Source organism: Thermobia domestica, chromosome 7 (assembly GCF_964235325.1).
Source record: "Thermobia domestica chromosome 7, izTheDome1.hap1.1, whole genome shotgun sequence".
Taxonomy (NCBI): Eukaryota; Metazoa; Arthropoda; class Insecta; order Zygentoma; family Lepismatidae; genus Thermobia; species Thermobia domestica.
In genome coordinates, this window is record NC_137460.1 from 295,416,185 (window position 1) to 295,488,273 (window position 72,089).

General features: G+C 36.4%; 1 protein-coding gene across 1 annotated transcript; it reads right to left on the bottom strand.

Moving 5' to 3' along the window:
* Nucleotides 1–567: 567 nt before the first annotated feature.
* Nucleotides 568–53,610, bottom strand: LOC145691074 (uncharacterized). Its single transcript, XM_081766738.1, has 4 exons — nt 53,340–53,610; nt 49,589–49,721; nt 35,920–36,271; nt 568–3,753 (listed from the first exon to the last, which is right to left on the bottom strand). Exons 3-4 carry the CDS (start codon nt 36,213–36,215, stop codon nt 2,997–2,999), a joined length of 1,053 nt encoding a protein of 350 aa, XP_081622864.1. The 5' UTR covers nt 36,216–36,271; nt 49,589–49,721; nt 53,340–53,610; the 3' UTR covers nt 568–2,996.
* Between the last annotated feature and the right edge of the window lie 18,479 nt (nt 53,611–72,089).

Here is a 72,089-nt window from a genome sequence, read left to right on the forward strand (position 1 = left end):
TGTATTCGACACACGATTAGGATAGGTGCAGGATCATCGGAGACAAGCAGATCCCACCATTGGTGGACGACCGACTCCATGTCTAAAGAATACCATTCTGCCGGTTCATCGCCGCAGACACTTTTGTCAGTTGAGATTAGTGGAATGAAAATGTAAAAGGACATCCTAAGGACGCATTATTGTAGAGACGCATCACGGAGAGAGTTCGACGCCCCTAGCAGTCCAGCAGGATTGAGTTCCAGTTGTTGGCTGTTACCAGAACATCCAGGTTCCTCCACGGCAAACCCTTCATCGTTACAGATGACCAGGACGACGCCAGCCTCGTTGGAATTATCAGGCTAGTGCTCATTCCTATTTCTTAGTTACATCCTTTCTCTTTCTCACCTGTTTCCCATAACTAGTCATTTTTCAAAATTAGAAACATTTGAATTTTATTTAAATTCAATCATAATTTAGTTGTTAAGTACCGTGTTGTGCATCAGTTCCATCCCCAATTGTTACATTATTTTATGAGTATTTTAGAGATTTATTTTAGAGATATATAGAGTATTTTAGAGATATATAAAGAGAGAGAGAGAGAGAGAGAGAGAGAGAGAGAGAGAGGAAATATTTGAGATTTACGTCCCAGGGTTACGCTGGCTAGGCTAAAGGAGACGGTGATGATGAGAAATGAAATAGTGGAATGAAGAAAGTGAGAGGAAACGGGAGAACCTCGAGGAAACTCACGTATGCGGTGTTTGTCCACCACAAAGTTCACTTGACGCGAGCTGGGATCGAACCAGGGACCCTATACAGCAGAAGTGAATGCTCTACCACTGAGCCACCCCGGCCCCTAGAGAGAAAGAGAGAGTATATGGGTAGACGTAACTCTCTTAGAAAACAAACCATACAAGGTAGACAAAAGCAACGGCACTTACCACAAGTGATAAGTAGTGACCAACACAGCATCCTAATACAAGATAGTGTTAGGAAATTAGGCAGCATTGAGAGTATTTTGGAAACGAATTATCCAAGATAGATGGCTGTCAAAAAGTATTGGGAAGATCTTAATCCAGCAATGGATTGACAATTATTGATAATGGTATGTATGCGTTTCAAATATAAATAACCCTCATCACTATACTCATGTGATCCCAGTTCTTATGTTTGATATATGTCTTATGTCTGAGCATTTGAGATTAAGAAATAAACGTTCACATCTTGTTCTAGGAGATAATATGTGTAACCCTGTAGCTGTAAGAATTTCTAAAAAAAATATAGTTAAACTAAAATTTGCTGTTCCTGGGTATAACTTTAACGGTAGAGCTGCCAACATTGCCTATCGTAGGATATAGAATAGTCTCTGTGTGTAATTAGCATCTAGTTACTGGTAGCTAGGTTTTGTAATAAATATATCTTAAAACAGTTAACGGATTAATTATTAGGCAGAGATGCGTAAATTAAAATAAGAAAGACTAAACGCTACGCGCAGTGGTGAAAAATACTCCAGTATCCAGGTGGACATTACGTTATTATTAATAACATAGCTGTTCTGTTGGCGAGTACGAGGTTCTCATAAAAGTGGAAAAGGACATTGGAAAATGGATTCTATACACATACCAGAAAAATTAAAATTGGAGGGAAATATCCAAGCTTCGTGGAGACGTTTTAAGCAAAGTTTCACTATATATATGAAGGCTGCAGGTCATAGTGCAACCTTCATGACCGTAAAGGATGATGTAAAGGTTGCTGTATTACATAACGTAATAGATGAAAAAGCAGTTGAACTTTTCAATACTTTTAACTTGACTGATGAACAACGTAACAATTACGAACAAGTACTCTAAGCATTTGAGGAATACGTCATTCCATACAAAAATGTGTGGTGGAATGTTATGTGTTTAATTCCCGCATACAAGAGGAGGGTGAAAACTTTGATTTCTTTGTGACTGACCTAAAGAAATTAGTGAAGATTTTGGTAAAGCAGGCAAATACTGTAATACGAGATCGTATTGTATTAGGTATTCGTAATAAAGAAGTACAAGGGCGCACGCTTCGGGCTGGAGAATTGACATTAGTTAAACCCATAGAAATAGGGAAAGTAGCGGAACTGTGTAAACAACAAACTGAACTATGACATTATAAAAATGAAGGCTCGATTGGAGTCGTAAAGAAAAAAGGCAGGGGCAACTAAAAGTGCAAGAGAAGTAGAAGAAACAGAATTCATTTGCGAAAATCATACAATGAACCTGAATTTACAATGGTACAGGATTATGATAATTGTAAAACAGAAAGTTACATATGATGATTCACGAAGTAATATTAACAGTGAGGTAGTTTCTGATAGAAAGGCTACAGGTAATAATGTTCCAGGTACTGACACAGTAACAATGCAAAATAATGTAAGTGACACTGACACAGGAATTCGTAGATCTAAAAGAGTGATAAGAAAACCAGTTTGGTTGAATGACTTTGTTTAAGTTTCAAAAGGGGAAGATGTAACGGTACAACTGGCAACATTGCCTATCGTAGGATATAGAATAGGCTGTGTGTGTAATCTTAATCAGCATGCAGTTAATGGTAGCTAGGTTTCTGTAATAAATATATCTTAAAACAGTTAACGTGTTAATTATTAGTTAGAGATGCCTACATTAAAATAAGAAACACTAAAGGCTATGACATAATAACTGGGTAAAATTTACTGTTACGTCTGGGTAACAAACGGTTCTGCGAACTCGAAATACTTTAACAATCGGTTCTAGCGAATCGGCTGAATAGTACCACTGTTTTTACACATCATCAACAGTTATGTTAAATTTTCCACAAGGTTGTAAGATATATATAGTATCAGCCGGAATCATCATATCAGACTGCCTAAATCAACTAAGTTTCTTCCTTGAATAAATAAACACTTCGGTCCCTCCATCCTGTCTGTCAAGATGAAAGCAATGTCTGTTCTCGTTAGCTGCAACAACCCCAATTCATCTTCCTTCTAAAACCCTCGGATAACATATGTTCTATAGATCTCCTTTGGAGTGGACTTTCGCGTGACCGTTCCTTACGGATTTGTATTTGAAACTTTTTCCACAAAACTCACAAGAATATGGTCGGAGGTTGGAGTGAATTCTTAAGTGCATCTGTAAATGAGTTTTTCTTTTGAAGCCCTTACCACAGTCTGGGCATACATGTGGTCTATCATCGGAATGCACTTTCAAATGATCCTGATATACTTTGTTCACACGGAAAGCCTTTCCACATTGACAACATAAGTACGGTTTCTCTTTAGTGTGAGTCCTTATATGTTCCACTAATTTCGATTTCATATAAAATGAAACACCACATTCGGTGCACACATGCGGTCTCTCTCCTGTGTGAATCCGGAAATGGATTTTCAACATGCACTTCTGGGAAAATGATTTACCACACACCGAACAACTAAAGGGTTTCTCGCCTGAGTGAATCCGGAAGTGTACGATCAGATTCCGTTTTTCCACAAAGAACTTTCCGCATTCGTTACACACATATGACCGTGGGGTATGAGTTCGCAGATGACTATGCATAGAGCGCTTATTGTTGAATTGCTTGCCGCATTCTTGACATGCAAATGAGATGTTTCCTATAGTGGCTGTCGTCAGTTCTTTTAAGTGCAGATGAACTGGGAAGTTGAATGGGAATTTAAACTTACACTCGCTGCACGATAAAAGTTTGCTGGATGGATCGGCCAAGAACGTTGTGGTTGAACACCTCTGCTCCAGCTGTTGCCGATAGAAATCCCTAGAAAATATAAGAGAAAGAAAAAAAATATTAAAATCTGATTGTTTCATGAATAAAAATATCTATAATGGTACAACAAACAAAATCACTTATTTTGGAATGAAATTTCTAGTTTAGCGTTTCCTCGCACATGCCCTCTAATCTAAAGAAAACGTATGATTAATGAAAGTGATGTTATTAAATAAGTAGGGGAATAAGAATGTGAGAGGAACCGGGAGAACTCAGAAAAAATCCACATTTACTCTGTGGTTGACCACAAACTTACATTGCGTGTGTTCGACAAGAGACCCCTCGCACCAGAGATGGGAACTCTACTCTCAGCAACCGTGCATTACCTTTTCCGAGAAACTACAACGGCTATAAAGAAAAGTGGCGAAGATGGCTAATTAGCGATGACTCCAAAGTCGAACCTTGAATCTGGGGATAACCTATGTATTTCCTGAAACGATTTGTCGAGCAAGTTCCAAAACAGGGTTTAATTTCTTGCCCGGAAGTGATCCCAACCTTTCATGGTTGGAAATATATATATAGAGAACAAGTTGACCTACATATCCTATATATTAAAGTATTCCGCATGACTAGTAGATAATGAATATAATAAGCACTACCCAATTATATCCTATATCAAGATAATAAACGCAAAAATGATTATTTCACTATAAGTATGTTATACTAGTAAACCTCACTATCACGCCGTAGAGTGATCGTGAGATTGGTGAGAATGGTCCCCACACCTGGAAAACAAAGGCCAAGTCCCAGCAGCACCATCTTACCAAGATCGTGGCGTGTAAGTTACACGACTCTCACACATAGCCAAGACCTAAAGCCAAGCTCTGACAGACAACATCCAGCCGGAGCTTTTTCCCTCTCATTACGCGGGCCTTGTCGTGGCTAGAAGGCTTAAACCCTGAAGGGTGACTAGTCAGGTTTATATAGCTACAAAGAAAGAGCTGTTCGGATCGAGTGAATGAGCTCAAAATTACCACCACGACTAGTTTTCTCCAATTAGTGACTCAAAATCTGTTGAAAACTTTTGTATCCTGTGACCTATCAAACAACTCGTCTAGATAAGCAGTTGTTGAATATATAATGAACGTACTGACCTGACAACGTATAGAGGTGAAATCGTGGAAAACATATAAATTGAAATACGTACACCGAATATGTCACGTCTACCCATAATAATGAGTCACATTAATGGTGATACCAAATGACTTCCTGTTAACTAGATACTATGGATATGCTCCTCAACTTTATAAGTCCACAAATAAAGGATATTGTGGACACAAATATAGGACCTAACTGAGTAGTGCGTATCATATTCTTAATCTACTAGTCATACGGAGTACTTTCATATATAGGACATATAGGTCAAGTTGTTCTATATATTTCCAACCGTGCAGAGGTGGGGTCACTTCTGAGCAAAGAACTGAAACTTGTTTTCGAAGTTATGGCACTTACTCGACAAACCCTTTCAGGAAATACATATGTTATCCCCAGATTCAAGGTTCAAGTTTGGAGTCATCCCTGGTAAGACAATTGCCAAAGATATGTCATAACAAAAAAGCTTGATTTTTCTTCTTGGGTGCTATAACGAATAGAATTTGCGCTACTAACAAACGTTAAAAGCAGAAGCTTTAAGAGGAAATGAATTAACAGTCCCCGTGCCTCTACTGGAATACCCAACTCAGCTTACTTGTAATTCACTCTATTGTACCATCCGCCGTTTGTTTTGCCCGTAGTGATCAATAACTTGTTCGTATCAACTACATACAAAAAAAGAAAGAAAAAAAAATCTTCTAAGTTAAATTGGAATAGTTTTTCATGTTTTGATTATTTTATTTATTATTTTACCCATTCCACTGATGTTTGAACAAACAAACAAACCTACTTGTTTAACCATTCTCGTCTTCCAAGCCGAGAAATCTACTAGATTATTAAATTAAAAAAAAAAAAATCAAATAATAATAATAATAGTAATACGCACAAAATGTGCGTTACAACAACTAGTTTTTAAATATGGTTTTCCAAGCACTGCTTAGTTCCAAATTTTCCTCTTTGTTCATAATTCGAATATTTGATAAGTTTTCTTGTATTAGTCTGTTGTGCAAATTTTGTTAGGGTAGTAGTTTTAGCCAGGTACTACTTAAATTAACTTTACACACTTGCCAGTGAACACCAATGATTGTCTAAACTAATTCCACACTACTTCAAACATTTAATGTATCAATATATATCTCTGGGTACATTAACATACTCTATTGCAATCACAAAGGTTCACAAATCTGTACACTTCCACAATTTTATGTTGTCTTCTTTTTACATATCCAGTTACTCTAACTGCCTCCTTTATACATACATATTCTGCCGAAGTGAATCACCAATAACATTCACAAAATGGAGTGATTTTATACAATCAACTCAGCCATTTCTGGCTCATTTCCGACATAAACACAATTACACATTATTTATCTTCCATAGTAACGCTTTTCTTTTGTTACTCCAATTTACCAACACCTTGTCCGGTATTTTTAGTGTCCAAGCATACTCATTAAACCCTAACAAAGTTCTTTCTTTCTGTGTTTTTTTTTCTTTTCTTTTTTTGTGTGTGTGTGTGTGTGTGTCTGCGTGTGTGTGTTACAGATGAAATTTATTGACCTGCATCAATGTGTATTGTGGTAATCCTGACTTGTCATCTTGCTTGAAAGTATTTTTAACGTTTCTCGTCTTTATATATATATGGCTGTCCACGTTCACAAGAATTTTACACGTTCCAGAATATCTAATTTCCTTGTGCTTTCGTTGAACGTAGTGTGTCTTATTTTAAGAGATGGCACATGGCTTACTAAAATCACACTTGCTCTAAAGAACATGTTAATAATCTGTCCTCTCAAATAGGTCAAGGGGCATAATCGTGGAACGTTAAATTGAAAGATTCCATTTTCAAAACAGGCCAATTATAATTATTGTTTCTCTGTTTTACAAAAAAAAAAAAAGTATATAAAATAAATAAATAAAATAAAATGATGATGTTGTGTTTCTGTATGACGTTCACTTTCCTTAAGACTATGGTTGCGTGAATGTGTCACTGATTGCTGAACGCGAACCCACCGGGCCCAGACGGGCAAGCTGTCAACACTCACTGACCCATCCACTACACCAATCATCTCCGGAAAGTAGAACTCAAATCGTCCCAAAATGTGAAGTTTTCTAAGCTTCCCTCATTCTCACTCGCAGTCCAGTATCCCGATCCGCAGGTCATAGCCTGCATCCCATCAAGAGATAAGGTTACAAACCACAACCCGACAGAACAAGATACTGACCCAAGAGTGAAACTGACGGTGAATGCTTCGAAAATCTAAATGTTTAGAGTAAGAGTTATAATTTGGTCCAAAAGGTAAGTTGCTTGGCATCGATACCACTGTGTGACTACATATTCCCTCCGGAATTCCAACAAACGAAGGAGTCCTATCCGCAACAGTACTGGACACTACATGACTTAAGCTACATACATTGGAAGTCGAGACCGAAGCCTGAGACCACGTCAATAAAGGATTTAAAGCCCTAGAGGCAACCTGACCACTCATGATATCCCCACAAGCGGGACTGGAATTGTTCGTGACCAACGAATGCGAATTTAAGTCAAACGGCCAGACATTCTTAGTGTGAACGTTGGTCGGCTGACAGACAGAGACTGTCACCGTTGGGACAGTACGAGTCTCCCCAACCGAAGAGACTGGTACATCCACTCGGGTGTCAGAGTCTGTTCCGTCAGAGTCAACCCCCTCACAACCAACAAAGTTACGTGACCGCTTGCGACCGACGCGACCTGGTTTACTGTGCTCCCGATCCTTCACCAAAGTTTGGATCTTAGCCTCGAGTACGTCATAAGATTTCTGGGTGCTCGACTCGAGATGCGATAGTTCTTTGGCGAGCTGATCACATCTGCGATTTTGCTTTTCTACTGACAACCGGAGATTCTCCTCGACGGTGTCTACCCGCGTTGTTATCGTATCCTGAAATTCCCCCACCGAAGTATACAAATCGCGAACTTCGTTACGGAGGTCCGATACGTCCTTGTTTACACTTTCAACCTTTTCGTTTACTATCTGCACCATTTCTGATTTCAAAGTATCGAATTTTTCATGAATAATTTGGAAATTACTTTTACACATATCGAATTTTTGGTTCATGACACAATCAACCTTTTCAAATTTTTGATCCAAAGTTAGAGTCAGAGTTCGACTGAAACGTTCTAGCATTTCCGCGAGGTCTACTACGGGTGCAGTTGAACCTGCAGTTCCCGTACTATCTCCACCATCGTGCAAACTTTTCTCTCCCGTAACGTGCGACGTGGTGTCCCGTTCCTTTCCACTTTCCTGTGGCTTTGGTAGCGATCGCACAGTCAGCTGTTTGGCCACACAAGTTTTACAAAACCAGGGCTCACTACACTTATTTAATTCTTCTACCTGTTCATCGGTTATACTATAGCACTGCGCATGCACCCATCCAGAGCAACCGTCACAATAAACACTAAAGCCCTGTATTTCTTCACTACAACATACATATTCATCCGGGCTACGGGATTCAGTACTTGACCTGCTACCAGCAGACATCTCCATTTCATATAAATTGTTTTCCCCAAGTTACACATATACAAACTCAAGAGTGACTACACATCGTTCAAGGAGTCATTTGTCACAACAGTTCCCCATTACATTACACTGCTCTTTCAATATGATTCACTTAGCACTCACGAAAGGTTGAAATAACAGATCCTGGCTGTGGAACGCCAATTTTACAAAAAAAAAAAAAAGTATATAAAATAAATAAATAAAATAAAATGATGATGTTGTGTTTCTGTATGACGTTCACTTTCCTTAAGACTATGGTTGCGTGAATGTGTCACTGATTGCTGAACGCGAACCCACCGGGCCCAGACGGGCAAGCTGTCAACACTCACTGACCCATCCACTACACCAATCATCTCCGGAAAGTAGAACTCAAATCGTCCCAAAATGTGAAGTTTTCTAAGCTTCCCTCATTCTCACTCGCAGTCCAGTATCCCGATCCGCAGGTCATAGCCTGCATCCCATCAAGAGATAAGGTTACAAACCACAACCCGACAGAACAAGATACTGACCCAAGAGTGAAACTGACGGTGAATGCTTCGAAAATCTAAATGTTTGTGTTTACTAACCCAGATAAAAAAATTCTCGAATCAAATCTAAATCGCGCAACGGGATGGAATTTCGAAAACGAAAACTAAGTGCCAAAAATGAATTTTGTTGATATTATTAACGAAGTGAAATTTCCTGGCAGGTCTGTGATTCCAACCCCGGTCACACTAAGTGAAATCAATTCTGTACACTTTCAAGACGCTATGATTTACTTTCGTTACACTGTTCACGTACTGCTTTAAACACTTTACTTCCTGAGTACTAACAATACTATTGAAGTTACTTTACTACATATATTTAAGTGATTTAGCTTTGCACTGGATAATGAAAGATTTTGTTTCGACTCGCATACTTTATTACACTAACTTCTTATATGATAAGAAATGACAGGAGAATACATATTTAAAAAAAAAAAATCGCAAAGGTTGGAAATTGAGGAAAATTCCTGACATAGCAGAATGAATAAGCTTGTTTGGATACAAACTGATTAAAATGACATTTTCTCTCCACATCTCGTGGGTAACCTTCATGTGTTTTAATTTCCATTGACTATAAACAAATCATATGTCATCACATTTTGTTACGAAATGAAAAAAAAAAAAAAAAACCTTATTACAAAACACTATACGACACACGTACTACTTTCCATGGCTGCGTGCATACTAATTTTCTCTCTTTAGTATTTTCTCTTGGTCAAGGTTGTGTAAAGTGGGACTGGCACAGAGGATTTATACCAGTGGGGTGACCTCTTGTATAAGCTCAGACCTATTCACATTTTCTTCCACAACAATAAATCATTTTCTTGACATTAAAGAAAATACCTATTAGAAAATTCAAATCAAAATTTACACTTAACCTAATCCCTAGCCTAACTATCTAAAACTAACTTAACCTAACACATAGAAAATTCACTTTGTCAAACATATTCATAGAATAGTATGCACAGCCGGTTCCAAGGACGTACAGAACATTTTTCAGTCAGCTTACCAATTCTTTAAATAAAATAAAAAGAAAAAAAAAATCTGCATAAGGTTTCAAAACTGAACTTTTGTTTTGCTAATTAAGGGAATTTCCAAAACACAAAACGGATATTTCACTGTTAAAGAGCATCTCCCATTATCAATAGCTATGCCAGCACCCTTGTTATCAATGTGAGCCGAAACTTTGTATACATTTTGTCTCATCGTATTCAAACTACAGTGAAGGTAAGCACAAACCAGAGAATGGATTAATTTAGTAATATAGCAGTACGGAAAAATAATAAATAAAAAAAAAATATATACGAGATTACATATTCAAGATATAATTTTGGGGTGAAATGTATGTACTCGAAAGTATACACATTTCATGGACTGTTGGTAACAAACGTCCACACTGAAAACTCCAAAAGAACAATCCTCTCCCCCTCCATTGAACGAGTGATTTATGTTACATCGTTGAGTTTGTATGATGTACAACTTAGGGAAAACTACGCAGCGTTTAGAACATTTTATAAGGCATCACAACACCAATAACATAACACATTTTTCAATCCGAAAGAGGTTCGAAATTTAGCAGGTTAGTGTGGCCGAAAACAACTACTTGGATTTTCTCTCCTTACACACTTATTAGTTTATTCCCTCCATGGAAAATAGAATACTAGTTCCTCTCCTACCTGATTAATCCGGGTTTGGTATATTTGACGAAATATTCTACACCACCGCCTCTTACCGAGCGGTTACTTGGTGTTTTCCAAAAAAATATTGAAGTTCTGCTTCGAATCCGGGCGATTGAGCTGCACCACCAAGATGGCTTACGTCAACCACTCACACCCTGACGTATGAGTCTTGCTCTCACAACTGTAGCTTCATCGTCCATTGAGCAAAGCAAAACACTCTTTGTATACATAGACTGTCCAAAACATCGAAGGTGTCAATTATTTAGTGTCGTAACCTTTAAATACTTCTATTTAAACCACGTTTTTTATGGACGGAGATGATCGTACGTCCATCACTTAACACCGCTTCTGGTAAAGACAAAGACAATGGGAAGAAGATCCCTAATTGGAGGTTTATCGTGACGTAACTATACGATGATAGGAGTTTCTCTCAAGATCAAAGGAGCCGAAAAATCTCAACCACAACTGTGATTGCGGAAGATCCAATCACAGATAATTTAGATTAAACAAAGGGATGCTTCAAGAAGCTACTATGGCTGACTTTACAAATGAAAATTTTCAATAAGATTTTTGAAATAAAAAATTGTGAATTCTTTTGAAGATCCCCTAAGCCAAAATATGAATGAAAATTGATTGGAAAGGATTAAAAACGACCAGAAATTACCTTATTTCCTAAAATAATATTATATTTTAGCTAAATATACAAATAATTATTCAATGTAAATATATTACCATATATTTCCCTCTAAATATACTAAAATCAGTAGTTCAAGGAACTTAACGCAAATTTTGCGGTCTACTTCAAATCAAGTCATTGATTAATTATATATTAAAAATAAAATTTTAATAAATATTAAATTCATATATACACTGGTTGCCCAAAACTTCCGGGCCATGTTGCATTATACGATGTATAAGGTAACATCCTCCGGGAGCTTCGAAAAAAAAAAAAAATCTAACTTAGAAGTCCTAAGTTAAGCTCCTTTTTTTTCTCTCTTTTTTTTTTTTAACCTAACATTTTAATCATAAAATACACTAATGCAATGCAATCAATATAAGAAATGTTTTGAAGATTTTCCAGAGATCTTAAACCTAACAAAGAATTTATAACTACTCTATACGAAAAAGGAAAATTGGACACAAAATAGACACAAAACAAACAAAAATTACCTTAATCTAAATTTAACCTACGATTCTCTTTCTTTTTTTTTCTCGACTATGTTTTGTTTCTGTTCAACCTCCCAACAGCTCTCTCCTCTTTTCTTCAGAGCATCGAAATAATTTGAGGTTGTCGAAACTCTGAGTACCAATATTCTCTCCTTTTAAACTTTGTAATCTCGCTGAATTTCTAGTTATAGCGGAAACAATGTATGGTCCCACATAGGTTTCCATAAACTTGGCAAATATCTTCTTTGGTATGGATGACACGTGATGAGTTTTAACCATTACCAATGAGCCTTCTGTAATGGTATCCTGATGTTTCTGCTGTTTACGTTCTTTCTTGGGTACCATTGCTGGACTAGATATGACGAGTTTCTTGTCTTCACTGACAGGAAGTGACTCTTTTGGCCAGATAAAGTTCTCCTTGAAGCTCTTGGACGCAGAGTAGCATAGGAAACGCTCTGCCGGTGTGCATCCAAGTGCATCACACCAGGAATGGTTACACAAATCTTGGGCGGCTTTTAGAAAGGTACTCCATTTGGATTGATTCTCGCTGCAATAAAGGCGGAGAATGCGGTGGAGGTCACGATGTCTGCGTTCGATAATGCCATGGGAGGAAGGATGGTATGGCGTGGTAAGTATGTGCTTGATTCGATGTTTTTGACAAAATTCTCGCCAGACGCGCGACAAGAATTGCGGACCTTGGTCACTCACCAAATACTTAGGATAAGGTAGTTGATAGTAATATCTTTTCTCGAGGACAGCCACAATCTCCCTCGTGTGAGCCGTCCTAAGGGGGAAGAAACACACGAAGCGACTGTAGACGTCCAAGACAGACAAGATATACTTATAACCCTGACTCCTTGGAAGGGGCCCGACCAGGTCGAGGCATTGTTTCTCGAAGGAAGCAGAGGCCTCAACATGGCAGGGTTCCTTTCTGATCACCCTGTACGAGTACTTAGTTCGTGCACAAGGAAGGCATTCTTGAATATACTTAGTAAAAGTCGCACGCATACCTTTCCAGTGAAACATGGCCTTAGCGAACGACAAACATCGCTTCACACCAAAATGGCCTTTGTTGTGAATTGCCGAAACCATATTTTCCACCAAGCTGGCAGGAATGACCAGCAGCCAAACAGAATTTTGAGAATTTCTAATATAAACTAAATGATTCTCCACACGTATCCTGTCATTGTCTCGAGAATCCCTCCAAATGGCGTGTAGCTTTCTACAATACGGATCTTTCCGCTGTTCTCGCCTCAGTTCCGCGACATCCAAGAGGTCAGCGTCCTCCGCGGTCAAAAAATTTATAAAATGATCCTCTTCTGCCTCAGGAATTTCTGGAGGATAACGGCTCAATAGGTCAGCGATTTCATTGTCGGAGCCCTTGATGTGAACAAATTGCAAATCGAAACGTTGCAGTTTGAGCAGAAGACGAGTAGTTCGAGCATCGAGATTTCTCAAACTGAAAGCATACGTGACTGCAGCATTGTCACAATGGACCGTAGTCCGTCGACCCAAAATGAAGTAGGAGAACTTCTCGCAAAGGAAAAGAACAGCTGCCAACTCCAACTGGAAAACTGACAAGGAGGCCTCATGCGGTTTTATTCGCCGACTCGCGTACGCAATAACCTCCGGGTCATCCTGTCCCGGGGGAAATTGTGCCACGTAGCCAGCCAATGACTCCGCAGAGGCATCACTGAACAGATGAAAATCCAAATTGAAATCAGGTTGAGCAAGAGCAGGAGGACTACTTAGAAGTTCTTTTAGATGATCGAACTTTTCTAATAACTCCGAAGAGTATTCTATCTTCCGGTCCTTCTTAAGAAGATCGTAAAACGGAGCAGTTAAACCTGCGAAGTTTGGAAAATGTCGCTTTCGCCATCCCACGAGACCAAGAAATCTCCGTAGAGCCTTCTTAGTTCGCGGAAGGGGAAAGTGACGGATGGCCTCATTACTTTTAGGATTTATTTTTACAGAAGATCCTGAAACAAGATGACCAAGAAAAGGAATTTCGAATTTGAAGAAATTGCATTTCCGAAAATTGAGAGAAAGGTTAGCCGAACGAAGAGTGTTGAAGACCTTTTCTAAATGCTGGAAATGTTCGTGTATGGAAGATGAAAAACAAAGTACGTCGTCCAGGTAAACTATAAGAAAATTTTTGAAGGTTTCTAATCCAAAAAAAGTGTGCATGACAGACTGGAAAACCGCTGGTGATGATTTCAAACCCATTGTTAAACGAGTCATTTGATACTGACGTCCTTTGTAAACAAAACTGACATATTTGTAAGAGTCTGGATGGATCGGGACACTATGATATGATTGCGTACAGTCCAACGAGGTGAAGATGGTTGCACCACTGACTCGCGCGATTAGATCGGAGATCGGTTCGACCTGAATCTTTGGTGCAATCACACGCTCATTGATACCACGCAAATCAATCACGGGCCTTAGCTCTCCAGACGCCTTACGCACAATATGTACAGGGCATCTGTAAGGTGAAGGACCTTCAACGATAATCCCAAGTTTTACCCACTTATCTAAGACCTCCTCAAACTCTTTTTGAAGATGAATGGGTACAGGATACAACTTTCCTACCACCGGGAGGTCGTCGGAAAGCTGTATTCTATACGGCTCGACCTTAATGACACGAGGATTCTCTGTGAAGAGACACCTGAATCGAACTAATAAGGAAAATAACCTCTCCTGAGAATCCGAATCGAGATCGGTTCTCTGAGAAACAAAGTCCCGAAGTTCCTCCTTCGTAACCGAGGGTTGAAATAAAGAGTCGTCCTCTTTATCTGAAGTTAATTCTGCGACAGTAACCTGGCAACAATGCTGCTGTTCCATGTCAATAGAAATGATCTGTCCCGAGTCTGATTGAAGCAAAATTTCTTTAGACTTACAATTTAAAGAAAGGTTATACCGAACAAAAAATGGGAATCCTAAAATACAATGTGCTTTTAATTTCTGGACAACATAGACTGGGACTTCAAACACACAACCTTGGATAGTGAAGTTTAAGATCTGGAAACCTTTAACTTGGAATGATTCGTCTCCTGCAAAACCTTTTAAAGAGATATTAGTTTTCGGTCGAAGTTTGGCAGAAGGATAGATCTCTTTTATTCGCCTCCAAGCATCTCCCGAGAGCAAATTCGTATCCGCTCCAGAATCTAGGATACAGACCAAAGATAACTCTCCTACCGAACAAGTTAGAGTGGGTGAGGGATAGGATAAAAGAACACCTTTTTCCGCACTGGAGTCACACTCCCTCTCGTCTATCACGAAACGAACCGAGAACAGAGGCGTGCTCGATTTGTTTCCCCGAATTCCGGAAGTTACCAAAACATCTAATTTTGAATTTTGAGGTTCGAAATTAACTTCTGGACAGGTTGATGCCAAACAAAGATTTTGATGTTCCGTTACCGAACCTTCTTCCTTTTGGGGAGTCGAGGAATTCATATCGCAGTCCACAGTCTCCCCTAATGAGGGCTGCGACATGCATTTCCCGAACTATTCCCATTCGCTTCAGATGACTGCGCCATCGGCGGCATGAACGTCGTATACGGTGAAGGCCAACCAGTGGACATAGCCATGTTCACCGCTGGGGAAGGAGTGGATGTGGGAGCTGCCACTCCTCCTCCAGGAGGCAAATTCGGCATGTACCCCGGATAGGCTTGCGCTCCCGGTATATGGTTCGAACTCGGCGCGCACTGTTGGGATGCACCTCGATGACATCCAAAGTTCATTGCTCCCGACTGGTAGTTAGGGTTGGAAACATATGGAGCATTCTGGTTTCCGTTCCCCCAGTTTTGCCTTCGGTTGTTGAACCAGGGTCTTCTGGCCTGAAAATTTCTTCTGCGACCTCGGTTCCCCAAGAATCGATTGCCATTTCCATTTCCCTTGGCATCACCATTCTTCTTTCCTTCGTCCTCCTCCGTCTGCGACGAAGTGTCTTTAGTCTGTTGTGACTTTCCGTTCTTTTCCGTCTTTTTCCCTATCTTGGCCTGCCGAATGTGCAGACGCTTGAATTTCTTATCTGTCACTGGTTCCACAGGTTCCGGATGACCTTCTATTTCGGCTATCTTAACAATCAGATGTTGAATATTCTTGGGCTCCACGGCTCGCAACAACTTAGCATCTCCAGCCGGCAGACAATCTAGAACTATTTCAATGAGTTCCGTCTCGTCTGGATGTTGTGCCACAGCATAATATTCAGCTATGACCTTCCAGGCAAAGTCAGTTAGCCGGTTATACTTGGACCGGTCAAATTTCATTCCTTGGATGAATTTCTTCTGCAGGCGTTCCATCCTGGCCGAGAAATAGTGCTCCTTAAATAGACGCACAAAGTCCGCATAACTGCTGATGTCTTTGCAGACCGTTTGGTACCAAGTCTTGGCCCCAGCCGACAAACAACACGGTACCAAAACCATGCGTTCGTATTCCGACGCAGAGATTATCTTAAACGCCTGTTCTAAGTTTTCAAGAAAAGACCTGGCCAAACCATATTCTCCTGCGAAGTTTGGTAAGTGATTTAGCTCCGACAGCCTTAAATTTAACGCTCTATTCCCAGAACATCCCTCATATCTGCCGGGATTCAGGGGAGAGTTGCAGCCAATCACAGGGCTCTTTGCATTATTATAATTTTGTCCAAAATTCGAGTAAGAGTTATAATTTGGTCCAAAAGGTAAGTTGCTTGGCATCGATACCACTGTGTGACTACATATTCCCTCCGGAATTCCAACAAACGAAGGAGTCCTATCCGCAACAGTACTGGACACTACATGACTTAAGCTACATACATTGGAAGTCGAGACCGAAGCCTGAGACCACGTCAATAAAGGATTTAAAGCCCTAGAGGCAACCTGACCACTCATGATATCCCCACAAGCGGGACTGGAATTGTTCGTGACCAACGAATGCGAATTTAAGTCAAACGGCCAGACATTCTTAGTGTGAACGTTGGTCGGCTGACAGACAGAGACTGTCACCGTTGGGACAGTACGAGTCTCCCCAACCGAAGAGACTGGTACATCCACTCGGGTGTCAGAGTCTGTTCCGTCAGAGTCAACCCCCTCACAACCAACAAAGTTACGTGACCGCTTGCGACCGACGCGACCTGGTTTACTGTGCTCCCGATCCTTCACCAAAGTTTGGATCTTAGCCTCGAGTACGTCATAAGATTTCTGGGTGCTCGACTCGAGATGCGATAGTTCTTTGGCGAGCTGATCACATCTGCGATTTTGCTTTTCTACTGACAACCGGAGATTCTCCTCGACGGTGTCTACCCGCGTTGTTATCGTATCCTGAAATTCCCCCACCGAAGTATACAAATCGCGAACTTCGTTACGGAGGTCCGATACGTCCTTGTTTACACTTTCAACCTTTTCGTTTACTATCTGCACCATTTCTGATTTCAAAGTATCGAATTTTTCATGAATAATTTGGAAATTACTTTTACACATATCGAATTTTTGGTTCATGACACAATCAACCTTTTCAAATTTTTGATCCAAAGTTAGAGTCAGAGTTCGACTGAAACGTTCTAGCATTTCCGCGAGGTCTACTACGGGTGCAGTTGAACCTGCAGTTCCCGTACTATCTCCACCATCGTGCAAACTTTTCTCTCCCGTAACGTGCGACGTGGTGTCCCGTTCCTTTCCACTTTCCTGTGGCTTTGGTAGCGATCGCACAGTCAGCTGTTTGGCCACACAAGTTTTACAAAACCAGGGCTCACTACACTTATTTAATTCTTCTACCTGTTCATCGGTTATACTATAGCACTGCGCATGCACCCATCCAGAGCAACCGTCACAATAAACACTAAAGCCCTGTATTTCTTCACTACAACATACATATTCATCCGGGCTACGGGATTCAGTACTTGACCTGCTACCAGCAGACATCTCCATTTCATATAAATTGTTTTCCCCAAGTTACACATATACAAACTCAAGAGTGACTACACATCGTTCAAGGAGTCATTTGTCACAACAGTTCCCCATTACATTACACTGCTCTTTCAATATGATTCACTTAGCACTCACGAAAGGTTGAAATAACAGATCCTGGCTGTGGAACGCCAATTTTACAAAAAAAAAAAAAAAAGTATATAAAATAAATAAATAAAATAAAATGATGATGTTGTGTTTCTGTATGACGTTCACTTTCCTTAAGACTATGGTTGCGTGAATGTGTCACTGATTGCTGAACGCGAACCCACCGGGCCCAGACGGGCAAGCTGTCAACACTCACTGACCCATCCACTACACCAATCATCTCCGGAAAGTAGAACTCAAATCGTCCCAAAATGTGAAGTTTTCTAAGCTTCCCTCATTCTCACTCGCAGTCCAGTATCCCGATCCGCAGGTCATAGCCTGCATCCCATCAAGAGATAAGGTTACAAACCACAACCCGACAGAACAAGATACTGACCCAAGAGTGAAACTGACGGTGAATGCTTCGAAAATCTAAATGTTTGTGTTTACTAACCCAGATAAAAAAATTCTCGAATCAAATCTAAATCGCGCAACGGGATGGAATTTCGAAAACGAAAACTAAGTGCCAAAAATGAATTTTGTTGATATTATTAACGAAGTGAAATTTCCTGGCAGGTCTGTGATTCCAACCCCGGTCACACTAAGTGAAATCAATTCTGTACACTTTCAAGACGCTATGATTTACTTTCGTTACACTGTTCACGTACTGCTTTAAACACTTTACTTCCTGAGTACTAACAATACTATTGAAGTTACTTTACTACATATATTTAAGTGATTTAGCTTTGCACTGGATAATGAAAGATTTTGTTTCGACTCGCATACTTTATTACACTAACTTCTTATATGATAAGAAATGACAGGAGAATACATATTTAAAAAAAAAAATCGCAAAGGTTGGAAATTGAGGAAAATTCCTGACATAGCAGAATGAATAAGCTTGTTTGGATACAAACTGATTAAAATGACATTTTCTCTCCACATCTCGTGGGTAACCTTCATGTGTTTTAATTTCCATTGACTATAAACAAATCATATGTCATCACATTTTGTTACGAAATGAAAAAAAAAAAAAAACCTTATTACAAAACACTATACGACACACGTACTACTTTCCATGGCTGCGTGCATACTAATTTTCTCTCTTTAGTATTTTCTCTTGGTCAAGGTTGTGTAAAGTGGGACTGGCACAGAGGATTTATACCAGTGGGGTGACCTCTTGTATAAGCTCAGACCTATTCACATTTTCTTCCACAACAATAAATCATTTTCTTGACATTAAAGAAAATACCTATTAGAAAATTCAAATCAAAATTTACACTTAACCTAATCCCTAGCCTAACTATCTAAAACTAACTTAACCTAACACATAGAAAATTCACTTTGTCAAACATATTCATAGAATAGTATGCACAGCCGGTTCCAAGGACGTACAGAACATTTTTCAGTCAGCTTACCAATTCTTTAAATAAAATAAAAAGGAAAAAAAAAATCTGCATAAGGTTTCAAAACTGAACTTTTGTTTTGCTAATTAAGGGAATTTCCAAAACACAAAACGGATATTTCACTGTTAAAGAGCATCTCCCATTATCAATAGCTATGCCAGCACCCTTGTTATCAATGTGAGCCGAAACTTTGTATACATTTTGTCTCATCGTATTCAAACTACAGTGAAGGTAAGCACAAACCAGAGAATGGATTAATTTAGTAATATAGCAGTACGGAAAAATAATAAATAAAAAAAAAAATATATACGAGATTACATATTCAAGATATAATTTTGGGGTGAAATGTATGTACTCGAAAGTATACACATTTCATGGACTGTTGGTAACAAACGTCCACACTGAAAACTCCAAAAGAACAATCCTCTCCCCCTCCATTGAACGAGTGATTTATGTTACATCGTTGAGTTTGTATGATGTACAACTTAGGGAAAACTACGCAGCGTTTAGAACATTTTATAAGGCATCACAACACCAATAACATAACACATTTTTCAATCCGAAAGAGGTTCGAAATTTAGCAGGTTAGTGTGGCCGAAAACAACTACTTGGATTTTCTCTCCTTACATACTTATTAGTTTATTCCCTCCATGGAAAATAGAATACTAGTTCCTCTCCTACCTGATTAATCCGGGTTTGGTATATTTGACGAAATATTCTACACCACCGCCTCTTACCGAGCGGTTACTTGGTGTTTTCCAAAAAAATATTGAAGTTCTGCTTCGAATCCGGGCGATTGAGCTGCACCACCAAGATGGCTTACGTCAACCACTCACACCCTGACGTATGAGTCTTGCTCTCACAACTGTAGCTTCATCGTCCATTGAGCAAAGCAAAACACTCTTTGTATACATAGACTGTCCAAAACATCGAAGGTGTCAATTATTTAGTGTCGTAACCTTTAAATACTTCTATTTAAACCACGTTTTTTATGGACGGAGATGATCGTACGTCCATCACTTAACACCGCTTCTGGTAAAGACAAAGACAATGGGAAGAAGATCCCTAATTGGAGGTTTATCGTGACGTAACTATACGATGATAGGAGTTTCTCTCAAGATCAAAGGAGCCGAAAAATCTCAACCACAACTGTGATTGCGGAAGATCCAATCACAGATAATTTAGATTAAACAAAGGGATGCTTCAAGAAGCTACTATGGCTGACTTTACAAATGAAAATTTTCAATAAGATTTTTGAAATAAAAAATTGTGAATTCTTTTGAAGATCCCCTAAGCCAAAATATGAATGAAAATTGATTGGAAAGGATTAAAAACGACCAGAAATTACCTTATTTCCTAAAATAATATTATATTTTAGCTAAATATACAAATAATTATTCAATGTAAATATATTACCATATATTTCCCTCTAAATATACTAAAATCAGTAGTTCAAGGAACTTAACGCAAATTTTGCGGTCTACTTCAAATCAAGTCATTGATTAATTATATATTAAAAATAAAATTTTAATAAATATTAAATTCATATATACACTGGTTGCCCAAAACTTCCGGGCCATGTTGCATTATACGATGTATAAGGTAACATCTGTATAATAATGCACTATATAATAATTTCACTACCCGAATTACCGGAATTTAAATCTAAACAAGCGGCGCAAAACTGGAGTTCGTGTGTTGTTGCCGCAACACAGTGCTGAATAGGTTACGAAGAGTCTCAAGTTGTAGGAATGCTACCTTGCGGGTGAAAGGTGCAAGTTTGTGGTCAGTTTTGATGAGGCATATGTCTATCTGTGTGACAACATTGTCTGAGCAATAGACTGAAATAGTGATATCGTCATTTCCTTTACGTTATCGTGGTGATCGTCATGTTTTTTTCTACACAAATGCATGATGCTAATGGCGCTAAAGGAGCTTATTTCTAAAAACTCCATATCCCTAAGTAATAAGGTAGAAATCGAATAGTTAATGTGAGCACTATTATCATGTAATCCACCATAAGAAGCAATTATACGCAATATAAACTCCCTAAGGTGTAGTCTGACAAACTGTCGCCACAGAGAAAGCTGTAAAAATATAGGACTTAAAAAAAAGAAAAAGTCTTTTAGAATAATGTTAATTGTATTGGGGCATTTACACTTCTAATGTGTACTCTTTATAATGCGAGTGCACAATATTATTTCTAAGTATACAACATTACAAAAGAAAGAAAACGATAGCCTTTAGAAAGGGATGCAAATAAGGAACACAATTTTATTAGCCCAAGAGAAAAGCTACAAGTCCACATCCCGCAATAGAAATCATTTACTTATCTTCGGTATGGTATTAAATACTCGCCTGCACCGAAGAACCACTCGCCCCGGGCGAATGCTTATCTGCATCCCTGCTTTAGAAATATTCAATCCATACCATCAGTGGATACAGGTAACATCTTTTCTTATATTCTCTATCAACTTTTTTTTTTAAAGCATTTATAAAAGTACAATAATTACACATACAATTATAAATGGCTCAGTATATATTTTAAAAACTATTAAACAATAATCCTGTTCAAATTTGCAATAGTATATCTATATCATACTCATATTATTGAATCAAAAATTTTCCGGAATTATTCAAAGTTAATATGTGATTATGAACAACGTGAGGACACTTTGATTTAACCTGAAAATGTAGAAATTCTCAAAATATATGATATCAGAGGGAAAATTTCACAAGACATGTGAACTCATTTATTTGAGTTTCAATGCTTGTCATGCTCGTAACAGTATTTAACATATTTCTTTTCTAATTACCTTTTCTACCTTTTTTGTCAGTTTCATTGATTAGAAATATTTTAAAAGAAACATAAGTATTTCTTTCACTCCAATGTTTGTAGTTCCGAAATATTTCATCACTGTTTTCATTTTGCATATAGGTTTAGGTATTTAGGCTACTTGTTGTTTAGAAAATAAAATGGCGATCACCATGGCAACGAGAAGGATGTGACGTCACAATATTTCAGTCTATATATTATCATCCACGAGAACAAAAAGATTCCAAACTATGGTATCAGCTCTGGGAAGTTTACCCAGAAGTTCCGCGATGATGCACGATTATATTTGAGTGGCAAATCAACTGTCCGCGGCGCAGCTAAAAATTGTCAAAGTCAGCTCGGTCTATTATCAAATGACTGTGTCGAGCCCACTGTTTCGCGCAGAAGTTCTAACTCTATGCTGCAGATTCTCACAAGGTATGCCTACATTAGGATAAGACGTCAAGCCGTCCATCTGCTTTTGCTCACTAATTTTTAACAGATAAGAAGCCTTCATCCCATACAGCGGTATCCGTGTTAAGTGACCTAACACCTCGCCAATGGATTACTGAGCCTTTGGATTGTTGAAAAGGGTCCTGTGGGCGGTCTCTGAAAAGTGGTATTTTCGCATAAGCGCAACTAAACAAATTAACTCCTAGATGGCAGAAATACCAGTATTCAAGGGAGCAATTTTGATAGAATAACAAACTTTAAAAGTCATATTCCTACAAATGAGTAAATTTGATTTCTAACAGTCCTCCACCGGGTGTGTCATATAATGAAACAACGGAATAATGAAATTGGTATGGAGAACAAATTATTTACCAGGAAAAAGTGAAAACATTATTGTACAACACTAAAGACGCTAGAAGTGCTTAAGCCAAAAGCTTCATCAGATGCCAGGAGGAGTGCATTGATCTGGTTATAGCTGTACATTGCACTAGCTTGCTCTGATGGAAACTCTGCTGAAGAGCGATAACCATCACATAGAACATTACCGAAAGTGCCCACAAGGCATGGTTTCTTTGGTTTCCATAGATCAGAAACGAAACAATCAGACGTTTTTATTGTTTTAAACGAAACAATCAGACGTTTTCTATGTTGTTTAATAAACATAAAAATATTGCTTGAAAATCAAATAAAAAATGGGACTAATTATTATGAGTTCGAACTCCGAACCTACCCACCCTATTATTTCATTCACTCAGATCACCCAAACGCCAAGATGGATCCTTAATGTAATATATCAACTACTGACAGACAGATTTTTTTTTTTTTTTTGGGGGGGGGGGTCCGTATTTAGAAGTGACACTTCTTTGGGAAGTTCAAAAGCCAGTTTTTTTCCCTTTCAAATCTGGTTTCTGAAGTTTCTTGAATCCGGTTTTAGTATTTTTTTTTTTAAATGGTTCTCTACCAAAACTGCTCGAGTACCACAAGAATCACTTGCTCGCGCGAAGAAGGTTACATTTACATGTAATATTAAAGCCCTGAAACTTCAAGTTTTGAGTTGAGTTGAATTGATTTTGAGTTTAACGTCCCGTTCAGCAGCAAGGATATATGAGACGTGGAGCAACTGATTAACGTGGAATCCGAACCACATGAGTTCTCGTCGGGAATCAAACCCGGGTCTCCCACGCCAAAGGTGCGTACTCAAGAAGTTTGAATAAAACCGGTTGCGGTGAAAAACTAAAGTCAAACGAAAGACATCGGTCTTTCCAGTTTCGGTTTTCCTGTTTACTATGTTAAGGGTCTTCACTACAGCGAAATTAAACTAACGCTAATTTTAGAGTTTTTCTGTAATATCTTCAAAATAAACAGAAATATTCGGAAAGCAGAAACGTAGTGAACTAGAAAATACGGTTTTACATGTGATACCTTTATCACAATTCACCTATCTGCTTTTAGTAAGAAAGATTCCGCTTTTTACAGAACCCGCAAAAAATGCTAAATCTATTTCCAGTTGCAAGTCGGAAGCAGAGAGATGAGTTGTGATAACGGTATCACATTCAAAATCGTAGTCTAGTTCACTACGTTTCTGCTTTTCGAATATTTTTATTTCTTTTGAAGATATAAGAGAAAAATTCTAAAATTAGCGCCAGTTTAATTTCGCTGTAGGTAAGATCCTTAACACAAAAATGTGTCAGAAATCCGTTGCTATAGTTTAGTCATTATTCCAGGAAAAAAAAAACAACAACAAACAGCAAATTGTTTTCTAACTTTTCATCCGTAACGGGGTTCAGAGCACTTTATATAAATTATACTTTAGTGGAACTGCTACGTTGACATAACATTGTTAACTTGTTGAATGCATGGATGAAATTTATGTACCTTCAGTGCCTTTCATAAATGTTTTAGTTACCAGAGGACAAACACTGCGGGAGAGAAGATAATTGCAGAGCTATATGTGGGGTAGATGTTGTACAAGTTATCCCAAAGTCAGACGACAGACTCTTTCATGTAAGTATTAAAATGACACAATGGCGTAAAAGAGATTAATGCTTCCATATGATATTAATAACTAATTGTATGGTACCATGTACTTTTTCTCTTCATGTTCATGTTATATAAAAATATACACAACAGTTGTTATATGATTTTATTATTGGAACATTTCAATCGACATGTTCATTTCACTCACGTACGTAGACATATATTATATTTTATATTTGATGTTTATATTTTAGACATTATCTTAGAGATACGGGTTAAAGACAATAGATTAAGGAAAGAAGAATATATCGTCGCTGCGCCTTGAAGAACCGCTATGTGACATTTTTGTCCAAAATGAGTTATGTCGTGCAAATAAACCAGAAAGCTGTCAGGCAGCGTCCCTCATAATGTCATAAGTTAATATTCAATTGTTTCGTTACAACAATGAAAAATTATGGATTTAAATTAAAGGCTTCTGGTTCTCATTACGTACGCATTATTAATGTATACAAATCCTGTATGTGCTTATAAAGGCGCAAAAGGTGTTCCATAAACACAAAAATAGTAATATAATACTGTTGAAGCAAGCTGAAACAATGTCCAGTACATAATATACGCAGAACCAATTTTATGATATTTTTCGTGTTTCCGTGTATATTTGACAAAATTTTAAGAGTTCGGGATGTTTTTTTGCTTCTCATGAAAAGTTGTGGTTTTAATACACAGCGGTTCTTCGAGACGCAGCGACGATATTACGGTCATTTTATTTAATTTTCAAGCAATACAATGTTATTAAACGGCACAGAAAGGGTCTGATTTTCTTTTATTTTAAGTAGCGCATACTTCATAACTAATAAAAAAACCTAATAGGATTTTAAAATAATAAGATCCTAATAGGATATCTTTTTAAATCCTAATAGGAAACTGAGCGCTCTTTTATATGTTTGTTGGATTATTGTAGCGTTTGAACGCCGAAACTGTATGAGGAGCTATCAATTGCGGATTAGAGTCCCTTTCAAGAGCATGGTCGGATTTTCAAGTGTCCTTTACGTCTTGTGCTATGATTAAGTTAACTGAGAATATGTTATTGCATTGTTTCACATCTTTCAAAAAAATCATTGAGAAGAGCCCTCAATTTCGAAGACATAAAAATTTAACTACAGGTAATATGGAAAAATCAAAGTATGGGTTCATGCATATAAACAATCTCCCTTTAATTCCTGCATACTATATTCCATGGAAGTCTGACAAGGAATTATTTTAATACTTCATGTTGATGACATTCTTGTTCTAGCCATGTCTACATATCGCACACCCTGTGGAAGAGTATTACTACTCAAAACATGGAAATTTTGAGTTATCATCGCTCAAAAGACAATACAGAGAGAGAAAGAAGAGAGCTGTACCTGGTGGTATTTTCGCATAAGCGCAACTAAACAAATTAACTCCTAGATGGCAGAAATACCAGTATTCCAGGGAGCGATTTTGATAGAATAGCCAACTTTAAAAGTCATATTCCTACAAATGTGTAATTTTGATTTCTAACAGTCTTTCACCGGGTGTGTCATATAATGAAACAACGGAATAATGAAATTGGTATGGAGAACAAATTATTTACCAGGAAAAAGTGAAAACATTATTGTACAACACTAAAGACGCTAGAAGTGCTTAAGCCAAAAGCTTCATCAGATGCGTAGGAAGGAAAAAACGAAAAAAAAAAAAATAGCTGCGAAGCATCCAATTCAGTTGGATATCTAATTGGAATTGGAAATTACAGGTTCAACGAGGAAACAAGTTAATGCAGGGAAACAAAACTAATGGGAGAAGGTGATCGTTATGATTTTTTGGCTGTACGTGGGATGCCCCGTAATGTAGTCAAGAACTCAGCTTTGTGCCTACAAAATTATATAAGAGATATATTAAGAGAGAAAAGAAAAGAAAAATACATCAGAGCTAAAAGACGCTACAGAAAGGAAATAAATGCGGCAAAAATTAAGGCAAAGGACAATTTTATTGTAAACCATACAAATAAATGTAAAGCAGGGTGGACAATTATAAACAGGGAAATAGGGGTACGAAAAGATAATAATTCAATATCAATATCCCCTGACACTTTTAATGAATTCTTTGTAAGTAGTGCTAAGTATGTAAATGGTAATGCAAGCAATATCTCTAAGTCCGCAGAAAACGGTGTTACAGACTTTAAAAGTATTCTAAGTTCATGTAGAAATAAAACTAGTAACTTGACATTTAAATGGACAAACGTAACACCTCAAGCAATTTTGTCAGTGGTTCGTAAGTTTAAAACATCTGGTAGCGAGGATTATTATGGATTTACTAATAGTACAATTAAGAACATTATACACGTAATAGTGGAACCCCTTGTACACTTAATTAATTGGATACTAGTAGAAGGAGTGTTCCCAGATTGTCTTAAGATTGCGGTTACTATTCCGATACATAAAAATGGGGACAAAAACTGTCCCAGCAACTATAGACCAATATCTCTCGTACCAATTGTATCAAAAATTATTGAACATTGCATGAAAGAACAACTAACTCTGTACTTTGAAAATAACAATCTCATTAACTGTGCACACTATGGGTTTCGGAAAGGTTTGTCCACAATTAAAGCTGTTGAAAAAGTTGTATCTGAGATAACTGATGCCTTTGAAAACAGTTCATTCGCTTGCGCAACATTATTAGATTTAAGTAAGGCTTTTGATACTGTTTCACATGAAATATTGATTCAGAAATTACAGTATTATGGAGTCAGAGGAACTGAGCTCTTATTGATCAGGTCTTATCTAGAAAGCAGAAAATAAGTTGTGTATGTACAAAATAAACAGTCAAACATACTTGAAATATTAACAGGAGTGCCACAGGGAAGTGTCACTGGACCTTTTCTATTTCTGGTTTATATTAACGATTTACCTTAATACTTATTAGAATCCACTGTTATATATGCCGATGACACTACATTTATAACGAAAGATAATAATATCAACGCAATACACACGAAAAATAATAAAGCAATAGAGAAATCTACTGTTTGGCTGTTCCACAATAAATTACATTTGAATCATAATAAAACAGAGAAGTTATACTTTCATCTCAGCAGCTCCACAACTGATACAAAAGATTGCTCAGTTAATCTATTAGGGATATACTTAGATACGAAATTAAACTGGAATGTGCATACTATGCAACTTTGTAAAAAATTATCAAGGGCAGTATATGTGTTACGTAAATTAAAAATATCTGTAAGTAAAAGTCTATTAATCACTGCATATTACGCTTTCTTTCACTCTCATCTGTCGTATGGCATACTATTATGGGGTAATTCTTCCGGAGCACAAACAGTATTTAAGTGGCAAAAAAGAGCGATAAGAACGATAACAGGAATTCCAGAGAGAGAATCTTGCAGACATTTTTTCAAGGATTTTGAAATAATGACTATCCCGTCCTTGTACATATTATCGTGCCTTATGTATGTCAAAGAAAACTGTACAAATTTGTTACTCGAAGTAGTGTTCAGTCACACAATACAAGGCGCAAAAATGAAATAAATATTCCCCATGTGCGGGTGTGCAAAACTCAAAATAGTTATAAATATATAGGGATGAAATTGTATAATCTATTGCCACTTAGAGTGAGAGAAATGGAGATTAAAAATTTTAAATGTTTTTGTAAAAAGTGGCTCTTAGAAAAGTGTATATATAAAATTTCAGAATTTCAGGACTAGAACAGAAAAGTAGTACTAGGTAAAATATAAAGTATTGTATTGATTAATTAAAACTGTAAATGTTACATGTATGCAAACTTAAATTTTGACGTTATCTATTACAACATCATGTTGTTTAACGACAATAAATAATTCTTATTCTTATTTCGTCTACCCAAATGGATATTGTACTCTCTTTTCGTTTGGCTATCCTTTATTCATCTCTATTTATTTTATTAGGATACGAGGATATAACAATGGCATACGAAATAGTCCCATAGTGTACGATTTTACAATACTATTAACGTTTAACAATATAAATATATATATATATATTTACTTTAACGTCCCACGATTATGCAACGAGGCTAAGAGGGACGTTGATGATGAGATGGAGGATAATGATTGAATGACGAAAGTGGGAGAAAAGTGTTAACCAGAAGAGAACTCATGTACATGGTGTTTATTCAACACAAAGCCCATTTGGCAGGAGCTGGAATCGAAACAGGATTCTACTACTGTACCACCGGTGGCCCCGAAGAAATCCATAGACGAGACGCATAGAAATCGATAAATCTCACTGAGCTGAACAATTTGATATGAACGAATGTAACATCAGGCATAGTTGTTTCGAGGGAATCCATTAAAACGAATTTGTAAACCTAAAAATGGGTGCTGTATGAGAAGCGCACCAACCATCGAGATGAAACAGATACATTTATCAAGCTCTTGACTGTGACACTAGTAACATAACAGTCGATGGTTTGATTCACGAGCTATGGTCTAAAATGATCAAATTTCATTCCTCTTTAACTAAAATAAAGTTTAAAATTTATAAAAGTATCAGTCGATCGATGAATTCGACCTAAAGAAAATTGACATGCTTCAGGGAAGTTTCAAGGAAATCGAAAAAACTTAATTTGTATGGCGTTAGAAACACTATGTTCCTTGACAATAATAAGTGTCTGTTTTTATTATGCTTATTTATTTATAAAATACAGTATGGTGTTAACTAGCGAATTATGTGTTATTTAGGGGCACGAGTTTTTCGCACTAAGAATTTGAAAATTTCGCGTTTCGTTTTTCATATTTCGCGTTTTGTCGCATTTTCCAAATAAAGTTTCGCATTTTGTAGCTCTCGTGGAAAAGATATTCCATGACATTTTTTTTACAATTGTTTTTTTTTTTTTTTTTTTTTATATGGATCACTACAGGAATAAACCATTAATAACCTAAAAACAAAATACACTGAATATTTCACTTAACATTGTAAATTTCACTTATAGATTTTTTTTTTTTTTTTTTTTAACAAATTAAACTGAAGGAAAATAAATAGCTAAACTTACTATGAGTAGTAAAGTTTTGCTGTCTTCTGAAAACAAGTAGGCACAAGCTATATTTAATGCTTAAATATAGCTTGTGCCTACTTGTTTTCAGAAGACAGCAAAACTTCACTACTCAATGTAAATATATGCATGCTACATGTTTCCTCACTTTCCTCCTCCATTGTTGTACGTTTGTCAGTTACCACCAGTCCATACTTGAAAAAAACTCTCAGAATTAGCACTGCTTGTTGGAAGCCACACATATGTAACTGCATTTACAACAAACTTCAAACAATTATTACTTCGGAATTCCTCATCCAGCTGCGATGGCGATAGCTAACGCACAACAAGTTCTCTATAGCCGTATCCAAATCACCCAGATTCACCGTTCATACTACGTTATATCGTTCCGTCAGCGAAAAATTAGGGTATTTTTAAAATTTCGTTCAAAACTGCCAATTTCGCGTTTTATCGCGCAATGAAAACCATTGAAAATACACATAGAATATCATTAAACGTCAAGAAACTGAAAACTACTTAATTCTCACGCATTTCGTTTTATCGCGCATTGCGAAAAACTCGTGCCTCTAGTCATTGTTATACACTCCCACCGGCTATGTACGTACTACTTGTAAACTTCTTACGTAACTTTGTGGTATCCACGTTTCCTCTCTCCTCCTCATTCCACTTCTCCCCAGCCCCGTCATTTACTTACGTTTACCATCCGCTTCCTTTAACTTAAAACACACCTTAAAATATGCTTTTAAAACACTGTCAATATAATAAATTTGAATCAATTTCTTTACAGTTCGTCTCCATTTACTTACGAATTATCGTGGGTAGCTTCATCATTAGCAACACATATCTTCTGTATGAGCAGTCTCAGGCCTGATTCTCGATGCGGGCACATCTTCATTGCAGGCCCGGATTAAGTCTAGGCTGAAAAGGCTAAAGCCTAAAATGGCATATTTGGCGTTTCTGCATTATGGATTATAATATGCTTTTTACTTCTGCAAATGATCCTGTCACATCGAACAATGAGACTTTCTATAAACGCCACTGACTGCTGGATCCATCATCGTCATTTTGGTCGTTCTAGCCATAAAATATAAAATTTTCTTCATACAGTAAAACACAATGGCCAACAGTAACACCATCACCTTTAAATTCGATAAGGAGGGAATTTCCGAAAGTATAACCTAGGGCGTGAAAGTATGTTAATTTGGCCTTCCTTGAATATTGCTCTAGTATTCTGATACACTTCTGAAACTACATGAATTAACATATAGAAGACTCCGGTCTACAATGTTACGAATGGTGACGATGGAAGCAAATGTACGACCACACCTCATTCACTTAACAAGCCTCGTATCCCTTCTGCCTAAGTAATTATCATTTTAGTCTTTGGTACAGGACATTTTAAATATAGGCCTACTTTCATATAGACTCGTCGATCAAAAGAAACAGTCAACTCAAAACAATCAATGAAATATCTACAAAGTCATTTGGGGACTGTTCCACAAATATTTGGTGACAGATGCTATAGGACATATAACTGAACAGTCCTTAAACTACTTTGCTTTCCACTTTGAATGTTTATTAATTCACTCGTATAGTTCCAGTGTTCTCTGACACTGTCTTCAGTGATGCTTAAGAAGTGTTAAGGTTTATCCCTCCTGAGAAAAGAAATAGCCTTGCTCTCGAAAATTATATTTCTTTTTCCTTGTTTTTGGACAAACGTTTGTTATAAAGTTAATAATATTTATCAGTAATGTTAGAACCTTATCCTTGTGTGTGACTAAAATCTTAACTCTTCATCTTTTTTCATTATTTAAACCAAACTGACTTCTTAATATATACATATATATACAGGGCCGGATCTAGGATTCTCTTGGGGAGGGGGAGGGGGTACCAATAACTACCAGTACATTTTAATTAAATTTGAGTTTTGTAATGCCTTTAGGTATCTGTGTTGTGAATGAGGAATTCCTTTGGAAATGCTAAGTGTCTGCTCTCGATGAATTCTTTTCCTTCAACCTTCAGAAAATTGACTTAAACAATTGATTTTGCAAAACTTACTTTTAGCTTTTCACTTTAGGTAGTGTATATTTACAACGAAGGGGGGGGGCACGTGCACCTTTGCACCCCCCTAAATCCAGCACTATATATATATATATATATATATATAGTGCATAGACTAAATGATGACTACTGAATTTATCCACGAAATGATCACTTTGTCCATTTTGTGAGCTGAAATTGGAAGGAATTTTTAGATAACTGTAACTTCAATTTTAAGTAGAAGTTAATATGTACTAATCTGCACAGTACATAGTTAAACTAACTCACTCTATGGCTTATGGAACCCGGAGGTTCAATGCCGCGTTCACAAAAGCTCTCCACTGACTTCTGTCCTTAGCTAATTGCATCCAGTTTCTACTTTGTATTTCTTCTACTTTGTAATTCAAAGTTATAACATGTTGTGAAGGATGGAGGAGAATACTCACTATGTCCACATCTGACAAGTAAAGGATGAACCGAGTTGCGGGATGAGACATAGTGCGCCTGATAGAGGCTGTGAAAATACGTATATGTGCAAAACTGTACCGGCTGAGCACTATAAGAAACGGAGGGGGAGGAGTCAAAGTTGGTGGGAGAAGGGCTATCCTATGTTATAGAAATACATCAAATAAACTGTTGAATCGTAAAAATAGTGAAAGATAGGCATTACAAACGGTGGTAGTTTCACATATTGGTAAAAGAAGAATGGATGGAGTAGATGACGAACTTCCGCTGCCATCTTGAAATCCGTCATTTTGAAATTTGTAATATTTTTTGAAATGGAAAGGTAGCCATGCGGCATATGTGTTAAGACTGTGTGTTGATCAGGAATGCAATGCTGCTGTTCATTTTGTCATATTACTAACCGTTGTTGAATTATGGCCTGTTTTATCCCGTTGGATACCATCACAACACATGCACGAAATGACCACCCTATGCAACAACAGTGTATGCTACACGCCTCTTCCACTCCTAATGTACAGCCAGCAGTCTCTTGGATGCACAGAGGCACATCCATTCTCAATTCGCTGCGCGAGATGTGGTAAATTACTGATAAAACAGGCCATAATTCAACAACAGTTAGTGATTTGACAAAATGGACAGCATTATTGCACTCCTGATCAAAACACAGTCTTAACACATGTTCCGCATGACTACCTTTCCATTTCAAAAAATATTACAAATTTCAAAATGGCGAATTTCAAGATGGCAGCGGAAGTTCGTGATCTACTCTGTCCGTTCTTCTTTTACCAATATGTGAAGCTACCGCCGTTTGCATTCTCTATCTTTCACTATTTTTATGATTCGACAGTTTATTTGATGTATTTCTATAACATAGCATAGCCCTTCTCCCACCAGGTTTGACCCCTCCTCCCTCCGTTTCTTATGGCGCTTAACCAGTGTAATTTTGCACATACACATATTTTCACATTCACTATCAAGCACACTATGTCTCATCTTGCAACTCGATTCTTTCATTTAAACCCTTTACATGTGAGAGTGTCCGTGAAAGAGAGGGATCCATCCCGTAACAATGACTTACCAAAAAACTCCGATTTATGCAGGTGTTTGTTAATGAAGGTTTAACTGTATATTCTACTTTTACTATATATCATACATACAATAATAGTTTAAACATTTTACCCTAAAGATATCGCTCTGGCGAAATTTCATCCCGCCAGGTTCTGGCCAGGCGAGATTCCGTCCCGTGAGGCTTTTATGTGGCGAAATTTTGGCCCGAGGTTTTTTCGCTACGGGAAATTGTGGTTGCAAGGTTTTGAACCCAAACCTGGCCCCTTTAAACGTAGTAATTTCAAAAACGGCGCGATACGTGTTTGCTTACTTCCATGGGCATCTCTGGCATGTTAAAATTGGGAAGGGGACGACTAGAATGCTAGTAGACTCCAACTAAAATTACGTGGAAATTATTAGTAAACTGGAATCTACTTTACTAATGGCATTTGCTCTTTCTACCTTTAGCAACACAATTCATCATAATTTTCTTTCCATCGCTGGTAGACTACTTATCGAAAAAAAAGTTTATATATAATATGGTTCTTAGGTAATTTCTTCACCTTGACATTCCTACCGGTGAATTTCTGCTCAGTGTTCTTAAACGTATTTGCAGTAGTGTAGTTTTATAGTCCTCATATATTTTGATCGTTTAGCTAACAAAATCTTAACTCTCTGAAAGAAGTCTTACGATGATACTTGATTTGATGGAGAATTTCGAATTTTTGATTTTCATTCTTCTTCTGTATTCTTAATAAATTCAAAAGATATATTATCTACCTTTTTGTTCTTGATTTCGGTGTATGTTTTTGAACTTGTCCAATAAACCATCCTCGATTACTTCGCTTTCCGTTTTAATGTCTTAATATACAGTTTATTCTTGCTGTCATCCGGCTTCTCAATGTACTCTTTCCATCTTCCGCAAACTCAATTCGCTCATTAAACACTCATTTCTATCTTTAGTTTCTATATTGTCATAGGAGTTGTCCCTTGCTGCCCTCCTACAGTATTCGCAAGAAATTTACCCTCATATACGTATAATATTCAAATTTCTCTATCTTTTAAAAATCTTCTTGTCATCTTCGCTTTCATTGTATATTTCTCTGTCTTTGTAGATTTCCCTTCTTAATTCGCAGATCAACTTTCTATACATCATTACCTTCCCTTTTCCAGTCTCCCTTCGGCATGGAAACCAATTGTTGCTGGTTAAGCAATGAGAAAATTGTTTCCCTGCAGCCGAGACTACTTTGAGTAACCAAAAAGTGTAACTTAAAAAAAAAAAAAAAAAAAAAAAAAAAAAAAAAAAAAAAAAAAAAAAAAAAAACTTTGAAAGCGACACACGTTAGACGGACATCCTAATCACATTAACCAAAAGTTTAAGAACAGACATAACTTTAATTTGTTTTGCCTATGTTTTTACTTCTTTCATATAGATCTAAATACTTTCAGCACTGATTCATTTATCTTGCACTCAAAATATTTGGGAGGAGGGGGGGGGGGCGTAGAGACGCCCGTGCTTACTTCTGATGAGGACTTTATACACCGAGTTTCATTTCGCTAACTTCAGCAGTTCCTGAGATACTCTATTTTTAGCATACATCTTGAACCACACTCTACCTCCTTGGTAGGAAGAATCTTAATAATACTGAAACGAAAAATCCCACTTCAAGATAGATACTATCTCAAAAAGTTCATTTCAAACGGCTCAACTGTTTACCCGTGATGTGACAGACAACGTATTTCTCATTTTCATACTATAACTAGGTAGATAGCCTTTAATCAGGCAGTCAAGGCTTAAACGAAGCGCTTTGGCCAGTGAGATTACTTTTACTTGGGTGACGTACGGTTAACACTTTAGCACCCTTTTCTCAAGGCTAGACACTGTGGTGGGGAACAGCCTTTAAGGATTAACCTTCTATGATAGTCTGTGTACCCGCCAACTGCACTGGATACCAACCCTGGTACTTTTATTTTATTTTTATCCTCCAATGATTATGCGCCAAGGCTAAGGGAGATGTTCATGGTAAGATGGATGACAACAATGTAATGAAGAAAGTGGGAGGAAACGAGAGAACCCTGAGAAAACCCACGCACACACTACAAATTCGTAGCATTGGTTCCGAGCCAACGTTAGTAGTAAATCAAGCGCATAGCCTTGGTGTTCGTAAGAACGCCAAACTCAACTCACACTTCTTTCGCCATTATTTCTGGCTTTCTAGACAACAGTTCGTTACTTAACCCTCGCACTACCTAGGTATGTTTTGTAACGCGGACTGTCAATAGGAGTTAATTTTGTGCCAATCAGTTAAGATTAAATATATCTAGCAAAAGAAACGAATTAGAAGCGCTCTCAAAAATCTACAGGAACTGAAGTGAAGAATAAGACTAATAGCTATTTATTATACTGCCATCTAGGAGGACTTAAATGACAGTCACATCTCCTACCAACAGGGAAGGGGGAGGGGGATACTTTGTGGGCAACTTAAAATAGCAAATTTTATGAGACCCACTAACGTTCAATTTGAACCACCGTAAGGTATACGCTTTAGCTAAACATGTTGAGCAATAATATATTTATTTTTACAATTTTAAAGAAGGGATAAGAAGAGTAATTACAAAGTACCCCCCTTCCCTGTTTGGTAGTTGGAAGGTTAAGGTGACTCCTCAATTGGCTGACGACTCCGCGAAAGGTCTAAAATACTGGATCCTTACACAAAAAGTCTGCGTCCATTGGTAGGAAACGACTACAGAGTAATGATTTGATTTCATGGAAGCATAAAGTATCTGCCCATATTGCATTCATTAAGATTTGCAATTTGTTGATGAAGCACTGCATAAGTACAGCTCTAAAACTCACCTAGTAAATTTTATTTCATCGTCAGTGTCACTGTTCACTTCTTCACGCTCACCATTTGCTGGTTGGAGATCAGTAATGCTCTGGTGACTTCGTGATGTTATTTCTGTAGAACTTGAGGCATCCACTGATCCATTCTCCTCTGGCGACCACGTGGAGTCGGTGAAAAGCTCGTAAAATTCATTAAGATTTGTTATTTCTGGCTCACACTCAATAATTTCTTCTTTTACTGTCACTTCGTCAAGCAAGGGCCTTGATTTTTGTCCTTTCTCTGTTGACAGCTTTTCAACTTCCGCCATTTTTTTCACATTTCAAGCACCGCACCAGTCTGATTGGTTCGTAGTCGGTTGTTACCCTGGAACACAAAATTTATTCTTTAAACAAAACAAAGTAAACTGTTTTCATCAAAAGAGTAAACTAGTTACAACTACCCTCCACTCATCTGCATACAAGATACTTCTATAGACAAATCCTATAATTTCGTAATAAAATAGCCAAAGACAAGGTAAATAACAAAACAATAACGTCAGATGCTCAATTGTATGGTTTCATAAAATAGGACTGTACTCTTACTGTGACCAAACTGGCACGAACATGAATCCGAATTGTCTGTTTTCAGTTGAGACATTTTAACTATTAAATTGTTATAAATAAGTACTGATATTGGCGCCGGATATGTTTAAGTTGCACTATACGGTATAAAAATGATAACAAAATATGAATTGTCTAAATAAAAATTGTTCTGAAGTTTTAGTTTTTGGCTCAGGCCCGTCTTTCAGATCCGGTATCTGAAAAATTAAACCGGAACGGGTTATCATCATTGCTATTTTTTTCCTTTCTTTATTCATTTTCCATTATATTTCACGAAAAGGGAAAAGGAAAACGATCACAGCACACAACACTAGTGTTGTAAAAAAAATGTTTTTTTGTGAAGTTTTTTTTTTCAATAAAAAACATCGTTCTTTTTCATGTTTTTTTTTCAAATGTCTGTTTTTTTTCTGGCAACTATTATTTATTGATTTATGTTGCAGATTATTGAAATAATCAACAGAACTTGAGTTGAAGCCCTCGTAACTTACAAATCGTTTGATTTTTTGTACCTATACGAGCAAAATTGTGTGATTATTCCTTTGGGCCCCAGGTCATTTTTGGCGTTTTCCTACATTTCCAGTTAGTTACTTATTGCTCAAAACTATTCATTCGATCGATATAGTTAAGGCCATGTTTTCTAGAAAATGGATGTGGCTATTTTTTGGTGTAAGTTGCATTGCAGTGTTGCCAACGGGTGGGAAATTATTGAGGGAAATGCAGGGGTGAAAATTTACAAAAAAAAAAAAAAATCCCTAACCGAATTTCAAAATTTTTTGTATCTAGCACCACTGCTGCTATATGGGTTCAAGTCACCTAAACAAATCTTTGGTGTGTTGACAAGGTACAGTGAAATCCTGAAATCGCTGGCTTCCATTCAAAGAGGGGAAAGAAAAAATTCTGTCATACACATGAAATTTTGACACTTTTTACGCCTTAGAAGCAAAAATCAAATATGCCGGGGCTACAGCTTCTCTAATTAACCTATTGAAACTTTTTATGGTGTGTTCTGTAGGGCAAAGAGGAAGCTTTCAGGTAGTGGTACGTTTGTTTCAATGTAGCCAGTAAGAGAGTAATAATAGCAGGGAAAAGGGAAATTTTCCGAATCTTTCACCTAATAGTGGGAATTAATTGTTTTGGCTGGAAACGCTGCCATCAGACAGAAGAAAATATCTGAAAATTAACCGTAGTACTCCAAGAATATATCCTACAATTATCATGGCGATATATAACAAAGTAAGCAAGATTAAAAAAAAAAATCTCATTCTACCTCAGAAATTCACCATTTTCTTACCATTTCCAGAACATGGTTTATTATAAACCTCAACTGTACTTCCCCTAATTATTCTAGTGAAACTTTTTATGGTGCGCTGTGCAGGCTAAGGATGAGGCTGTTAGACACTGGTACGTTTGTTCGAATGTAGCCAACAAGAAGGAAATAACAGAAATAAAAAGGGATTTTTTTCCCAAAATTTGCTCCTAAAATCTGGAATTAAAATTTTCTGCAGCTGGCAACACTACTATCAGACACACACAAACTATCTAAAAATAAGCTTTGTCCCCTCCCTCTAATATATCCTACAAGTATTGTGACGATATCTAATAAAGTAAACACGTCAATAAAAAATATCTCATTCTACCTTTAAAAAGCACAGTTATATTTTCAATTAGAGAACAAGGTCTACTGTAAACCTCAACTGTACTTCCCCTAACAGTGGCGGACCCAGGGGAGGGGCAAGGGGGGCCAGGCCCCCTTGCTCAAATGCTTGGCCCCCCTAGTGGCCCCCCCACACAGAGTGATACTGCTATAGGTCAACAAACGGAGTCGCCTAGCTCATAGTCGCCACAAATGAAACTACTACCGAAACAGCAGAGTTACCAACTGCAGAATACCGTATGTTGCAGTAGTCTGCGTTCCGAGTAAAAAACTTCAGGCAGCTCTTTCATTTGTAGTACAGCAAGACCTAATTCATCGAAATCTGTATCGTACATGCATCTGAACGTTCATTTTAACCTCTGTCCCTTATCTGTTTATCTTCTTTGTTTACAACAAAGAATCCGAAAAAAAGCAAAATCAGTCAGCATTCTCATTCACTTGAATGTTGAAAGTCATATACAGTAGATGCTTGCTTACAAATAGCATACACTACAGCAAACATGACATTTGCGTTCAACGAAAAAAGTCTTCGTACGCTACTTATTATAATTCGTACACTAAGTAATTAATTTCCATTGATTATGGCGACAGAACAAATGCATAGCATCCATTAAATAATCTGGTATTATTATTATTATTTTCAAAGAATCTTAACATCGAGCCGTCTTGTTTAATATACAGTAAAAGAAGAGAACAAAAGTTTTTATCAGGTCCTATTTCTGCAATAGTCATTCTCTCTGTTGTTCGTATCCAGATCGCTTGAGAAAAATAAGATACTGAATACTACCTACACCTAGTACTTGCTACCGATAATGATTCTCCCTCTAGACTACCTTCTGTATTTGTCTCTAGTATGTTTTCTTCCTAACGCTCTTAGCCGTTGGCAACTCTGTAGAAACCTTCTGCTATTACTTAACTAGCGATACTAGCGAATTCCAAGGAAAAGGATGTCAGCGTTTGGTGGACCTATATTACTAACTAAAGCCTGGGGAAATGTAGTAAAAATCAGTGATTTTTTAAAATAAATCGTTCAGAATTATTTTGTTTTAAACGATTTTAACTGTACCCTAATCACAAAAGTACTACTTCTAGAGAAATTCCGAAGCTTATCAATGCCAGTGCCAGTGATTACTAACCATCAGGTAAGATACCGAGATGATACAACTTGGTCGCGGCAGTAATGCTATTTTATGTAAAAGTGGTAGTTAGTCCCGTGACCAGGTTGTTGCATCCCGTTTTCTAATGTTTAGTAATCAGAGAGATATGAGGAGTTTGTGGGGCTGGTCCACGGATATTCCATACAGTGAATTCAGTCAGTGAATACCCAATTTTATCGCAGATTTATATTTGTTCTTTGTCAAAATATGAATTTCTAAGAAAATTAAGCATTCAGCATTTCTGAGAAAATTACATTGTAGGAATTATGCAGAACAGTAAATCAGTGGTGACAAATTTTTAACAGGATATTCTAACTAATGGCCCTCCTTCAAATCTAATCTGAAAACTAACAATATTAATTTAGTATCGACTTCAGGATAATAGCAGAATTTTCTAAAGATAATATACTAAGAGACATTTTTCTGCCTACTATTGATAAAGCAATTACTGAGACGGAAAAACGTTTTGGATCACGTAGCAAAATCATTAGGTCAATCACCACTCCACATCCAAAAAATGAAAACTTCCTAAATTACAACATTGTCGAGCCTATGGACCAGCATTATGGAAGTGATCTGGAAATATTCAAATGTGAATACAAAATCCCCCCAAAACAATTAAGTCGTATGAAGACGAGAGAAACCCAAAGTTGATTTCTTGATTAATTTAAATCGTTAGATCTTGATGAAGTTGTTGATAAGCTTGCTGCTGCCCACAAGAATAGAAAGATCCTCTTTTAAGTAGGGACATGAACCTATAAGTTATTTTCTTTACCTGTAAAAGTGTATTTCTCTGTTTACACTTAAATCAACAAGCCACACTTGTTTTAAACGCCGTGATTAAATAACTACTTATATTGGAAATAAATTGTATTAATGTACCCTACTTGTTTGAGGTAGTAAATTCTTACATTTTCACTGTAAAAGAGTAAAATCATGAACAACAAAGATGAAAAGACACACACACACACACATATATATATATATATACAATTTTTCATTCATTGGAGATGGCCCCCTCAAAATTTTCTTGGGCCCTTCATTGGCCCCTCCTGGAAAAAATTCTAGCTACGCTACTGTCCCCTAATTACCCTATTGAAACTTTCTATAGTGCGTTGTGTAGAGCAAAGACGAGATTTCCAGATACTGGTACGGTTGTTCCGATAAAGCCAACAAGAGGCAAATAATAGAGACAAAACATAATTTTTCCAAAATTTCCCCCTAAAATCTGGAATTAAAATTTTCTGTAGCTGGCAACACTGCTACCAGGCAGACGCAAACTATCTTAAACATTGGTACACCACTAATATATCCTACAAGTATTATGGCGATATTTAAGGAACAAAGCTTCTAATTGCCAAAAATATATTACGGTAAACAGGAAAGTAAGGAAAAACTAGAAAAATCAAGGGTTAGAACTAAATACGAATTTTATGTGCGCCCCCTAATTACCCCATTGTAACGATCTGTACTTGCATTTGTTAAGTAAGAACAAATGTTTGATTGGCGTAAATTGACTTGCATTCGGACGTATAGGTACAGATTTATAAACAAAAATTTCTAATTTTTTGCCCAAATATAGGAGAATTTTAATTTCCCTAATTGGCAACACTGCGCGCAGGCCCGTCCAATTGATGTCAACAGTTAGGTATCCATCCGAGGTATCTACCTGGCAAGTCTTAAGGATGTCTTTCTACAACGAAGGAAGCTACAGGGAAAAAAGAAATAAAGGAAATTCGAAGTTAGAAAATTCTCGAATTTTTGACTGGGCTGAAATTTGAGAAGGAAATTCGACACCAGAAGAAAAAGAAATTAATATGATAAACTAAAGTCCAATCATATTTTACAAGAATAATATCCCGATATCTTAATTAGTGTCCACACAGGAGCGGATTAAACAAGTGACACACCCGTGTGTGCCACTTTGGCCACCTGGGCCACCGAGTATACATTTGATTACATTTTTTGGACTACTAACTCGTGTTGTTGTTGGAGTTATAGTCTCGACTAATAATAATATCGTTGTAAACAATAACTTTATAAGGAACAATTTCTCTCCTTACATCTTAGTTTCAACACTGTTGGTGAGAAATGCAGGGTGTTTCAAAATGAATATCGGGGTTTTAAGTCTTCGTAGTACTTATTACATTTTACGTACAATTATAAGCAATGCATCAAGTAAAAGAGCATCTCAAACAGTCTTTGCTACAAGTGTTCAATGTGAGATTCATTCGTCACACGGCACACATCTAGTCGATAGGCGAGAAAGGCCCATACACTTTCCGCCATATGACATAAAACACATTCAATTTAGGGGAGTCTCGTTTCAACTGTACCATCTCCTGAGGATTTGCTGACGCCAGATGTAAACATTATGAGTTTTCACATTAGCTCTTAGGTGAAAGGTCGATTTATCACTGAAGACGACACAACCCAGAAAATCATTGTTATGCAGGAATATTTCACTTGCGAAATTGGCAAGTAAACCATAGTCTGTAGGCTTTAGACCTGTAGCAACTGCAAACGATAAGGACGTAGTTGCAAACGTCTCATTAATATTCTTCACACATACGGTTGTACTGTACAGATTCAGTCTTTATTAAAAACACAAAAAGCTTTCTGCTCTCTAGTATCCATCTTTGCGACTTGCTCTTTCCAACGGCAGACAGAAGAAACAATGCATGTAGATGCGTGCGTACAAAACTGTTTGAATTGCTCTTTCATTTGATATAATATTTATAATTGTAAGTTAATTGTAATAGATACTACAAAGTTTCAAAACCCTAATATTAATTTTGAAACACCCTGCATTACTTCAAATTGAGTCATCCTATATTTATGTCTTTTATATACATATCACCAGGGCCGGTCCTAGTCAATTTGTAGCCTCGTGCAATTGCATAATTTGCCGCCTCCCCCTTTCTCCAGAAAGAACAAATCTTAAAAGTCATAATTTTAAGTATGCTACTCCAGCATGAATAACAAAGGTGAGGGTAAGTGCAGTTGCACTCAGAAAGGCTTAAATACTTACTAAAAATGCAATCCCGTTGTGTTTTTTTCTTTAAATATTAATCTATTATGTTAGTGAAAGATAAAGCAAACACACCTGCAGAGGAAAGATGGTAATCCTTTTTATAGAATTCACTGTCGAGCTTCAATCTCAATGTATCAGTTTGCAATTCCAGTGTAACTAGCTGTTTTATCTTTATTTCTTGATTTTTCTTCTACATCTTATAACATTTTTTTTAATAAAAACTTGTTTCTATCTTCAATGATAAGGAACTTGTTTCTGACAAAAACAAGAGTAGTTTCATATCAAAACTGTGATAACTTACTAAATGGAACAGATATTCACTACTATTCGAGAATTGAATTCTTGCATTTGACAACAATCAAGCAATTTGTGCTCGGATTTATTCGACCATTTGCTTTAGCATTGTCCATGTGGCCTTAAACTAATGTAACCTAAACATAATTTATGAATATAGTATTCAAATAGAAGGTCAGCTTAGTAAATGTAACTACCATCATCATGAAGTCTGTTTCCAACAAGAAATATTTAATTTAAATAATATACTTATGACAGATTTTGCCGGACCATCCAAGCTTGCCGCTCCACGCAAATGCACGTGTTGCATATATGGTAGAGCCGGCTCTGCATATCATATATATCTAGTCGACAAATTGTTTATATATGACATTTAGAAAAATACTATTAGGCAAATTAGTATTAGTTTTTACCTTTAGACAAGTTATTGGAATTTTATACTGTTCGTGACATTATTTTCGTACTTATTAAAGGCCTGCTTTCACGAAAAAACAAAATTTCATTTCTACTTTTATTTTTTAGTTGATATTGATGAAAACTGCTGAAACCCGAATTGTTAATAGGTATGGTATTTATGTAAATTGTAAAATATTTGTATCGTATCAGTATCTAGCGTTTAATTTATGTTGCATTTTACGGTGATTACACTTACATAAAAATATTTCATACTTAAATAGACGTAAGATGCATTACAAATGACTATTTGAAAAAAAACGAAATTTAGAAAAAAAAAGAGAGGCAATGTTTTTTTTCTAAAAAAACGTACATTTCTGAAAAAATACGAACCGTTTTTTTTCTATTTACAACACTACCCAACACACAAAAAACGACAAACAATAATTTCCCTAAGTGCTATATTCATTTAGCATCTCCCTTAACTGCCTACCTTAGTTCCTAATTTTTTCCTATTCCTATCTTAATAGTTTATCAAAATTTATTAATGTTTATTATTTACTAAACCATCTTACCTAATTAAGCCTAGCCTAACATGACTGTTTATTTTGCTAGTGTTTAATTATTCTATGGTTTTATGTATTAATAGTTTTCTTCTTTTTTTAAATTTTAGATTGTTTATGCATAATTAGTTTTTCTTTATTTATTTGTTGTTTACGCATTTATTTATTTATTTATTTACAATATCAGTTATTTTTATTTAGTTTCCATTTCATTCCCTTCTTTTGTGTACTAGTTCTCCATATTGGATACTTGGATTGCAATTAGAGATAGCATTAAAAGTTCAGCAATAGAAAAATTGGGACACACGGAAATACGTAGGAACAAATCATGGTTCGACCAAGAATGCATTAAACTAGCAGAGAAGAGAAAACAGGCAAAATTACGGTGGCTACAAAATCCGAATGAAATAACTACACAAAATTTCGCAGATATCAGGCGGGAAACTTCCAAAACTTTTAGAACAAAGAAACGGGATTTTTTTGAAAGCTAAAATTAAGGAACTTGAAGATAATAGTAAAAATAAAAAATATTCGGGACATGTATAAGGGGATCAGCGAATTTAAGAAAGGCTATCAACCTCGTGCTTATATTTTAAAGAAATCTGACGGAACAGTTCTCACTGATACGGATAGCCTCTTAAATAGATGGAAAGATTTCTTTGACGATTTGCTGAACACGCAGCCAAAAACTAATGTGCGTGGAGAAAAGGAGATACACACCGCAGAACCGTATATTCCAGAACCCAATCGAATAGAAGTGGAAGCCGCTATAAAGAAATTAAAGAAACACAAATCTCCGGGTGTAGATGAAATTCCGGCTGAGTTAATTTTAGCTGGAGGCGAAAAATTGTGGAACAAGATACACAAACTCATTCTCCTTATCTGGAACAAGGAAGAATTGCCACAAGAGTGGAAAGAGTCAATCATTGTTCCAATTCACAAGAAAGGCGACAAAACTGACTGTAATAATTATCGAGGCATTTCTCTTCTGTCAACATCCTATAAAATCCTTTCAAATATTCTTTTAGCAAGATTGACCCCATACGCAGATGAAATTATTGGAGATTATCAGTGCGGATCTAGACGAAATCGATCAACTATCGACCAAATATTTACCATTCGCCAAATACTCGAAAAGAAGTGGGAATACAATACCCCGGTACATCAACTATTTATTGATTTTAGAAAGGCTTACGACTCGGTTAGGAGAGAAACATTATACAACGTTCTTACAGAACTTGGAATACCGAGAAAGCTAATTAGATTAATTAAGATATGTTTAAGTGAATCCCAAAGTAAAGTCCGGGTAGGAAAATTTTTGTCCACGAGCTCCCACGTCGAAAATGGCCTGAAACAAGGAGATGCGTTGTCGCCATTATTATTTAACTTTGTGCTGGAATACGCCATAAGGAAAATCAAAGATAGCAACCAGGGCCTAGAGTTGAACGGCATTCACCAGGTTATGGCATATGCTGATGATGTAAATTTAATAGGGAATGATAGGAGAACAGTAGAAATAAATGCAGAGATCTTATTAAACGCTTGCAGGGACATGGGTTTAGAAGTAAATGCAGAGAAAACTAAATACATGGAAGTGCGTCGGGACGGTAATACTGCAAATTGTGGAGGCATTAAAATATTAAATAATACTTTTGATAAAGTGGATACTTTCAAATATTTAGGATCAATATTAACAGACGAAAATCATATTCACGAAGAAATCAAATGTCGACTAAAAGCAGGGAATTCGTGTTACTATTCGGTTCAAAATCTCTTGTCGTCGCGAATTCTGTCGAGGAATTTGAAGCTTAAAATATATAAAACGATAATCTTGCCTGTTGTTCTGTATGGTTGCGAAACATGGTCGCTTACTCTGAGGGAAGAACATAGACTGAAAGTATTTGAGAACAAGATCCTGAGAAGAATATTCGGACCCAAGAGGAAGGAGAATGGGGAATGGCGGAAGCTTCATAACGAGGAACTACATAGTTTATACGGTTTACCAAACATTGTTAGGGTCGTCAAGTCTAGGAGGCTTAGGTGGGCAGGCCATGTAGCTAGAATGGAAGAAAGTAGAAACGCTTTCAAAGTCTTGACTGGTAGACCCATAGGAAAACGACCATTTGGAAGACCTAGGCGCAGATGGGAGGATAATATAAGATGGATCTCGCAGAGATAGGAATACAAAGTAGAAACTGGATGCAATTAGCTAAGGATAGAAGTCAGTGGAGAGCTTTTGTGAACGCGGCACTGAACCTCCGGGTTCCATAGGCCATAGAGTTAGTTAGTTAGTTTTTTAGTTCTCCATATTTATACTTCTTTCATTAATTATGTTATTATATATTATTTATTCATTTTGTTATTTATTTGTTTATTTATTTTGGTCTCCTCTTCTTTCTTCGGTTTCTCCCTATATGATTTTTGGTTAATCCCTGTATGGTTTTGGGCTTCTCTCCTGTGTTTCACTAGAAAATGCACTAATTTACTAATCGGTTTTCACTTAGTTTTTCCCTGTGTGTCTCTTCTAATTTCACCGTAAACACTGATTAACACTAGAATAACAACACTAAGCACTACCACTGGCTACAATCACATACAATTTTGCACATATTCACTCTTCTCACTTATTTCAACACATTCCAATATAGTTATAATCATAGACGATTTCCCTATGGCTACATTAGTTTTAGCTGATCCTAGTGGTTTATGCATGTCCAATGGAGGAGTGTTCTCAGTCGAGTATCCTTGTCGACAGTGGTGTAATGCTATAATTTTTGGTATGTATACGCTCGATCGTTTTCAAAAGTATAGCATATACGGAAGACTATTTGGCGTATACGCACCCCAATATATGCTCATTCTATCATAAATTTAAGGTGAGTATACGCTGGACTACAGAAATTGTAGGTGGGTATACGCCGTATATTCCCGTATACGCCCCATTACATCACTGCTTCGGCTCAGTGGTAGAGCGTTCACCTCTGGTGCTTGGGGTCCCGGGTTCAATCCTAGCCCCCACCAAGTGAACTTTGTGGTGGACAAACACCGTGTGCGTGGGTTTTCTCGGGGTTCTCCCGTTTCCTCCCACTTTCTTCATTCCACCATTTCATCCATTACTCATCATCACCGTCTCCTTTAGTCTAACCGGCATAACCGTGGGACGTAAAACGCAAAGATTTCATTTCATTTCATTTACATCACTGCTTGTCGAGTAATCTCAGTGATACAGGTTTGAGGTCCAGGGTTCATTCTCAGAGCACTTAGTGCAGGCCCTGGTCCGTTGTGTCCTACTACCTATATCCGAACTGAGATCCGCACACCGGCTAACCTTATTCCAGTCTGAGATACTCCTGCCATCTAGTCCCTAGCGAGGTAACAGTTCCTGTAGCACACACTCGCGCACACAAGAAACGCCTAGTGCAAACACAAACACTCACACACATGCATCCAGCGCATTCGGAGTTCCGATCCAGGTTTTGCCCGGGAATGCACTGGCTCATCCACTCTTCCCCGGGGAGCACGGAATTCCGGTGCCTTCGGTCCTGGGGAGGGGTCCACTTTCTCCAACACGCATCCATCTCACTTTATCCATATTAGATTCCTACTTGTTTCCATTGTAATAATTTTTTCTCCTCATTTCTGAGTATGCTTGTGTGATTTTGCTTAATATTTTGCAAATCCCTTTCGCTGCTGATTATCTGTTCCAGCGTTTTTGTTCTTATACTATCTCTTTCTGTTAACTCATCTTCCAACACTGGGCACCAAAGAACATGATGTTCAGGTGATCCTAGTTCTCCGCATTCACAGAACGGGCTGTCTTTTGCTTTGATCTTATGTAGGTAAGTTTCGTAGGGTCCGTGTCCACTGAGGAAGTGTATCAATCCTGATGCTGGGTCAAGGTATTTTAATCCTCTTCTCATCTCCACTGTCGATATTATATTGAATAACCTCCTAGATTTAGTCGAGGTCCTCCATTCTTGATCCCATATGTTTTCAATGGCTACCTCGATGTCATTCTTGGTTGTGGCCTCATTGCCAATTAACTCTTTTATTTTTTCTTGATTATTTTTCTTTAGCCAATAATTGCAGGCTCTTTGTACGACTATGAGATTCAAAGGTTTAACGTTTAGCAGTATACATAAAGCGTTGTTGGGTGTAGTGCTGATAGCTCCGCTTAACCTTATAAGTAAGTTCCTCTGAGGTCTGTTTATACTTTTTTTTATCCTTTTATTGTTAATAATTCTATGTGCCCATACACTTGCTGCATAAGTCATAGTCGCACAGAGTAAAGTTTCATGATATAATTTGAGTGTTTGGATGGGTAATTTATAAGTATTCATGCCAATTGTGAGTAATTTATTTGTCACTCTATTTCCACGTTCAATAATATATTCAATATGCTTCCCAAAGTTTAGTCTGTCATCAATATTGACCCCCAAAAACTTAAACTCTGTTACTCTTTCTATTTTCTGATCTTCGATCTTGATTAGTGGATCTCTCTGCAGTTTTGTCCCGAATAACATGTATTTAGTTTTTCTATTTGATAATTTTAGTTTGCAGCCAGTACACCAATTTTGCAATTCGTTTAGTGTTTGGTTTGTCTTCACCTCTAATTCTCTTCTAGAATTTGCTGATACTATTATGGCGATATCGTCGGTGAAAGCTATTGTTTTGTCTATTTGTTCGCTATTATTCATTTTGTGAAGGCATGGTTGCAACTGTATGTCCCACATGAGTGGTCCCAAAATTGAGCCTTGTGGACATCCTTTTTCGTTATTCACAGTTATGCCCCCTTGTTCTAGTTGTATTAATATTCGTCTATTACAGAAATAGCTTTTGATTATATTTATTAGGTATTGTGGAAGCTCTATACTTTTTAAATTATCTATTAGCGATGGTATCCAAAGATTATCAAAGGCACCCTCTATGTCTACAAATAGCGCTAGAGCGTATTTCCTCTGGAAGCTACTTGTCTGCAATTGTTCTTTAAAAGCATTTAGCGCGTCCTCTGTTGATTTGCCTGCCCTAAATCCAAACTGCAGTTCGTCGTCTTTTACGTTCCTATACTTGTTTATTCTGTTGGCTATTATTTTTTCAAACATTTTACTAATGTTTTTTAGCAAGCAGATTGGTCTGTATGCTCCTATATCCACTGGGTCCTTGTCTGTACTTTTTAACAGTATAATCAACTTAGAAATTTTCCAGCTATCAGGGAATTCTTGTCTTTTCAGTAGCATATTAAAGAGTCTTGACAGATATGCAGTCCAAACATCTTTATTTCGTTTATAAATGTCGTTAGTTATACCATCTAATCCCGGCGATTTTCCAGACTTTAATTTCTTGATAATCATTCCTATTTCTTCGTTAGTGGCCAGGTCTGTCTCCGGAATTTTCTCTACTAATTCTGTTTCTTCATATTTCCTTCGTAGTTGTTGTTGTTCCTCAGTTTCGTTTTCTTTTAAATCTTTCGGAAAAAAAACTTTTGTGTTAGTTTGTCTAGTGTTTCTGTCTAGTTAGTGTTCTGAAGTACAAAAATCGAATTAAAAGTGAGTTTAAAACTCTGGTACTTATCAGGCAGCCGTTATGTATTGTTCAAAACCTAGTGTCAAAACCACCCGGAAATCTGTGAGAACCTTCAAATGAGAATTTCCTCTAAAATATTGATTTAATATTTAGATTCAAAATCAAATGTAAAACCCTGGTATAAAGTGTCTCTTAAAATATTTCTTCAGATACTTTCAATATTTGGAGATATTAGAGAGAGAGACAAATACAGCATGAATTTTTTGCGGAAAAAAAAAATGATTGGTACAAGCAATACCTCTCTCTGCAGACAACGTCTGCCTTAGCCCAGCATAAATTTACATACAATGTTATTAATTACTGTGAAATAATGAATAATTATAACTTTATAAGTTATGCATAGAACGGATATCTATATAGTAATGCAAGAAATATTTAATGAAAACTAATTAATTAAGCTTACCTGTTTCAATTTGAATTCTTTCCACGGAATATCAAGTTTTTCCTGCACAAAATTTGTATTAATGCGTTCAATTCTCTGCCATAGCATTGACATGCCATGAGATATTTCCTATTATGCAAACGAGTAACTCCAGCTGAAACAAAAGGAGAAAAGACGAAGACATGTGTAGTATCTAAATGTAGAAAAATCTCTTGAAAGGCTACTTCGAATACACGTTATTACTATTTGTGTATCAATCTCATTTATGTCGAATCCCTGCTATTTGAGCACAAGTATGTTTTTGTTTGATACGTGAATTAAATTGATTTCACGAGGTTTTAGCTTATAAAATTTACACATATTCAGGGCCTCTACTAAAATTCCAAAATGAAATTTCGTGACCTTTTCTTTACCAAATCATAAAATTTCCTAACATTTTCAAGAGCGAATTTGGCCGAATTTTCATCCATGCGATAGAAACGTACGTTGCTTGGGATTTGGTAGCGTCTAAAGCCGACCATAGACATTTTTGGTGGTGAATTTTGACGTTTTATAGAACAAAATTTTCCAATCTGTACTTACATTTTTAGTTTAAAAAAAAAAACGTGACCCAAAATTTAAATTTCGTGACTTTTATGACCGTTTTCTGATTTCGTGACGGATAGACACCCTGATATGTCAAACGCAAAAGATCTGCGTGGTGTGAAAGTGGCATAGGGGGTTTGAGTGCTATAGGGTGACATGGACTCACCCACCCAAGGATCTGTAATTTTTGTATATTTCAGTTTTATATCTCAATTGAGGTCAATTTAGCATAACACCTACACAAGGCAAGCATAAGTATTTAAAAGAATGGTTTTAGTGTCAGTAATAAAAGTGCTTTTATCCCCGCATGGGAATTTCATAACACTTTGTCTAGCATTAATTTTTAAGGTAGCCATTAAAAGAAAAAAAAAAGATATTCGCGGTGCTACAATTATCCCATTTTTTAATGCTATGGTGGAATTATGGCAGCGTTCTCTTTTAGCAAAAATATAAAATTAATTCTGTTTACGGTCTGCTGAATTCGAGGTCTTTAAAAACACATGTGACATAAATACCTACATTACAACTAAAGTACTTTTTTTTCGATGTTGATGTAATGAAATGGATTTTTTTCGCCCTCTTCCACTAAATATACATGAAGGAAAACGTACAAATGGGTTTCTAGGTACAAAGAAGATTTTTTTTCCCAATAGATCCGGATTCTGATTTTGACTGAGAAGTCACTAGTTACGTTGTGCCTATGTAAATTTCTTCATGCAGCTGACGATATAGGCTATTTAGAATTTTCAAATTGTCTAGGGATTGTAAATGTTCTAAAGAAATTGAAGAGTTTTTGAATCTATTTGTGTGCTTCTACATTTAAATTGGTTTTTTTTTTTTTTTTTGCTTCTGTAGGATAGAAGAAATTATAACAGTCGTATTACTGTGTGGCGATTTTATTCATAACTTCCTTATAAATACACAGAAAACGTTGAAAACGATTTTAAATTAGTAAAACAGGTCAAAAATCAGTACAATATACATACAACAGAAGCAAAGAAACTCCGCCATAATTCCTTCCCCTTCCCCGAGCGGACTGCGGCATTTCTCCAATTGAGAGTTTTAAAAGAAAATCTCAAATTTCTCTTACACGAGTTTGATATTTTGCTTCTCAATTCAAGCTAATAATATACAAGTAACATAGAATTATTATGCTGTTTGTTAAAATTATAAGAAAAATATATTATTTTGGGATAACTTGAACTGTAACAACACGTAACTGAACAAACCGACGTTTATTTTAAAATAACTGTGCGAGAGTTTCGCCAACTAACTGAACATATTGGCTTAATCAAAAACTTGTCAAAATGTTCAGTTAGTTGGAGAAACTCTCGCACAGTTATTTTAAAATAAACGTCGGTTTGTTCAGTTACGTGTTTTTATAGTCAGTCAACAGTCATAAATAACAGTCAAGTTATTTAAGACACGAATGTTAATATGAACCAGTCAGTGATTACTTTGGGATACAAACAATTAAATGTAAGATTTACGTTTACCTGCCATAATTGTCCCCAGCCACTCTATTTGTCCTGTACATTTTATGCACAATGTAAACTGATGTATATTAGCAGTAACTATGCTCTTTTATTATGTAAATATCTCATTAAATAAGAATTTAAAGTGATAGTCAATAAAATTAGGAGTTAAATTCCAAAGTTGGTCGTCCGTTTCTAGCAAAATTTTGAAAAGCGGTTATAAACATGAAACTATTTGGCAAGCGCAGGGAACTACTTGGCGCAAGGTTGCCGCATAGTAAATACATTAATGAAAATCGAAGTGAAATCCTGAAGTCAGTGTGCTAGCTCATGACGCACACCTGTACAAATGTCCGGGAGTTAAGGGATCGACATAATTGCGAAATATACGTTAGTTCGGAAAGAACATGCAAGCAATGAAAACATGTCGACGTAACACCTATAACGACTTTAGTAAGATACAAATATGTAAAGCAACACGTAAAGTAATTTTATGCCATATACAGTGTTTTGCGCAATTGTTATTCATGTATATACCACCTTCGCTGACGCGCCTCCTCCCTACGGATGCACCCTCTTCTAACGTTCGGGCCTCTTGCTGCGCTCCTGCCTGACTCGGTTAGATAGCATTCGTGTTTCTAGTGGCCACCTAGCACATGTTGGTTAGTGTCTTTTGTACACTACTTCTTATCGTGTACGTACATTGAAGACCCCCTAATGTGAATCTGAACAATACTCAACATAACATGGTGCTCGTTTTGGAAGATTTACAGGTAAAATTCAATACTTTGCATGAAAAGATATGTTTATAAAGAACAAATTTCTGCAGGCGACAGAAGTAAATAAAAAGTTATATAGCTGTTTTTTAGGGTTTAGAGGTGTAGCGAAACTAGTGTAAAATCATTACAAGTGCTTTACGACGGATAAAATAAGTGAGTGCTTATAAAAGATGGCTCTATTAGATACTATTTTCCAACGTCGTATATTTCTACATAGTGTAGAGAACCTGTATTTTATGTTCACAAATGGAGTGGTATTAGTATGAAACCATGACAAGTACTACTGAAACTCGTACCACTCCCAAATCAAACTTTTTTCCAATACTATCGCTTGTGCGAACCACCATCACTGACGCGCCTGTTCCCTTGGGACGAACTCCCGCGCTGGCCCATTAGCTTCGCTCTGCCCTGACTCGGTTAGATATCATTCGTGCTTTTAGTGGCCACCTAGCACATGTTGGTTTCCGGTTTTGCACCAGTTTTTATGCTACACATTAAGTAACCATATTTATATGCAAATCATAAATGAATTGTAATTTTTCAGTAATAACTTCTGAGGCCCCCTTGAATTTTATCTATGCCATGCGGAATATTTTCATGTCGCCCAGTAGAAACCTTTTAGGAGACAATAAAAAGGAAATCAGTGAAAGAATTATAATCTTTCAAAAATTCTTTCTACTGGTGCGTCAAAAGTAAACCTGTACACATATCATTAACAGACATTAGCAAAGCTGTAATCCTTTTCTTGAAGGAAAAGAGGGCTCTTGGTCGAAAACAAGGCGGATGACTAACTTCAGAATATTAATCTGTTCGCAAATACTTGGGCACGCATTAAGAAAATAACACTGTATGCGTATTTAAAACTTTCCTTTAACTTAATGGCATCTCGTTATATTACATGAAAATTTCCCCATCTCTACTTGATTTCTATACCTTTTTAATGTTTATTCGATGACTCAAGTTTCGATACTTTTTGTCACTAGAATGTCTACTTTTGTATTTTTCTTTCAAGTTGGTACTGCTTCCAAAACATCATTTTAATCTACACAACATTCACCACATAATAATTGATGTTAGATTTATTTCCATAATTTTCTAAAAACTTCACACTACTATTCCTAATATCATTGTAAATATCTTTCTCAATATCAGCATGTAAACAATACAGACGACATTCTCATTCAATGTTGCCAACTAATTTTCTTCTATTAATTATTTATTAAAAAAAATATACGAGGCGGCAGAATAGCCATGTCCTATATTGCACTGAAAATTTTTAAACACTGGAGAGTTGTATCAATCAGAAAAATAGTTTATACTGAAATAAAAACGTGGCCATGCCGCACCAAGACAAAAAGGGCACGGGTCGAAAATCCAAAATAGCCTCGTGTCAGGCAAAATGGTAATAAAGTGAAAGCATTGTACAAAAAAATGACGCCGGGGATGTATATGCACCAGAAAATTGAATTAAACAAAAATGACCAAAACCAACTCTTATAGAAGACAAACACAGCACAAAACTGGAGGTCGAGACAAACCAACCAGCCCCAACGTCAGATCTGCCAATCCCCTCCCCAACTAACTGTAGAATACGGATGAATATACTATAGTCCCTTCTGCTAGGAAGCGTCCCAACATCGTGTTCGCGGATTTTCTCGGGTACTCCAGTGTACTTCCACATCCTCATTCTACCAATCATTCCATCATCACTCACTTGCTTTAATCATAGTCTCCGTTAGCCCAAAAGTCATAATCGTGGAACGCTAAACTGAAATACTTCATTTCATTTACTATCTTGTGTTATAAATTCAACCTAAATTTAGCGGAATTCCCTTCCAACCCTTGCAAATAAAGCGAAGCATAACGCAATGCAAATATCAATTGTATCTGCCAAGGGCACCGACTTTCCAAAATTTATGTGGGTGCACATCAATGGCGAACGTATTATATGTGTTAAGGAAAATCTCGATATTTTATTTTTAGTTAAAATATTTTATGAACACTGTTATAATGGGCTGTGCTGTGATAAATTAAAATATACTGGTACTATACTAATAATTTGGGGCTGCCCTAGCTTAGTCGATAACACGGCTGACTTAAACGCAAGATAAACGGTTTTAAACCACGGTCCAAAATAAAAATCTTGTGGATGCGGCGCACCCACAAGGCTTTTTGTGTGGGTGAAGGAGCCCCGGAATACCCGTAGTCAGCGCGCATGTTATCTGCTATTCACACTATCGCAGATTTTGTGTTGCGTTGACGCAGACTATTACAAAAATGACCTTCATAAATTGCTATTTTCAATGTTAGTGTTCCATCAAGTTTCTAGTTTTTAAAATTTATTTAATCTAACTGTCTGACTTTGTTTCGAAGTTTCGGGATATGACCACAAATCCAAGCGGTAATATGCGAATCTAAAGACTTTAAAGAAGTAACTCCCAGGATGGATCCGGGAACAAAGTAATAATGCACCATTAACGGCTATCATATTAAGCCGAAAGCTGTGACGGAGACACTATATACAACGCGCTGCTATGAATAAAGTGGGAACACTCCATTGTTGTACATCTACGACCCCCTCCGCGCTAGAGAGAGTAATACTCGCGGAAGTAACTTTTTTCGCGCGCTACCCTAGCCGGCTGTTTTAAATTAGTCACAAAATTTATATCATGGGGGTCAAGGTGGAACAAAACTAGCCTTGCGGGGCTTCTATTCCGTTCCTACTACTACTCTTACTTCTACGCACCCTCTCACTATTATTACTTATTTGCACAAAATTAAATATTTTTTTGAGTATTATTTTCATCTTATTTTAATGGAAAAGGTGTTATGAAACTTTAAAAAAAAACTTTGATTGGGTTGGGTTTGAACCCACGCCAAAAACTATTTTCATTACTAGCATGTTGCTCTAGCATGTTCGGCCACCAGTGCCATATTGGTTCAATATTAATAAATTCCTACAATACTTGTTTTAAAGACGTAAAAAAGAAATACAGTGAAACCTCTCTAAAGCGTACAGCCGCGGGGAATAAAAAATTGTCCGCTATAGAGAGGTGTCCGCCTTCAAGAGGTTTCAGTATTTTGTATGTAAATTAGTCAGCAAGATAATATACAATAAGAAAAAATAGTTTTGCATGAATCACGTATTTACGAATATTACATGCATTATTCTCTGTCATCCAATACTCTATGTTCGAGGCACAACATGGAAATAACATGTTATAGTTCTCTGCACTTTACACTTATCAGTACTCCCTACGCTTTCAGTATGGCGCTTTAATTTGTGGGGTAATTGCAGTCCTAAAGTGTCCTTTTTGAGACAATATATATTAACCTGAGGGCAAAAAATACTAAACTTGTCTTCTGGTTGGTTAGAGATTCCAACGGGACAGTAGCATAACGTGTCATCCCTAACGGCGGGCAACTGTCAATCACTTTGGCGTCTAAAATAGCTTGGGCGGGATGCAAGCAAAGGACATAAGAGTGTTGTTAAACTGAGACGCTTCATCTGGGTTGCTGAGCACACAGTTGAGGGGGCAAAATGTTGTCACAATACTTCCTTGGTGATACATGTATGAATTACTAAAAATGCATTTTTACTACACTTTTCAACTTATTTCTGGAGAAAGTGTCCGTAATACGGAGGTAAACAATAGCTATAAAAAACAGAAAAGACTGTCCGTGTCCGTACTAGAGAGTGTCCGCTATAGAGAGGTTTGTCAATATGCTTTTTTCCTATTCCAGTGTTTGGGGAATACAAAATATGTCCGTTAAGGGAGGTATCCGTTAGTAGAGGTTTCACTGTATATTTAATCTTCGCCTTATTATTGTTTTCATATTACTTTTATTGTCTTTCTCGGCGTTACGATCCAAAATAAAACAGATTAAGGTGCGTTGGAGTGAAATGAAAACAAGTTATTAATGATTATTTATCACCTTAGCAGGGCGGCTATATAGGACGAGATTTCTTGTTTAAAGAAAGGCTGAACAACTGTAATACATTTGATGTGGAACTCCTTGTATCAAAGGCACTGTTGAAGGCAGAAACTGCTATGGTTCAATACACATGCCTTCGAGTAAAAGAAGAAAGAGAAGTCATGTTGTTTCGGGATGTTTCTGGATATATATCTTGCTTTGGGTAGATTATAATTGAAAATGTTTTTTTGTTAGTAAACTGTAAATATGCAAGGAAAATGTTAAATACATAGATATTATTCTACGGTAAGCTGATTTTATATTTTAATAACAAAGATGTGGTAAATAGAATAAATAGAAAGTTAAAGATTAACAATTGGCGCAGTCGATATTTTCAATCTACGTGCAATATTTTTATTTAATGTCAATCATGGTAATGTGCAAAGAACCATTATATATTAAGATGCAATGATCAAATAATAAAATTTCTGGTCGATACAGGTGCGGCCGTTTCAGCCGTTAGTTACACTTCACCGTTATTAAATGGAATGTTGATAGAGCCATTTCAGGGTAGACTCAATAATGCTGATGGCTCTCCCATTAATACATTAGGTAAATGTACAAAGTAGAGCACTTAAACTACAATGACTACTTATCTTTAATGGTAGTTAAACAAGAGATGTTCCAGCCGGTTTTAGGAAGAAGTTGGTTGGATTCGATCATTCCGCAGTGGAGGAATCAGTTAGCATACATGTTTGGTAGTGCTGAAGAATTGAAGCAAGTAGAAGCTGTGAACAATCAGTCAGCAAAAGTATTACAGAATCAGGTGTTGCAGCAATTTGGTGAAGTTTTTAATGGATCTATTAATGTTCCCATTAAAGATTTCAAAGTGGCTATTCCTTTAAGACAAGGTGTCACTCCAATATTTAGAAAAGCATATGACATACCATATTCATTACAGGAGCAAGTTAAGAAGGAATTGGATAATTTATGTAATGCTGGGGTTTTAAAGAAGATTTCACAAGCAGATTGGGCTACTCCAATGGTAATTGTTCGGAAAAAGAATGGAACTATAAGGTTATGTCTAGATTTTAAACAAACACTAAATTTAGTGACAGAAAAAGTTAGTTATCCTCTACCTAAGATACAAGACTTGTTCAATAGATTATCGTGTGCTAAGTACTTTGTATTGTTAGATCTAAAAGAAGCTTATTTACAACTAGAGGTGCAGGAAGATTCGCAGAAATATTTAGTAATTAACACTCCTTGGGGTTTATATTTACAGCATCGGTTACCATTTGGGCTTAATTGTTCAGCGCAAATTTTCCAAAAATTTATGGACAATGTCTTACAAGGTTTGGAAGGAGTACGTTGTTATCTTGATGACGTGCTTATTTAGGGAAGTACGGTGGAAGAATGTTATCAGAGAACAGTGCAAGTCTTGAAGAAATTTAAACATTACAACATACAGGTAAACAAAGAAAAAAGTATTTTCTTTGTTGATTCCATAAGATATTTAGGATACGATATTTCTCAGAAAGGCATTCTTCCAGCAAAAGACAAGCTGCAACCGATTTTGAATACACCTTCGCCAAAAAATGTAACACAGTTACAGTCTTTCTTAGGTATGCTGAATTTCTATCATAGACACTTACCTTCACTGCCGTCCTGTATTCCTACATTATATGGATTATTAAAAAAAGGTGTACGCTGGGAATGGTCTAGCAAACAAGAGAGCGAGTTTCAGTTAGCGAAAAGCATGCTACAAGATGCAAGAATTTTACATCCATTCGATGAAACATCAAAGGTGGTACTGATGACAGATGCCTCTCCAGACGGAGTAGGGGCAGTACTGTACAATGAAATAGATGGTCAGTTTAAAACAGTAGCTTGTGCCTCAGCTACTCTATCGGAAGCGGAGAAAAAATATTCCCAATTCGAAAGAGAGACTCTAGCTGTGGTTTTTGCAGTGCGTAAATTCCATAAATTTTTGTTTGGCAGAAAGTTCAAGATTATCACTGATTCTCAACCAGTGAAATGGATTTTTGGTTTGAAAGCTGCTCCAGATGGAGCTTCTCCAAGAATGCAAAGATGGTTTCTAATCTTAGCCAATTATGATTATGATATAGTGTATAGTAAGGCTGTAAAAGTGGCTGATTTCTTGTCAATGTTTCCTTTAGAAACGTCTACTGAAGAGGATCAATTAGCTCCAAATTACATCAGTGAAATTTCTTCTACTATTTTAGATAAGACAGAGATAGAAGATGAGTCTAAGAAAGATCCTACGATACAAAAGATTAAAGAATGGATGTTATCTGGTTGGCCTAAAAGATTACCACCTTGTTTTGATTATAAAGAATATCAGGACATGTACAGAAGAAGATTTCAATTGGAATTACACAATGATTGTTTATTTTGGAAAGGAAGAATAGTGTTTCCTAGAAGGTTGAGAGCGTTCTATATGGAAAGATTGCACAAGGATCATCTGGGAAAGTATGCTACTGTGAAATTAGCGGATAACGAAGTATGGTGGCCTGACATGATTAATGAATTACGTGGTTATTTAAAGAGTTGTGAAGTTTGTTCAGCTACAGCTAATAATTCACCTAAACATTATTATTGTCCTTGGCCGAATTCAGAAAAACCTTTAATAGGATACATATAGACCATTGTCAGTTGTTTGGTTTCCTTTTTATGCTCATGGTGGATACATATTCCCATTGGATTAAAGTGTGGAAAGTGGATTCGACGAACACTTTTGCAACTTTGACTTGTTTAGAAGAGTTATTTGAATTGGTGGGGTTTCCAAGAACTATAGTTACAGATAATGGTCCTCCTTTTAGAAGTAAGGAGTTTCAAGAATATTGCAGGGAGAGAAGTATCAAATTGGTTTCTACACTACCGTATTCCCCTTAAAGTAATGGTAGCGCTGAGAGGGCGGTGCAGACTTTTAAAAAAATAATGAAGATATGTTCAGAATGGGTATCGAATTAACCGTCAGTGTGTAGTTAATTGGTTAAAGGAAATTAATTATGTGCTTTTACACACTCCATTGAAAGTTATCCATGCTGCTCCAGCTTTATTGGTGTTTGCGTTCAAACCATGTACATGGTTTAATATTACTCCAGTGTCGTTCGATAATCAAACTAAAGCACCCGAGTGTCCAAAACGCAGAGAGGTAAATTGGAAAGAAGGAATTACTATATGGGTACGGAATTATAGGGAAGACTTACCTAAGTTTATTAACGGACGTTTTGTTCGATACTTAGGTAATAATCTTTTAGAAGTGTTGGTTAATGGTATTGTCCGTAAGTGTCATAGACATCAAGTTAGAATAAATAATCTGAATTCTTGTGAAAATAAGAAAGTAATAAACTCAGAGGATAAGAGGATGTTTAGACTAAGAAGTCCTGAGTATAAAGTTACTGGTCAGGTGGGAGTAGACCGGCGTTTGGACGATAGTTATTTGAATGAGACTAATCGAGAAAACGTATCAAAAGGCTATACAGAGCAAACAGGGTCTAATAGTACAGATTGTCGGAGATCACAAAGAAGTCGTAGACCACCTGATAGATGGGGGTACGAACTATAGTTAAAGGGGAGGAGGATGTTGAAGGCAGAAACTGCTATGGTTCAATACACATGCCTTCGAGTAAAAGAAGAAAGAGAAGTCATGTTGTTTCGGGATGTTTCTGGATATATATCTTGCTTTGGGTAGATTATAATTGAAAATGTTTTTTGTTAGTAAGCTGTAAATATGCAAGGAAAATGTTAAATACATAGATATTATTCTACGGTAAGCTGATTTTATATTTTAATAACAAAGATGTGGTAAATAGAATAAATAGAAAGTTAAAGATTAACAGGCACACACTTCAGGCACTAGTTTAGGAAGAAGTGATGAAACAAAAGAAATTAGGCTACACTGGAATTTGTGATTATAAAAATGTTGATTTTGTATTGCAGTAATAAAGCATGTGGAAGTTACAATGTCAAATATTAGTGTTTCTGCGGGAGTCAAATATAAATGTTATTAGTCGTGATGCGTGTAACTGTGAGGCAAAATCTCATACGTACTGTTGCTTAACCGTGTATACCTTAGAAAACTTTGCAGAGAAACTAAAATTATCACTGCAACAAAACTTGGTCCGTGTACCAGCTGTAATGAAACTATGACATGAGTAAAAAAAAAGAAGTTAGCTCAACAGTCTTCAAGAAGAAATATATCAAAAAAGATTTTTTTAACATTGTTTTCTAGTGATTAAAAAATGTATGTGTTTTTAAGTTAAATTACAAAAGAATTTTGAATAAACAGTCACACTTATCGTGGACTAATGAGGTTCTCCGGCAGTGACGTGTGTATCTTCGACTGTGTTGCCAAAAAGACTTAAAGAACAGAAGCCATGAGCAGCGTCCATGGATGAAACCCAATTACCCTGCGGCTCATCAAAGCATAAAGGTCCCCAACAAGGACTCTACGTCGCAACATTACTTCACCACAGACTCAATGGGCCTTATGCAGAGTCGTTCTGACGTGTGGTTAGTGTCATACCTAACAGTTCGTCTAACATATGTTCCCTGCAGTAGTCAGGCTTTTAGTATGACGCTAATCATATGTCAAAACGACTCTGCATAAGACCTAAAGTGTTTAGGATCCATGAACATTAGCAGATGTGAACTGTTTTTTTATGTATATGCGTGTGCATACCAATAGACTACTAGTTCTAAAGTGTCACCGCCTTATGCAGAGTCGTTACGACATATGATTAGCGTCATACGAAAAGACTGATTACTGCAGGAGCCTTATGCTAGTCGCACTCTTTAGTATGGCACTAATCGCACTTCAAAACGACTCTGCATTAGGCCCTCAGTGTCTATAAACATAGTGTGGACAGAACTATGAGTGAAAAAAGTGACACACACTACGGTGATGTTCAGGAACAGTTCCTCATCAGTGGGGGACTGTAATGAAACCATGACATGAGTGAAAAAAAAGAAGTTAGCTCAACAGTCTTCAAGAAGAAATATATCAAAAAGATTTGTTAACATTGTTTTCTAGTGATTAAAAAATGTACGTGTTCTTAAGTTAAATTACAGAAGAATTTTGAATAAACAGACATCGTGGACTAATGAGGTTCTCCGGCAGTCACGTAGCGCAAGAAGTAGTTAAGAGAACAAACAAGGATGTTATGGAGAACCTCAGGGTCTGGCTGACGTAATTTATACAATATAAAAAGGTAAGGGAGAGGTCCAAGAGCATCTGTCAGCAACCAACCACAAGCTGCATAACATGGGTGGAATATCAGCATTCATAATGTAAGTTGTATTTTTCATTTGTACCAACTCGCTGTCATTTATATAAGGCTCCAAGCTGGACGAATGGTCTCCTGCGAGAGAGCATAATCTGAAATTGTATTTTTAATCTTTAATTTATGTAAAATAAAGTCTTGCTTGTTAAAAAAGGAAATTATTAATCTGTTAATTGAAATCTGACAGGCAAGAGATCCCTGACTACCTCATTATTTAAACACAGCAGATCCGGTTCACAGTTTTAATGTCATCTACACTGAGAAATGAGTCAGTTCCGTGAAACTATAGAACTGTGCCTGAAAATGTGCTTCTGTGCCTTGCAAGTCCGCCACCAGCATCAGCGCACACGTATTGACAGCAATGCAGATAACTAGCATCTGCCATGTCCTCATTTATGCATAGGAACTTAAGTTTACTAGTATATAAAGACTTGGAAGACGAAGTGCAAACTTACGGCTTTATAATTGATAGTCCAAGAATTTTAGGCCAAAAAAGTCGAATCGACCTAACAAATTGGAAGGAGTAGAGTATGTGCTTTTTCGAAACAAATGTAATCAAATGGGACATTCCACCCCTCTTTTTTATGATAGGGTATCATATATTTTATTGTTATATACAAGGAAAGTCAAAACCTTTAGTTATTGTAGATACAGAAGAATAGGTATCATAAAAGTTATTGTTAATGATATATTAAAGAATAGGGTATAATAAACATGTTGTTAAGGGTATAATAAAAATCCTTTGGTGTTGTATGAAGAAAGAGAATAATGGAAGGGGGTGAGAGACGCTTATGTTAGACTTCGATGATAAAGGAATAGTGGAAGGAGGTGAAAGAAGAAGCGTGTATTTTGTTATTGTGTAAACAATGGAATAATAGAATTAGTTTATGATGGAAAGATATTTTTTAGAACGCATGTGTTTGCCTTAATGTTTTAATAAGGAAGCGGGATTTCTTTGTATGAAACTTTGAAAATAAACTTTTTAATGTAAGCAAATATATTCCGAACTGTTTACACCGAAGTAATAAAGATGTAATAAAATTAATGATTAGTAATATATTCCTTTGATGCATATGAAAGACCGCACATGTACTTATCGTATGTATACGTCGAATTCATAGAAACCACTATACGCTTTATAGGATGTTAAAATTATTGGAAGGCGGGAAAAACTAGATTGAACACGCACCCTGGCGGCCAGTCCCGGAAACGCGGTGCGGGGTGCACGGTGCTTGCGTGGCAGCGGGAACAGAAAAATGCGCGCGCGAACATGTGACGTCATTTTAAATTTTTCTTTAAATATTAACGTTAAAATTTATGTCAATAGTGTTAGCCATGGTGAACCGTCAGTTTGCTGAAGACGTTGCTGAGAAGCAGGAGGAGACGGAGATTAATGAACGAAAAAAAATTAAGCTAAATTATTATGCAGATTCATCTGACACTTTTTGTGAAAAGATAACAAAGATTATCTGGATTCATCATTTAATGAAAGGGTGCTAGAAAGATATGAAAATAATAATGTAGAAGTTTACTTATGCCTATCATCAGATAGTGAAGAAATTTATGATTTACCCGATGACGAAGTGTACAAGTTTTCGGAGGATTAGCTGGATTCTGAGGCGGAATCAAACGAAAGCCTGGTATCAAATGTGGTTACGCCGGCACCATCACCTACTCCAGCGGAATTAGTTTGGAAGTGTGAATGCTGTGTTAATTATGTGGATGTAAACTGTGTTAGAGATTGCATTGTGAAATGGATTCCCAATGGTTATGTGATGTGTTTTGCATGTTATCGAAATGAAACGTTTCAGTAGTCTCATGAATGTTTTTATTGTGATGATTACATTCTAGGATTATGTGCGTGGTCCGTGCTGGTGAGTCCAAGTGTACAAAACGAATTCTTTTATATTTAATGTTTAACTCATGCTATTGGATCTTTAACAAGGGACTATTTTAATATCACATATGGTGAACTAACACTTGATACGAACACAAGAAAAGATCTTGTGCGTATTTTGCTTGAAAAAGACATTTAATTTATACAGTGAATGTGCGTGAACTGTGAATAATAAAACGTAGTCTGTGAGAAATGTTTTGCGAAAATACTTTTGGTGTTTTATGTAATGAAAATTATATTAGTGAACCAACCGTTCTAAAAACAATAAATGTATACTTACACTTCCATCCATTACTAGTAAATCCTGAGAACATTGGTCTTTATGCAGTAAAGTATTTATGCAGTGAAGAAACTCTTCTTGAATTATATGAATTGTTTGAAAAAGAACACAGTGAAATCTCAAGTATAAACTTCATACGTGAAACGCTTGTGTTATTCAAGAACATTGAATTTGTTGGACAAATTATTGCGCTTTTCATGCAACGTAAATATGAAATTTCACCACATGTAAACCAATATATGATTGACATACAAGATTTTTAGTTTTCAGATAAAGTTTATCATTCGTGAATTTTGTTTAAGTGCGTGTGATGATAGTGAATTTGCATTGTTTAATAGAATCACCAATAGAATATAATTTACTACCGCAAAGTTCTCAAAAACAAATTGATTGGTCTAACATTAAACTTACATGGACTAACATGGAATAATAAACGCGGTTATATTGTATCACACATAAGTAACCTTATATATGAACTATGTAAAGATGCAACCTTTTATTGTAAAGGTGCAGAAAAGTCACTTTGAATTAAAAAGATTTTTGCATTAGATAATGTTATTGATTTGGAAAGTAAACAATGCCCATAATTAAACACACTACATGCGACCGTATTGCATGATTTGTGTTGGTTTCATATTATTACAAGTAATAATAATCATATTTTTTGATAAAATCAGGATGTGCATTTCGTAATGCACAACAATTATGTTTTTGGTGGAAACATGAAAGATCAATAGCATTAACTAATGCATTTGCAAAGTTAGGACACCTTTTATATTTTGTATGTCCTTGTAAATAAAAACAAGATTTAAAATTGTAAATAAAAAATATTAATCTAATCTACTTGTTTTTCTTTTGGTATTTTGTGTACTTGGTTAAATACAAATTTATCATTCTGTTTATGATTATTTTTATTGAGTAAATCTAAACATGATTCAAAATTTTTCTTGCGTACAATATGATGAAGAAAGTAGAAAACAAAATATCCACAGAAGATAGAATTATCTTGATATGGGGAATTATTTGTACAATATATTTGTAATTTTTATTTAAAAAACTATTTCTTTCGTAAGTTGTAATGCAAGGCTATCAAAGTAACCGCCTCTTTGATTTTCATTAAGAGGGAGAAGGAGTGCGCCAGAGCGACCGGAATATTGGTGTTCAATTTAACATGGGATCTCAACCATTTTTTAGGCAAATCATGGTTTCATTTTGTTCTTTCGCAAAAATGTCTCAGTAGCGCACTAAATATGATGCATCTCATTTTAAAGGTGCAATTTGAACGCTGTACATGATATTTTCTTCTTATAAATTCAGATAATTATAATCCAAATTCCCATAAGAAAATGATCAAAATTAGATGGAAAAGTCTTCTGCTTTTTTACAGTAAGGAAAAGAGCTAAGAACTCCGGACTTTTTTGAGAATGGAGTACAATCTTTGTATTTGTGCGCTACTGTGCTATTTTTTCGCTGTTTCCAAAGACATCCATTACACAATCGATGAGAAATTATATCCTTCATCATTGAATCTACAGAAATCAGAAATCAGATTTTTTTGTGTTCACGTACTTGGCCGTCTAACTGCTAGATGTCACTATAGTCATTCCTCATCCCACTTTCCTTCTCAGCGGGAGCCAGTCCTTTTGAAAACCTACTTTGAGCTTCTTAACAGGGGCGGGAGGAAGGAAATCATTGTGACGAACGGGAACTTCAAACACGAGGAATGACAAAATTTATGACCTCTTTAGTTGATGGTTTCTGTTTCAGCAGTACAGTGCATTTGTAGATGGTTTCTATGAGAAGTAATTTGTGTTTGTATCGATGAAGTCAACCATTCGACAAAGATTTGTGAAGGATAAGCCAAACCAAAGTCTTCGTTTATGTATACTAGACACACACACAATATATATATATATATATATATATATATATATATATATATATATATATATATATATATATATATAGTGGCGGATCCAGGATATGATCAAGGGAGGAGCTAAACCATAGTTTGCCTCTTCATCCAGAGTAAACAGGATTGAAGCCAAGGATCATAAAATAGAAGATCTGCCTACATGTATCTTCATCCTATTAAATTAATGAAGCCAAAATACAACCGAGCATCGGCAAGTGTGATTGGCTACTTTCGTTTCCGCCATAATTGTTGGCTCAAAACATTGCGATCTTGTTCGGCGGAGTAGGCAGAGTAGGGGTGACGAAACTGTGACGTATGGCTTCAAGATTTTGTTGTAAGGGCAGATCCTCTATTTTATAAGATCCTTGATTGAAGCCCATTTTATCCTGTGTATACCTGAGCGTCAAGAAGGGGGGGGCAATAGCCTCTATAGCCACTTTTGGATCCGCGCCTGTATATGTATACTATTTACAGTGCCGGATTTACGTATAAGCTAAACAAGCTATAGCTTAGGGCCCCGCTCTCTTCGGTGCCCCAAAATCTAAAGAAAAACTGGATATACATTTCTAAAATATAAGAAAATTAAAAAAAATAAAATAAAATTTATATATACATAGCAACAGTGCTTCCTGCTGTGTAGCCTATGTTCATGTAATTAATGAAGCTCCTTCTGCTAGTCTGCTTCCTAAATTATCTCTAGTTTCTTCATTTCTGTATGTAGGGTGCCTATGTTGATCTGAACACATAAAGGGCCCCATTACCTTAAACAGCTTGGGGCCCCACTAAATCTAAATCCGACTCTGACTATCTCTTTATGCATGTTTGCTCCCTCTCTTTTCGAAGCAGTGTTTCTTTGATATTGCTTCCAATTCCGGCAGGTTTTACCAAGGGGGAAGATTCCTAAGTTCGTTTGAACACGGCAACGATAATATCGGTGGAAGTGCCGATAATGTCGGCTGTGAAATAGACTTCAATGCACTCAAATCGTAGCTTGCACACGCCACCGACATTATCGGCCGATCCTCCGAGATGCTGTCGGCCAAGCCCTCGATATTGTCGGCGATATCGCCGACACCGATTTTGTCGGGGGCAATGTTTTCTTATGATTGGATGCACATGTGGCCGATAATGTCGGCCGGCCAGTGGGTTAAATGAAGAGTGAGTTACAAGTCGCTGTGTATTCTTGTTTCGTTTCTTGTCTTTGGAATTTTGTTGTTTCCATGTTTTCTATTACAATTGTATAATAATATTATTATTATCTTGTCCTATAAACAACTTCGGAACAGCTTATTATTTTTTTACAGTCTCTGTTTTGGAGTAGCTAATTCCCTTTATTAAATAAGTATAAAATGTTTGAAGTCTGAAGAGTACTGGTTTGCCTCTAAATAGCTATTACCAAATAGAATATAGAAAATTTAGATAACTAATTTCTTGATTATTTTCCACTCCTTTTTAATTTTCTCTCTCTCTCTCTCTCACACACACACACACTCTTTGATGTATATTTTTTAATCTATTAATGCATTTAAATTTTAATACATTCTGGAAATTAATTTAAGCGTAATTTTCAAAGTTTGATACACTGTGAACATAAGCATATGGAAAAAATCCTGATTATTATTACTTCCTTTTATTTTCATCAGAATTGCCTGCAGATCACTTTTCCCGGTCCCACTCAATGAGCAATGATTGAATAGAATATTTGTTGACAAGTCAAAGTAGAATTATTATTTTGAAACGAAACCAGCACAATCAAACACTCTTTGCAAAGCTCCAAGAACAAGTGATTCATTTGGCATTTTCTTGATTGTGATCTCAACAACAGGGATGTGGCTTCAATGCTTCACTTGTTGCAGATTTTTTCTCTCGCTTCCAAAACTATCCCAAATCCCCCATTTTTAAAAAGAATTTGTGGAATGGCAATTGAAAACAAAGACCAAAGCTATGTATCGAAGTTTTCCCTCTCTTCTTTGTACCGGGTTCGACCCCCTGATAGAGTTCTGCAGTTTAGCTACTACAGTGACTGGATAAAAAGGTTGTGTATTATTGTATTCTTACCTTTCTAGTTTTGCTTAGATTTTTAGAGATGGCAAGAATTTTTCCATTCGATATTTTAACCCTTATTGAACTTGTGGAATGTAGACCTTGCATATGGGATAAGATAACAGACTCTTTCAAGGATAGAATTGAAAAGCAAAAAGCATGGCGAGAAGTTTATGCAAGCCTTGCCCAGGATTTTGAGTTCATGGACAAAAAGAAATGAGAAACGACAGGTATATATGCAACAGTGCAAATCTGTCTTCAACATTGGGGGGGGGGGGTAAGTTCGTTCCCATACTATATATATATATATATATATATATATATATAGCAATGTTCAAAATATTTCTGTATTCAAAAACGATGCTGTGGAGAATCAGGGGAGCAGAGTTGTCTTCAACATTGGGAGGTGTACAGATTTGAGGCTTATTCTGAGTGGACATTAATTTCATCTCACTTTCCTTTCTGGCGACCGGACACAAACAATCAAATTTCTCCCCCCAAAAAACACATTTCAAATCGGATTATTGGGGGGGACTGTCCCCCCAGTTCTAAGATTGTAGGGGACATGTCCCATTCATCTCCCCGGGATTTGCGCCAGTGTATGTATGGAACAATGTAAAACAAAATTACTAATTCGAATCTTATCAATTAATCTACTATGACATTAGTGTTAATTGCATGAAAACCAAAATAATATACATACATACAATATGTAACATCATTTCAACAAAAAATAAAACTAATATAGTTTGCAATGTACCGCAGCATCAATTCTCATCGAAACGAAAATAATATGTTTACGACATCTATTTAAAACGGCACTGATCTAAACATGATTAGGCATAGGCCTATTTTTTCTAAGTTTTGTACCGTTCTCCACACCTCTTCAGAACAATTTTTGTAGTCCTTGTTTTAAAAAATAATTTTCCCGATTGTTATTAATTTTATTTGTTTTCATATATGGAGAAGTCTTTTAGAAACATAGTGTAGAACGTATTATGTGTGTCGCTTACTTCGCTCATCACCGGCAACGATATTGTCGGGGCTTCCTCCGATTTTGTCGGTATCGTGTGCAAACACGCTTACTCATTCCAGGCATTCAAACTAGAGACTGGACTAGGCACTACTTGCTTCCAACATTCTGTCCCCCATGTAGCCCGGTGTGAATCAATTGTCTAAAGCCCATAAAACATTCAAATTCAAATGTTTTATGCTCCTCATGTTACAGATCTTGTTGTAGATGTCAACACCTAAATATTTCTCAATCAACGGTAGGGGTGTTTGGTACCCTCAATCTGTCTCCCTCTTATTAGCGGAGAAACACTATATTCGGTAGTATTTTTTTTAAGTGCTGTTTAATGTATGTAGTAACGCATAGGAAACTAAATTTTAATATACTGGTACCCTAGTAGTATAGAAACTCACCAGATGGTACCTTACCAAAATAAACACCCTATGCCAAGGATTAAAACATTAACAATAATAAAAAAGATAATAATAAACATTTTAAAGACAGTCTTTCATTAATCAAATCGCACTTAAAAGTAAACAATTTTGTTTATGCATGACTAAAAAAAATTAAAAAATGGAATGCGCTCTAATATAGGCTTAGAGTTACTTTATAAATTCTTAAAATGACGCGCCCTATTATTTTTATTTAGTCTTGCATAAACAAAATTATTTTTAACTTTTCAGTGCGAATTGATTAACAAAAGAATGTCTTTAAAAGGTGTTTTATCATTTTTTTATTCCTTGGACACATTTTCCAAATCCTAAAGTGGTATGCAACCAGGGAAACCAGGGCTGGTTAAAGGTTAGTATTTATTTTAGGATAAAGAAGATGAAAATAAAAACATTAAAATTTGCTTTTAAAATAAATAGATATATTGCAAAGTATGAAAGTAACAATGGAATATTGTATTGTCACCGGACTTACGTCGCTCCGCAACAGTTCTTAGTTCTATGACGTCAGGAAACAAGTTCAATTTATACGAACACTTATTCAATGTTTGAAACAAACACCTGTTATGTCCTTGTACACTCATGTCCAAAATGATTGTTGCATATCTATAACTGTTTTATTGCAAGAATATAATGTAATAATGATATTGCTGGGTACTTTTAATACTGATACTAATTATGTGTACAATCGGGAAATGTATATGTGGTAAATTTCATAGAAAAATATTTATAAATACGAAAATTAGAATGAGTAAAACAAAATGTTGCTAAATGGACACGAAAGTTTTATTTTCGTTTCATTGTTCTTATTTACTGCTCTTTTGACATGAAATTTGTCACATACATGTCTCTGCCGATTGTATACATAATAACATTATAAGAAATACCGGATGAATTCGTTATCAAATTATATTCCTACAACAACATATTTATAGACATGCAACAATAATTTTGGACATGAGTGTACCTTCCTGAAGAAGATGGCACATGTTTTAATTCTGTTGTTAATGAAGTGGTCTATTTCCCCAAATAAAAAACAATCAAGCAGGGCATATGCTTCCTCCTGTCCTTCTAAACCGGTTCCCAAGGCTGAATGTAATATTGCAGCCCTTTCCTGTTGTAATAGGAAAAACTCAGGATGGTCATCCACTGGTATCGAACCCAGGACCATTCGAATGTGAAGAGAGAGGGTAAATCTGGTGGTCATATTTTGAAAAGAAAATAAGGAAATGGATTCCACTAGAAAAGTTCAGATCTTTGCCTGGGTTTTCTGCCTTTCAATTGCGTTTTTTTTTAAACCACGAAGGCCCTAAATAAATTAGAATAGTTTTATCGACTCTCACGTGTTTTTTTTTAATATTGGCATGTTTTTTCATTTTATATCAGACTCTTCTCGCACTATTCTGTTATTTACAATAGGTAGAATCCTTTGAGAAAGAGACAGGCGACAAGTGCTTTAGTTCTCTATGGTATGTTTGTAACTGTTGTAGATATTTGAGTGGCTCTCTAGACACGGAGCTGACGGCTGAGATCATGTTGGTCCCTCTTATTTTTTTCTTCAATTCTGTTTCTCTCCTAGCCAAAAGAAAGGAATTTCACTCTTCTGTCTCATTTACAGCCGTAATCATCCCCTCCTGCGCTGTCCAACTTTGACCACATGCAGGGGAAAACGAAGGAAAAGGAGGGGTGCCATTTGCTTTGACGGCATTTCAGCAACAACCCCATCTGTTGCCAAAATAAGGAAACACTTTGCTCTGTGAGGAAGGCTGATATCTTAGATTTGTCAAAATCACTTGAGTCCCGCCGGCTCTTAATGGATACACACACCCAATGTGTCCCTGATGAATTCGATTTATCCAAATTAATTATTAATCCATATGGTGGTTGTACAGTTTTAGGTATTCTATCAAGTGCGTAAATTTTATGCACATTTGTGCCAGGAAATTTATCACGAAGTAACATTTTTATAATTTCATTGCTATACATTCCTTTTTCTTTTTGAAACACATCACATCGGAAAACATTTTATATAGATACACGTATATGTTGGAAGACAGTGACACATGTGAAATATTTTCATGAATTGAAATAACATATTGAAAATATTATTGACGCATATTTTTATAACTTTTCCAATAATAATAATTGGTTTCAACGCCAGGAAAATACTTTTCAAACACCCCATGGTATGATACCTTGCAACTCTTTTAATAATGAACAACCATTATATTACAATATAGGATGTAAAACATACTTTGTACCAGTACGACACGTGCAATTTTTTAATGCTTGCACTTGTACTTCTTTTACTAAAATGATGATTTCAAAAAAGTATTATCGCTATATATATATATTTCTATATCAATTTGAATTAGAGAATCAAATTGTGCATATACAATACAAGTTATAGGTTTATTTAAATTTTCAGCAAAGGAAATTTTCACATTTACAGGTGCATCACACACAAGGTCCCACGTAAAATCATTTAATGTTGCTGTAGGTAATAGGATAAATGCATAAAGAGTATAGCCGTGTGGATATTCTTCAGGAGTAATAGTATATGCATCATTTTTATAATATAAACCAGTACAAGAAAAGACAATGGTAACTTAGGAGGTACAAATCTTTTTTAAAATCGGGGTAAGGGGATTGGGAGGAAAAGATTTTGACCCGACCTGTAACTGCAGTTTGTTAACGTTAGTGTTGAAATTGAAATGGATTTCGTTCAGATTTCCCATTAAATGCCGAATTAGAAATAAACCCCATGACAACATTTTTAGGTATGTTACCCAAGAAAATATATAGATTATATGAATTAACATATGCAGGAATAGTATAAGATCTTGTTTTAACTCTTGTAAGA

Excerpts from the sequence above, each read along its gene's own strand:
- LOC145691074 (XM_081766738.1), bottom strand. The coding sequence starts at position 36,215 with ATGGCGGAAGTTGAAAAGCTGTCAACAGAGAAAGGACAAAAATCAAGG. Across the intron at positions 3,754-35,919 it reads GATGAAATAAAATTTACTAG|GGATTTCTATCGGCAACAGC; the intron begins GTGAGTTTTAGA and ends TATATTTTCTAG.